This window comes from Meriones unguiculatus, chromosome 3 (genome assembly GCF_030254825.1).
Source record: "Meriones unguiculatus strain TT.TT164.6M chromosome 3, Bangor_MerUng_6.1, whole genome shotgun sequence".
NCBI classification, from domain to species: Eukaryota; Metazoa; Chordata; class Mammalia; order Rodentia; family Muridae; genus Meriones; species Meriones unguiculatus.
The window spans coordinates 55,259,441-55,331,529 of record NC_083351.1 but is presented as its reverse complement, the minus strand read 5'-3'; the positions used below and the strand labels follow the sequence as shown (position 1 = coordinate 55,331,529).

The window sequence follows — 72,089 nt, the reverse complement described above, 5'->3', positions numbered from 1 at the left end:
CTGTGGACATAGATGTCTTAGGTTAATGGCTTTCTGTAACATATTATTTCAAACAGGAAAATAAGGGGCGCCACTCAGCTGTAGAGTGTTTGCCTGGCCTGCATGGGACCTGGGTTTCATCCCTAACACAGGAAAAAAAGGGGGTTGGGGGGAGGAGATGAAAAGCATGAGGGGAGAAACAAAGGGGAAAGGGAAGGAGGGGGGAAATAACTGAAAAATTATATTTGACTACAAGAAGCCATAATGTATACAACTATAAATAAGATGTGGCTACCAGACAGCTGTCCACAGAGAATTCTAAGAATCTCTGAATCCTAATAGAACCCCATGAAGCCTAATAGCATCCCACTTACACACCAACGTGACCTAAGGTGTCACTGACCTACACAGATACAGCTTTGATATTTCATCCCTCTAGCTTTGGCCCAGATGCAAATGAAGTTAATGAAGGTTTAAGTACATAATAAAAAAGACTGGTTCTCTGTGAACTCCTTACTCCACCTCACCCCAACCCTTAAAACACCTGCAGCATGTTTTTGTCTATTGGTGTACGCCATGACAACACTGCAGGTGTTATTTATTTACTTTTGGTCCTAGGGACTGAGCCCAGCGCCTTGTGTGTGTTGGCACATGCTCTACCTCTGGCCCAGCTGTCCTCCGGTAAAGGTTTGAAGTTGGCATGGCATGGTAGGTTGCCGTTCGGGTTCTGATAACAATGCAGTGACAGAGTAAAAGGTGGCCCAGAAGGTCCCGAGGATGGACCCTTGCATCTGATGGTAGATTGAGTCTGTCCACTCCTCTGGGCGCCAGCTCTCTGGCCCTCTGCTGCATGCCGCAAGGAGTTCCTCTGGGATTTAGATGGGACCTGGCTTTGTCATTTGCCAGCTTTGAATACTTAACTCTTTCATGCCTCTACTTTCTTATACATTGGGGGGTGATACAAGAATGACTTCCCTATGAAAATTAACTGATGATCCGGATAAAGTGTCTAACATAAAACCCGATGCAGGTAAGTGCTCTATAAACTCTTATTTGTATTATAATTAAGAATAAAGCTATTGCTCTCATTAGCACAATGGTGAGTATCTTCACCTGTTACTCAGGGGATGGGTTCAATTCCCTGATGGAAAGGTTTGTGGCTAGTTTTTGTCAACTTGACACAAGATAAAGTTATCTGAGATGAGAAAACCACAATTGAGAAGATGTCTCCGTAAGACCGGCCTGCAGACAAGCCTTAATTTTCTTAATTAGTAATTGAGAGGGCCCAGCCCACTGTAGGTGGTGTCTTCCCTGGGATGGTGGTGGTGTGTGTGTGTGTGTGTGTGTATCAGGGCAAGCCATGGAAAACAAGCCAATAGGCAGCAGCCTTCCATGGCCTCTGCCTCAGGACCTGCCTCTAGTTTCCTGCCTTGGGTGAGTTCCTATCCTGACTTCCCTCAGTGATGGCCTATGACGTGGAACTGTGAACAGAAATAAACCTTTTCCTCCTCAAGTTGCTTTTTGCCAGGGTATTTAACCACAGCAACGGAAACCCTAAGACAGGAGTCAAGCCAGGAATAGTGGCTCACACCTTTAATCTCAGCACTTGGGAGGCAGAGGCAGGTGAATCTTTGGATGTTACAGGTTTACCAGCTAGTGAGACCCCGTCTCAAGTGTATGTGTGTGTGAGAGAGACAGACAGAGACTGTCTGGAATTGACTCCTGCCTCTATCATTTAATAGTGATGTGTCACAGAAAAAAAAAATGTTTAATGTCACTGTGTCTCGGGTACCTACTCTACAAAAGTACTATTAAGTTATTGTGAGAATAAATAAACTTAGCCAGGTAACATACTGAACATTATTTTTTTTTAATCTAGATTGTTACTCTTTCCAATAGTGCCTTTGAATAGGACACACAGGGTATGGGGAGTGAGACTGATGTGAACTGGGGTGGGAACTGATACCAGAAGGGTTAGTAAGCCACAGCATTACATTTCCATGACTGATAACAGGATACATACTCTTCAGACCTAATCTGTTCGGCTGCCCAGCACAGTACTTGGCACGCAGTCTGTGCTCAATGAATTCCTGCTGCATGAACTACACTTTGAACCCATTTTAGCTTTTTGGGATGTTCAGTAAACGGTGTAAAGTCACCCTCCTGTCAATGGCACACCAGGGCTGCCTGCACCTATCTCAGCAACTCACCAACCTCTTCTCCTCATGATTCCCATTGCTCTTCCCCAATTCTGGTCAGCATCCTTCTAACCTCGACTGAAGCCAAATCTTTTAGATTTCACATATGAGTGTGAAATCTCACGTGGCACTTCTCTTCCTACTCCCGGCTTGTTTCACTTTATGCAGTGATCTCTGTTTCCTTTCACGTTGCAGTGCATGATGAGGCTCGTTAGGCCTGAGCAGTGTTTCACTGTGCACAGGGCACACTTTCTTCAGCCTCTCTCAGCTGATGACCTTTACGTTTTGTGCGCAGCTTGGCTTTTGAGAATTGGGCTGCAGCAAACTGGGGAGTTTATTTACCTTTTCAGGATCCTGGCTTCATCTCCTTTGAGTGCACACCCAGGATCGAGGGCTTGATCACGCAGAACGGCAGTTATTAAGTCAGTATTATGAAGAATCTTCACGCTTCTTTTCCTAATTGTTGAGAATAATCTCTGGAAGTTTCCAGCCAAACACTGATTGTATCGGTCAATAGTGTCACAAATTGACTCTGTCATTCCATCTATCACCTTCCTTTTAAATATTTGCACAGCTGCCCCCCCTTTCACCACAAGAATTTCGAGAAATTATTTTCCAGGCACATATTTAAGTACATATGTAACATTTTTCCTTAGTTGCAAAGCATGTACTTTCTGAAAACTAAAAATACTGAAATCTCAAAATAGTGGCATTCATTAAAATATGTGTCAAAAAAATGTAAATGTCCCAGTGATTTGCTACCAACAATTATACATTTTAAAATATATAAATAAGCTCTTATTTAATCATTAGACTCTACAGTCTTCCCTTTTTTCCTCAAAATTATTTGATGATGGAATGTATATATCGAGGCTTTTTTATTATTATACTATTCTTGTGAAATATTCAGTGAAAATGCAAATGTGAATTGTGATTTAAATTTGATTAAAATTGTGATTTAAACTTCCCATTATCATGATTCACTAAGCATTAAGCATTTTTCAATAGATTGAGTTCTTATTAAATTTTTATAATTGTACAGTTGGACAGACAGATACAAATACAAGTTTTATAATATAAAATATTATATAATAAATATGTTTGTTAAGTAATTACTAAAACACAAAAGAAAATTCTTTTTATTGCTCTTCCTCTTCTTTTACCTGTACAGAGACCATGTACAGTGTCCTGGGTTAAAATCCATGGTCCCAAACTACGTAGGTGCCCAGAGGCGTCCTTGCAGTCCTTGATGCCTGGCTGAGAAGGAGCTCAAGCAGCCATGGCCCTACACGTGGCAAAGCCACTGACCAGCTGTGGAAACACTCAGATCAACACAAGCCAATTGGACTAGCTCAGCAAATGTTCAATAGGATCAGGCAGAGAGGACCAACTGCCATGCCAAGGCTCATGTTGATCCCCACATAAACCTAGCGATGGTCCAAATTGAAAATATACAGACAAGGAAAACTTAAGCCAGGCATAGAAGCACATGCCTGTCATCACAACACTCTGAAAGCTGAGGCAGGAGCAACGCAAGTTTGAGGCCAGCCTGGGCTACATGATGAGAACCTTCATCGAAGAAGTGAACAAGAAAAGAAAAACATTTCCAAATGAGGTCAGTGGAAAAATTAGAGGGTCTTAGTTAAAAGAAATACAGCTTTTTGTTAATTGGCCATAAATGGAGAGTGCAGGGGTAGATGGAAGCCCCGTGAGGAAAGACTGCGTGCCCTATCGCCTAGAACTGGGCCTGGCACATAGCAGCCCTTCGGGGTGTGTGGTCAGGTGAGTTGTCCCTGTGACGTCACAAGGGTTTTAATCCCTGGGTAAAGCATGTTAGAGTGCTGTGGGATGGCACAGGGCAATGTCTCCTCTTTAACTGTAGGAATTTGTTTACAGCAAAGGGGAGGACAAATAACTGATCCCTTCACAAAGACGTCTATGCCGCAGGCTAGCCTTGCCGGAGGCTGGTGACTGGAGCTTTAGAACAGTTGTCTGGCTACATGGCGGTTGTTCTGGGGGTGAAGCTGTTGGCTTCAAGAAGAAGAAAAGATTCTTTCAATGTCATCATTGTAGGCTGGACGCTTCCCAAGCCAGAATCAACCTAAAAAGAAATGCCGGGTGAGACGCGTGCTTAACTCACACTACAGAAGAGCTTGGAAAGCAGCTGCGTGGAAGGGCGTGGCTATCTAGCTCAGCTTCAACCAACAGCAGCGGTAAACGCTGAAGTGACATAACTCTCAAAGCCAAGAGACAGAGAGACAGACACAGAGAGAGAGAGACAGAGAGAGACACAGACAGAAGGACCCACAACCTCATTCAAGACATTCAAATAGCTGTGGTTGTGGGATGACCACTGTGTGCCTGGTGCAGTGCTGGACGCCGGAAAATATCATCAAATCATACAAAATATACTTGCCAAGTGGAGGCCTTTAGTGGGAGCTGTGTGGCATTGTTTGAGGCATTGCGTGCACTCTCTGTCTGTCTCTCTCTGTCTCTGACACACACGCACACACAGCCAAGGGCTATAGCACTGAGCTCCACCCCCAGCTCCTCCTTTCTCATAAATTCTACTGGGGCAAAAGAAACATGGCAGCTAGAAGCCTCCCACTGTGCTCCAGGTTTCTAAGCAGACAGACCTTTCCAAGGTAAAAGCCATAATCTACTGTATAGTCCGGCGCCCCAGGTGACTTCAGATCTTCTCCAGCAGAACAGCCTGATGGGACACAGGTTCCAGTTTCCAGCTGCCCAGATAAATTCTTATCAGCTGTTCACATTAGAAGGCGTAAGCTGAGAGTGGGGCTTGCTTTCTTCTCTGATCCCCCACCATGGCAGCACAGGACCTAACAAACCAGTTCTCAGTGGCCTTGCAAAAGCACGATCAGTGTCTCCCCACCCTAACCCCCAGAGAGGAAGGGAGAGGGGTGGAGGAAGAGGAAGAGGGGCAGGGGAGGGAGGAGAAAGAAGGAAGAGGGAGGGGGAAAAAGGGAGGGAAGAGTAGGAGGGAAGGGAGGACAAGGAAGAGAGAGGGAGGGGGAGGAAGGAGGGGAAGAAAAGAGGGAAGGGGAGAAAGGAGAGGGAAGGGAAAAGAACAGGAAAGAAGGGGGATAGGAGGAGGGAAGAGGGAGATGGGGAGACAGAGCAGAGAGAGGGAAGGGAGAGGGAGGGGGAAGAGAGGGAAGGAGGAGGAAAGAAGGGGAGGGGAAAGAAAGAGAATATAGAGAAGGGAGAAGGAGGGGAAAGAGGAGAGGACGAGGGAAAAGGGAGAGGAAGGGAGATGGGGAGAGACTGATTAAGGAAGAATGAAGAATTACATGTTTTCCACAACATTTTAGCTCATGAAAATATCAGTACAGATGTTAACTCCCTGTAAAACAGCAGCCAAGTGGAAGTGGAGTTCAGAAAGGAGCACAAAGCAAGGCCCTCTAGCACTTGTCGTTTTCCTGCTACTGTGGGGGCCCCCTTGGCCTGGAGGACTGAGCACATCTGTTTAATAGCCCATGACACCGTCACAGAAGGGTGTCTGCAGATGGTCTAACTGCAGTGCTGAAGACCAGGCCCCCTCAGAAGTCTATGGCAGACACCAGCCCCTCCCAACCTGAATGTAAACAGCCCATCACCTCATATGAGCTCCCCCGCCTGCCAGGTCCCCCATACTTTCCCAAAGACCCAGCCTGTGCAACCAAACCTTCCAGGGAGACACGGGTGACTTTTCACTTTGATTAGAAGCTTTTCAAGATAATCACCTCTTCCTGTTCAGTCCTCTGGCAAGGGCTCCCTTCCTTAATTCGGTCCAAGTGGCTTCCTTCAGAGTGACTGTTCCAACTCTGAGAAAATCCACAAGTAGAAACTAGGAACACCACAGAAAATGTGGTGCATAGCAAATTCTGTTGTCTTTTTCCCTCCAGGCTCCTTGCCATTGAAAGAAGCATGGGCAAAGAGGAAGAAGGTAGGGAAGAAACACTATGGAAATGAGGATATGAATTTGAAAGCTTACAGGTCTTTGGAAAGCACAGAGAAGGACCAACGAAAGCACCAGAAAAGGTCAGCTTAGACAGATTGGACACCGAGGAACCATAAATCCTGGAAGCAGAACTGGTTGGGCTCCCTGCTCTGCCTCTTCTCATGTGATAGGGAAGCTGTACTTCCCTCACTTATCCCTTAGCTTTAACCACAGAATCATGGCCTAAGGTCTATGCCCTGCGTTTACTAAGTGCTGAATCAATATAGATGAAAATGTTCCTGTGTTAGACCACATTTTCCCCCATGACTATAACAAAATGCCAAAGACTGGTTAAGTTACAGATAAAAGAAGTTTGTTCTGGCTTACAGTTCTAGAGGTAAGAAAGTGCAAGAACATGCCACCTGCTCAGCTGCTGGTGACATGACAACATGGCAGAACAGGCGATGGAAACAGGTTCGTATCAGGGGCCGTGTGTGGGAGAGATGGCAGAGCTCAGCCATCTTGGAGGGATCTAACGGACTCTTGACAAAAACATTCACTCTGGGTGAGTGCCATAAAGTGCCCCACCCCTTACATTCCTGCTGCCATCAGAGACCAGGGTTCCAGCACACAAGCCCTTAAGGAAGAGACTGTACTCAGACCATAGCGGTTCCCAGTGGCAATTCAATAAATAACTTCATTGACAGTTTATCAAGTTCAGGGCACCAAGCAAATTCAATCTGTCTAACAACTCTGTGAGCCACACACTACCATTCTGACTGCTTTAGTGACTTGGAAAGCTGAGTACAAAGAGGTGAGATATCTGCCACAGAACCATGAGAAGACCAAGCCTACACCTAGACACGAGACAGTGGCCAGCAGCAAGCTGCCCAGCGGGCCTCCGAGCAGTGGAATTCATGCTTTCCAACAAGGTGGCCTCAAACTGTGTGTGTCTGTTGGGCATTTCATTCACTTATCCATTCATGCATGCAGTCATTCTGTTTGTCAGAGATCTTTCAACATAACTCAGGCTGACTTCAAACTCCTAATTCAAGTGAGCCTCCTGTCTCAACCCCAAAGGAGCTAGGAACACAGGTGTTCGCCACTGCACCAACAAGATTTAGTATCTAAGAAATTTGTAGTTTGAATATTTGTTGAACTCAAGTTCCTTAGTCAAAGGAACTGATTTTTTTTTAATTTTATTTAATTTTTAAGGAATCTAAATAGCCACATGTAGTTAGCTGTTATCACTTCAGGGAGCGCAGCTCAAGAGGCCAAACTGGACTAAACAGTAAACAGCCTTGACAAACACTAGAGATGAATGTTTCTGATGTGGGTAAGAGATAATAAAGTTGGGACAAGCGTCTGTACACACACAACACGGGAGATGTGCCCCATCAAGCTACTGGTGGAAATGGATTAGACCCATTCGTTGCTCTATAACGTTCTCTGTTGGAAACACTTCCTCCAGCCTCCGTGTTGGCTGTACATGAACCTGATTCACTTTCCACCGTGTGTCTGAGTCAGATTTAACTCTTCCTCTATCAGTGGATACATTAATTCTGAAGTTTTTGCCTTTAAAGATGATGAAGCAAAGAGTGTCAGTCATCGCAGAGTTCGGTTTTGTGAGACTGCTCCCTTAGAGGACCTTCAGAAGACCCTGCTACTAAGCCCCCATCTCTCCACCTCTTCTTTGCTAGTACTAATAGAACTTAGTTTTTGTTCACTCAAAACCCCGGGCCTCAGACTGGAATTGCTTTGGGTCAACCAGATGATCTCATTCCCATTGCCAGTGATCAGTTGGTTAATGCCTGCGTATCCTGTGCAATTCTGGAAAAGAGCAGAAAGTAGCCAACAATCTCGGGGAAAACAAGGCACATAGGGACGTTCTGCAAGGCCATCCTGCAGAGTACTGCTTCTGCCACCAGAGAACCTAGTAAGAGAATGAGGCAAAGAAGCTGAAGATGCGTGTGTGTGCATGTGTGTGTGCGCGTGTGCGTGTTGGGGGAGGGGGGCAGGGAGTGGCAGAAAAAACTCTGAACTGCAAAGCACTTGCTGAGCTGCCAAGTTAACTAGTCCTGGGGCATCGCTACCTCTAGGCGTCTTAGAAGTGGTTTTCTTTCAGGTAATTGAGGTAAATTAGGTTTACATTATAGCCAAGAGCTACAACAGATACAAGTGCAATTGCTGTTTCAAAGGCAACATACAGATTTCATTGTGCCAGGAATCCCAAACTAGCTTGTTTCTCCTTGTAGCATAATGTTTCAGAAGTCTGGCTATGCCTTCCATCCTCTGGAATGGCAGCTTTCCTGCCCTGGAAGGTGAGACCTATTGGTGCAGTGAGCCATCGGGTCCCCCTGCCTACTGATGCACACCAATGATACTGAATTAAACATAAGCCCAGAAGTGGAACCAGGCTAAAGAAGGAGCTCCGCCGGGTGTGCTTCTCAGCCTTGCTTATGTCACATCGCCGGCAGAAAATGATCACAGTTTAGGACACACTGGGGTAAGAGGGCAATGTGATTCAGAGACAATCACTCTCCGCCTAAGGATTTCAGTTGCCTTACTTCAGTACCCTGTGGTCTCCCTGGGGAAGGAGGAGAGCAAGTTTGGGACCCAGTGGAAACTCACTCATGGGCCACTGGTTTTGAGGGAGTCTTTAAAATGATTTACTATGTTTAACTGATCCTAACATAGCTCTCCTCTCTCTCTCTCTCTCTCTCTCTCTCTCTCTCTCTCTCTCTCTCTCTTCCTCTCTCTCTCTCTCTCTCACACACACACACATTTTGACATCTCTGAAATTCAGACTCCTCTCAAAAATTTTCTCATAAGTGGTGTCATCCAAGTATCACGTCACTACTACCTCTTACCCTCACAGAAATTCACTCTGTTGCCTGCCTCGGGTGAGGGTGAGGAAACCTTATTGTCCCTGAGTGTTGTTATACATGGACAGACCTAAAGTCTGACATAATAAAAATGAATTTCTGCAGGTGGCCGATAGTACTGCTTGCACAGCCAACATGGCAAAGGCATGAAGCTCAACCCTGCCCAGAAAGCGGCATGCTTTGTGCAGCACCACAAGTGTGCACAGCAATGGGGGGGGGGGGAGTGCGGGGGGGGGCTGGAGAGATGGCTCAGCAGCCAAGAGCACTTGCTGCTCTAGCAGAGGACCCAGCTTTCATTCCCAGCACCCATATGGTGGCTCATGAACACCCATAACTCCAGCTCCAGGGTAATTGAACCCTCTTCTCATTGTCAAAAGGCATGCATACATGCAAAGCACTCATGCACGTGAAAAAGAATCTAAGAATGTGACTTAAATACTGCACCTGTCACTTCATGCCTCTGACGACACAGATGATGCAATATGGCAAAAACAAACAAACAAACAAACAAACAAAAATTAGAAGCAGACACCTGAGCTTTTGTTTGGTTCTGTTTTGCTTTGTTTTGTTTTTTTGAGACAGGGTTTCTTTGTGTGGCCATGGCTATCCAGAAACTCTCTCTGTAAACCAGCCTGCCCTCAAACTCATAGAGATCCACCTGCCTCTGCCTCCTGAGGGCTGGGATCAAAGGTGTGCCCAGGCTGGAAGCTGGGCTTTTTAAATAATGCTCCAATAGTGATTCATCTTATAATTCTTCTCTTTATTTTTCACCAGAGTGGCAGAAAATCAAGACAATAAATTGCTGGCAATTCCCCATCTGTCTCTCAGATCACTGTTCACACTGGCCACCAGAGGCTGTTCAGGTGAGCTAAATGCCCCTAGTCTCCAGCTGTGCCTAGCGAGTGGGAGGAGAATGAAGAGGCACTCCCCAGCAACCTCCTGCCTAACTGAGGATTGGCTGTGACTACGTTCCCCACAAAAGGCTATCACTCGTGCCTGTAGAGGTGGACAGCCGTCTTCCTCCAGCCTCCATTCCCACAAGGGGGCCCTCTCCCAACGGAGGAGCTGAGTGGCAACAGCTGCCCCTTCCTCCTTGATTCAGCCCTACCCTGGTCTCTGAGGCCACCCTCCTCTTTAAACCAACAGTTCTCAACCTGCGGCCGGAAGTTGCCTAAGAGCATCGGAAAACACAAATATTTACATTATGCTCCGTAACAGTAGCAAAATTACAGTTTTAAAGTACCAGCAAAAATAATTTTATGATTTGGGGGGGGTGTCACCACAACCTGAGAAACTGTATTAAAGGATCACAGCGTTCGAAAGGCTGAGAACCACTGCTTTAGACTTACTCCTTACAAAAACCATCTCCAGGCTCCACCTGCAGCTCAGACACTCTTCGTATCTTGTACCTTTGACGTGCTTTGGCAATAGGTAATTCTTTGGATTTCACCAACCAAGTGAAATTTCCAACATGCCATCAAAAGTTAAAGAAATATTTCTAAGAATTAAGAGATGATTACAGCCAAGCCCAGTGTAATGTTTGGAAACTGATCTCCAGCGTGCTTGAGTGTGGTGTCTCTAAGTGAGTACTACCAGGAATACAGACAAAAGGGACTCACAAGCAGGCTGCCTTGGGTGTCCTTCTATGCAGCCATCTCTCATCCTAAGCCCGGCTGTGCACGCTGCTTGCCTCTGGCTGCCTCCACATTTGCCCCAGGTTTCTCTCTCCGATTCAGAGCTTGGATTAGAGCTTCCAAATATTGTTCTTCTCTCTCGTTCCCCGGTGCCAGATGTTTTCCACGAATCGGGGCCGGGAGCGCCTTTTCTGTGTTTAAGATCTTTCATAGCTCTCCCAGCCTCTCAGGACCAGCTCACACTTTTAATTGTAACACACAGGGCGCTCGTGGTTTCCCCCTGCCAGTCTCCTGCGCCCTGTTCCCTGCCGCTCACACGTGCCCTTTACGCCTGCCCCATGTAAAGGCTTGCTGACTCCTGAGCACATCACACGGGTGCATAGCTCCGTGAGTCTGCGCTTGCTGTCCCGGTGACTAGAATGCCCTTCCTTCTCTCTGCCCAGGTAGTTAGTATTCAGCTCCATCATCATCTCCTTTGGGAAGTCTCACTGGACATCTCCAACTGACGGAGCCACATTCCGTGTATGTACCTCCTCTGAAATGTCTCACACCAGGGCCTGGTAAGAACTCAAGGGCTGTTGAATAAACCGCATTAATACTGTTGCCTAGTCTATTTTTTTTTCATATTGTTTTAACCAGGACACCTGTTGAAGAAATTGTCATTCTTCTCAACATTCAGTTCTGTCCAGTGGCGACGTGGGCAGTCCACTTAAAACAGTACAACAGTCCACAAAATAGTGCTGTCACCGCCATGGAAAGCCACCTCCCACCTAAAGAGAGACTAACCTTTGCATTGAGCCGACACCTGGTTCTCAGCACTGTTAGCTGTGAATCCAGACTCCCAGAATCCACATACAGCACCATAGTTAGGCATGGACCCGTTACCCACTACAGGCAGTGGTTCTCAACCCTTTAATACAGCTCCTTACTTCGTGGTGACCCCCAACCATAACGTCATTTTTATTACGATTTCCTAACTGTAAAGTTGCTACTGTAATGAGCCACGATGTAAATATCTGATGCGTGACCTCTGAGACAGGGTCGTTCAATCCCCAGGCTGAAAACCACGGCAGCGCGGCTAGGCAGAGCAGACTCTAACTTCCAATGGAATGCCGGCTGGGATGGCTGACCTTGGTAGTCAGTTTGACACACGCAAGTAGAAGGAGCTTCATCTGAGGCATTGCCTCCATCACATTGGCCTGAGGGCCTGTGTATGGGAGGTTTCTTGCCTGATGATTGGTATAGATGGACCAGCATGAGTGGTGCCATCCCTAGGAGGAAGGAAGGAAGGGAGAGAGAGAGAGAAGAAGGAAGGAAGGAAGGAAGGAAGGAAGGAAGGAAGGAAGGAAGGAAGGAAGGAAGGAAGGAAGGCTGAAAGAGCAAGCCAGGAAGAGCAAGGCTCCACGGTTCCTGTCTTGGCTTCCCTTGATGGAGGGCTGTAAATTATAAAGCAAACAAAGTCTTTCCTCTCTCAGATTGCTTTTGGTCAGTGTCTTATCATGGCGACAGAGAACCAAACTAGAACTGAAGTTTTAATTTACCACATTAAGGCAGCCAGGACAACTCCTCCGGTGAGGCTCCTTGATCAGATTCCAATTTGTGGCAAATGGACATTAAAACCAACATATATTTTGCACCTGACTCCAGCCAGGCTAGCTGGGAGCCTGGGTTAAATTATTTAATCTGTTTATGCCTCAGCTTCCTCATCTGTCACATGGCAACGAACAACTGCGTGAATTTAACATCTGAATGCTTCTAAGGGTGCTCACCACAATTAAGTACAGTACAAGTGTGGTGGGCTCAGATTAAGGGCTGTATAACCTTACTGGTTGCTTTTCCTACGAACCAGCAACAGGAGACTAGCTAAGCAGCGGAGTGAAGAAGCCATCTTGGCACTGGCTTTTTCCTCAGGGGAAGCATCTGCTCATGTCCTTAGAATCGAGTTTGTTAGCGTGTAAATCACAATCACGAGAATCCTCACCAGTATTACCAGGTGTCTGCTGAAGGGCCACCATCTTCCTCCATCCGTCCCCAAGGCTACCATATGGTTTTTAGTCCTTATCTGTCACCAACAGCAAGGTGACCAACTTTCTTCCCGTTTCCCTTTTGCATTTTTATAAGACTTCAACCTGTGTCTATAGTGATGGATCTGAGGAAGACCCTGTCCATCCTGTCCACTGAGAACACTCTAAGTCATGTAATGAGAAAAGCTAAGCAAGTGCTTTCTGAGCTTCACACAGGGACATAACGGCAGCACACCTGTGGCTCCCGGACCAACCAGGAAAAGAGCTCCCACCCTGGGGGGCTACAGAGATGGTTCCGCGGCTAAAAGTGAATGCTGCTCTTAAAGAGGACCCGAGTTCAGTTCCCCTCACCCATGTTGAGCTCACAGCTGCCAGTTAATTCCAGCTGGAGGGAACCCATGCCTCTGGTCTTGCAGGGCATTGATAATCACGTGCATATAGCCACAGACACATAATTAAAATAAGTTTAAAAGTCCCTAAGGAGTATCTGAATACAGGGAGCTTTTAGAACAGATTTTTTGAAATTCAAGGGTATCCAAAATCCTAGTTTATCAACAATCAGTGTTCCAGTGGCATAGTGCCCTAGTTCCTCACTCTTCAGGTACCTGCTAGAACCACACTCAAGTTTTCCCAACCTTTTCATTTGAGAATAAAAACGCTTGTTCAATACCGAAAGGCTACCGGCATTCCGTGACATATAATTCAGCTGCACCTTTCATTCAGTTCATTTACTGGGAATTTAGGAGGGCCTGGTCCATGTGAATTGGGCAGCCGGTAACAGTACTGTTTGGTTCAGCAAGCTGGGTTAAAATGATACTCAGCCTTTCCAGCACTGCCTGTCCACCCTTCCCTGACATGCTTACCACGTTTCTAGATGCTGGTGGCACCGCCACCCTCTAACTGGAGAAGGAACTCGGGAACCTGGCACCTAACCCATTGTTCGGTGAGTGACACGGTTCCGCTCACTCAACCACTAACGTCCGTGAGAGGATGCTATCGTCACAGCATATCCAGCCCACTGGTTTTCCCAGACCCTACTCCTGGCATGCGCAGCACCAGCATAAGCCACAAGCCTTCCTGTCTGGCTGGTCCTTTCTCTCACTCATGGCCACAGGCAGGGGACAAAGCAAGACTTTTAACCAAATCATGATTATAATGAGGTCAAACCAGGTGGACCCATGTGAGGGACTCCAAGCCAGGCTCTTTCCTGAAAGTGAAGTGCTGACTTAATCCTTTGCATGGATGAACACTTGCCCAGCCAACCACTCCACCCTGCCTACCCCAAAGGGCTAATGGCATTCTCGTATAAAGTAGGAAAGAAAATCCTCCTTACCGGGAAGCATAGCTTATGTCTTAAATGAAAACAAAAAGAACCTGCGTTTGCATCACTTTATTTAACTGCAAAACTATAATTCAGCTACCTCATGGGTAGAAAGCTGAAGACGTGAAGCTCGGTGGCCACTGACCAGAAGGAAGGAGAATGGGTAACAGTCTCAGACAAGCGCCTGACCATGGGACCCAGATACAGGTAAAAACCAACTGCAAAGGCCTTCCGTCAGGCTCCAAAACTCTTCCCATTGGCCCTCCCTCCATTATCTTGACTCCAAACTAACCGGAATATACTAAGAAATAAAGGTGGTGGGGTTTCATTTTTTAGATCAAGACCTCCCAGAGACACAAAAACAGGCGATCCCTGGGCTTCTGGAACATTCTACAAATTGTACCGGGAGGTTCTTCCAGAATTTCCTTGTCTGTGTGCAAGTGACACAGGAGGCTTCATTCCTTTTTGCTCATCCCCAGGTGGCACAGGCTGGCACGCGTCTGTCAGGTGAGCACCTTTGTTCACGGAGGTTAAGGGATTCCCTGACACCATCAGCTCTCCAGCCAGACACTCATAAAAGTCAGAATAGGGCAATGATCATGGAGCAAGATTCAGCTCAGTGCCAGTCACTGCCCGCTGCACAGAGCAGACTGCAACCGGCCAACCACAACCCACATTCCATTAGGGTCCAGGAGTGCCATTTCCCCGTGTACAGTATCTCACAGGCCCCAAGTATAAACACTATCTCATAAATGACTGTCAAAAATGCTTTCTTAGAAACACACACACTTCCTTTCCATTAACAAAACCCACTTGAAAGAAAGAAAGAAAGTGAACCGGGCCTAAATCAGACTCAGAACTGAAACCAAATCCCCAAGCCCAGTTCTTGCAGGCTCATTTATCTAACAGAACATTTGAGTAAAAGGAGCATTATCTGTGGCTTTTGGCACAGATGCATTTCCTTCTTTTAGGGTACAGCTTGAACACACCAACACACCCATCAATAAACTTGTGGCCTCCTCTCCTTGCTCAGTAAGTGAAGCCATACCATTTTAGTATTTTAAAAAGACCCTTGAAGAAAATGCAATCAAGAAGTCCACCAGGGTAAGAAGAAAATGGGGGAAAGGCGGCTCCTCCGTTCAGGTGATCTAACCCACTGACTTTAAAGGGGCTTGTCGAGTTCTTCACTGGGCACTTATGCCCCCCTCTGGCCTGCCCCTCCCCCAAAGGAAAGGTGCACCGACGTGGCCAACAGGGCGACCAGCTTGGCGTCCAGGGCCTGGTGCAGGGCCCTCGCGGAGAGGCGGCGACCACAGCCTCTAGAGACAAAGTTCTGTAGTGCACTGACTTCTATCATACTCAGAGTCGGAGTGTCTCAGAACTTTGCCTCAAAAGGCCAAACCGGCTGTCTTCCTCTAGGAGTTTCGTCCTGCAGGTGTGCCCCCCGCCGCCACCACCCCTCGCCCCCAGCGGAGGCAAAGAACTCATTAGAGGCAATTTCGCTCAGGATGAGACCAACAGTGGGACGGCTCATTAATTATGGAAAATTACTGCCACAGTCAGCAGGAGTAAAAGCCCGGTAGAAACGGTGCTCTGAGAGATTTCGGCGGCAGTGTCACTGCAAACAGCTGGAATCCCACAATGCCCCCTCCTTCCTACCCACCCCACACAAGAATCCATGGCCGCTCCAGCCCCCACCTCCTCCGGGCCTGTTACTCAGCTTGAGCATGAAGCGAACCTACTCCATCTAAGTTGTGGTAACTTTTTACCTTCCCATCTGGAAAGCTGGTGGGGGCGGGGGGAGGGAACTGCATGAGGACGAATTCCTGGAGCCGGGAGTCAAAGCCGGCGAACACAGGCAGGAGGGAGCCGTTTCCCGCAGATGGGACGTCCCGGGAAAGCCAGGCTCTCCACGGCCTCCCCTTCCCCCAGCCGTTCTCACCATGCTAGTCCGGTTATCCAGCTGCCCGCGCACAGCCCCGGGAATCGGCGTCCACGCAGCCCCGGCGTGGCTGCCCCTCGGCGCCACCCACCCACTCTCCCGGCTTCCCTCTGTGCGCTCGGGCAGCGCCTCCGCACCGGTCTGCGTGCGGTCCACGACACAGGCCCGGCGCTCCCGGCCCGCCCACCCCCGACCACCGTGCGGGGTCCCGAACACCTCCCCACGCACCGCGCGCAAGCAGCTGTTGCGCGCGTGCAACAGGTCCGCAGAGTGCAGTCCCCATCCAGCCCGGCTGCTGCGCGCGGCCGACAGAGCCGGGGGCTCCAGAGCTCGAGCTGCGGCCGGGGGTTGCCTCGGCCGATCTGGGCTGGCCGCCCTCCCAAGGGGTCCCCCGCACGCCGCAGCCCAGCCCTCTGCGCCCCGGGCCGCTGAAGAAGGCGCCCACTGAGCGCTCCGCTCCGCTCCCTTCCATCTTGACTTTTGCCGACGTGGAAATTTTGGGTTTGGAGACGACCTGCGCTCTTATTGGCTGCCGGCGGGCGGGGTCGGAGGTCACGGCTGCTCTTGCTATTCCGCGCCAAGGGGAGCTGCAAAACGGCTCGTGTCAAGTCAGCAGGTTCCCTCCGCCTCCCCGGGGTCACGTGCGCGCCGGGCGGGGCCCGGAGCCGCCTCCTTATGCAAATAGAGCGAAGAAAGGGGGTATCAGGAGAGAGGGGGCGGGGCCATCGTGCAGGGGGCGGGGCGCGGGCGGGGCCTGAGCTGGGCGGGGCGCGGCGCTCCAGGTGGCCACCTGGCTGCAAGTCCAGCCCTGCCCGGCCTCTGGGTTCAGCCCCTTGCAGCAGTCCGGCCGGACGCCGTCTCCTGCCCGCCCGCGTGCGAGACAACGCGGAACGGAACCTCGCCCGCAGCCCCTTCTGCTAGGCCAGGCCAGAGCCCAGTTCGGGCCTGGGTCTCTGCTGGGTGGGGGAAGACGAGGCTGCCTCCTAAGCAGAGTGGGAAACGGAAACCCGGAGGACACTTTGCCTGCCCCTGGGGCTGAGTGTTCCAAGAACTGACAGCGAGATTCTCGGTAAGAGAATTCTGGGACAAAGCTTAATCAAGAATTCATCCAAGTTAAAAGCCCATCCTTTTTAATTAGCTGCCCACTGCCCATCTCTGAGTAAAAACAGGCCATGAGCTACCTGAAAGTATCCGAAATACCAGTTGTTTTTAACGTCTACAGGGACTGTCTGCACTCTGACCCTTGATAGACGTTAGGCACGGGAAAGTGGAACCTGGAGGATCCCGCGTCCCAAGGCGGTGTAACTCAAGGTGCCCTGGAGGGTACAGGACGAAGTCTGTACGAGGTTTCCCAAGCACTCGTGTAGGAAGGCTTTTGTAGAAAAAAGAGGAATAATTAGGGACCACGTGACTTCCCCCCCACACACCTTTCCGCGCCACAAGAAGACAGCAATGTCAACGTGCAGGTAGAGAGCAGGTTAGTGTGAAAACCACAGCCTTTGACTACCAAAGGAAACTGCGTCTTTTAAAATATAGATGTTTCTCAGAACAGGCCTGATTTCTCTTTGTGATAAAGCGTTTTTGCCCCCTCCCCCCCCATCTTAAGTCTGTCTGGATGATACAGAAAATGAAAGGAACGTTTTCATGGGAAGATTCTTACCTGGAAAATTCTTCCCTTCCTGTCTTCTTAATTTACTCGTCCCTTCTCCCCATTTCCCCCTATGGAAAGACAAATCCTTGCTCCTTTCAACTGTTTATCCTCGGGGATCTTCCCACTTGCATACTTGCGTGTTTACCTGACCCTTCCTGGTTTGGGGGGGGCTCTCCCCAGGCATTGTCTCCTCCAGCCCCCACCCCCTACTCTGCCAGGGCCTGCCAGCAGTGCCCGCTGGGCCTCCGAGTTGGTCCGGGCTCTGCCGCAGGTTCTGTCGTGTGCGCTGGAATATTGATTTTTTTTTTCAGTGTGTGTGCACCACTCTGTAAAAAAATCAATATTTCAGTAGCTCCAGCACAGCGCAGGGCAGTGTAATGGAGCCAGCCTGCCGATGTAACGTGCGGGGTCCACCCTCGGCTATTGAGGTCAGTCAGAGAACGGCAGTGCGTTTTTCCTATTTCATTGTTTGCTCCGAGGGCAGGGAGGGGGTTGGCCAATGTTTGTGTACATCAGATGCCAAGCTCCTATGTGGCACGGGAACCAAGTTAGGAAAAAAAAAAAAAGGCTAAAGGTGATAACTGCAAACGTCCTGTCACCCGTTTATGTGAGAACTCTTACATGAAAGAGTAGGTGATGTGGCGTTACTCTCAGTTATCAGTTTACCAAATGTCACAATGAACAAAAGAAAATAGGGTTTGCTCCAGGACAAGCCTCGGGTTTACCGTTTAGTACTGGCTGTACGGCAGCTTCTTATCCTTCTGTCCCATAATGTGCCTCTGTTTAAAAAGCAAGAGATTTCTCCTATTTTCCTAATTTCAAAGGGGGAAACAGATCAATAAGTGTTGCTGGGGGTGGGGGGACCACCTTCACGACCTCGGCAGCTGATGAGCCTGCTGAACCTGAGTGAGACATGGCGGTCCTCTAGGCCTTCCCACTAGGAGAGAATGAGCCCTCATGGATGAGCCCAGGTAAATCTGTTCGCCTTCACCAGCATCCCCATTGTTACCTGTAAGTGGAAGGGTTAATTCAGTGGCTTCTGAATGCCCTCTCTAGCAACTACGATTCTGCAGAAGAAAGGATGATATAGCTAAAGACAGAAGCATAATTATGTTGAGTGTGGATCTTAGACATGAAAATGTATTAATACCGAGAACGTTGTAAAAGTGGAAGGTGGATCTTTCCAGTGCTGGTTGTCTTTGTTTTAAATTATGTTTTGTTGCAATCTTTTTGGAGGGTAATTTGGCCATTTTCTAAAATACACTTTTTTTTTCTTGATGCAGCTTTTCTTATTCTAGGAGTTTTCCCTAAAGAAATCCTGTTACTTAAAAAGAAGTTTATCACTTGCAATTTTGCACCGTTGAAACACTGGAAATGGCTTAGCAACGTGGCACCCATTACATAAAACACAGTAATGACCTTGCTTTCAGTGGGGTGCAGGCATTTCACAGAGGTGGACGTGCCCGTGCTACTGGGATTTCTATCTGCCCAGGAGTGTGTGTCCTGGTGGCCAGGGAAATGGGCTCTGCGGTTCTCTGGATGGGTTGAAATCCCATCTCCATCACTAGCGAGCTCTGCATTCGCTCTAAACTAAGTGTGTTGGGAAGCAGTACACAAACTTACAGGCTTGAGGTAGCACTAATCCATATCTTGCAAGTGACCAGAGTGGCTTTCACTCGAAAAAAAGGGGGGGCTGGGCCTTGCTCCCTCCGGAAGCACCCAGAACAACTTGTTTCTTTACCTCTCCTGGAGGCCTCTTGGACCCCATGGCTACAAGGTTGCTCAGTACGGAGCTCCAAACTGTTTTGATCATTTCTTCTCCTATGTCTGACCCTCCTGCCTCCTTGTGTAAGGAGCTCTGTGCTGAGATCAGATTGCCTGATTAATCGAGAGTCACCTCCCCTAACCAAGAGTCTCTTGGTATCCCACGTTGGCCATTATTGGGGCTTACCCATTATTGGGCTGATGTCTGCAGGGGTATATTTCTTCCTGAGAACTCCTGGAGAGAGTCCCTGCCCGTTAGAGGCTGCGCACATTTCCTTTGACCAGCAATGGGGTTGAATCTTCCCCTCGTCTCAGGCCTCTGATACCAATTCTTTGGTCTCAGCTCCTCTTCCCTTGTGGTTATGCTGGGCACAGATAGGACACTGAGGATAATCTCCATATTTTGAGATGCAACCAAATATATCAAATTCATTCTGTTTGCAATCATATATTTTCTATGTCAAGTAACAAGACACTTGACATAGTCACATGTTCCTGGGATAAGGAGTGAGAAGTGTCTCTGAGTTTGAGGCCAGCCAGGGCTATATTCTGGAATCCTATCTAAAAAATAAAGACATAAGTAAAGGAGGCAGATATCTTAGGATCACCTGCCACAGTCAAGATTCGAGTGCTAACTCTCGAGTGCTAACTTCAGTGAAGCCATGATTAGAGCACATACCTATAACCATCCGAAAGTTGTGAGACCAAGTGAAATGAAGTATGTAAGATGTTTAGCATCATGCCTCTGTGTAGTAAGCACTGAACGGTAACTTGGAAGAACAAGTGCTCCGCAGTGACTCTCTGCCTAGCATTACCTGGAAAGGAAAGTCACACTGTACCAGCTGCATCTGGTGGAAGGAGCAATTAAAACTGGTTTAAAGGTTTCTCATTTTGCAAATGTTTTTTTTTTCCCTTTTTTCTATCAGGAACATGCATGACTTGAACATTAAAAAATTTAATGAAATTTAGCCAGGCGGTGGTGGGGCACACCTTTAATCCCAGCACTCAGGAGGCAATGGCAGATGAGTTTGAGTGGAGTCTGGTCTACAGAGCAAGTTCCAGGACAGCCAAGTCTACACAGAGAAACCCTGTCTCGACAATAAAAAAAAAAAATTAATGAGATGAGACAAATAAATAAGATGGCATCATGGTACAATTGTAAAATAGTTGAAATGGGATCTGAATGGCCCAGGTGCTAGCCTCAGTACGGCAACAAATGATGAACTGTGGCATCAGGCAAGTTATTTTAACCTTCCTCCTCTCGTTTTCCTCTTGGGGAATGTGAGGGGATGTGAAGGAAAGGCACATTGTATTTCAAAAAGATCTTTCTAGTTCTAAATGCAATAGTTCTAAAAAGTTTGAAGGTCAGTAAACAGACAACAAAAAACAAAGCAATGCTATAAAAAGAAATCCTATAGTATGTTAAAAAACAAAACAAAACAAAACACCAGAGCGCTATAGAGACAAAACATGACAAAAGTATAAATAAACCCTGCAAAGAACACCACCATGACAAACAAAATAAATGGCAAACAAGCATAAAGACATTAATCCTTTTTAGTGACAGGAAATGCAAGTTAAAACTTCAGTGAAGCCATGATTAGAGCACATACCTATAATCACAGGACTCGGGAGGCTAAGACCAGAGAAACACAAGTTCCAGTCCAGCTTAGGTGACATGGTGAAAAACCGTCTTAAAAAAAGAAAAAAATACATAAATATTTTATTCTCACCAGGTTGGCCAAAATGCACAGATCTGGCAACCAAGCCAGACCTGGTTGATGCGTGACAATGGCAGCTGACATCTCTTCACATAGCAGGCCATTAAGTAACAGCACACGTGAATGACAGCTCCTCACACTGTCATGACTGGAGCCTCAAAACATGATGTGGGAGAGCGGGAGGCAGGTCCCCAGAGACCACAGATACTTGGCCATCTGTATAAAGGTCAACCGTGAGCAAACCTGAATATGTGTTGGAGGCATTCGTGAAGAGAGCAAAGCGGGAAAACGGTCATGATAGCATCTAGGAAAGTGGTTAGTGGTAGGGTGTGGAGAGAGGAGGAGGCGCAGCACTAAGGCAGATGCAGCCGCTTAGACTCTAAATCTCAAGCTGGATGGAACACTCAGGCGCCCAATTGCCCGCTGCATTATGCTTCACGAGTGCATTTGTGGGAGGAGGCGGGAGGCGGGAGGCGGGAGGAAGGCGGTCTTAGCAGTGTCAGCGGTACCCAGCGTCCAGCTATTAACATTTATCTCTGGGGACCGAATGCGACAGGTGCTCCCACGGACTGGGTGACGTGCTAGCCTTTGAACACTCACTAGTAAAGGTGGAATGGCCCCTAATCTTTAACGAGCCACTTTGCAAGAGATCTTCAGTTTTAAAGACAAAGCTGTTGTTTTTTAAAACTTTTTGATGAAGCTGGAGAAATGGTTCAGCAGTTAGATGTATATACAGCTTCTGCAGAAGACTGGAATGACATTCAGGGGTTCACAACCACCCCTAACTCTAGCTTGGGGTTTGTCCTAACCTCTGGGGTCATTTGTATTTACAGGTATATATCTACACACAGATATGTAATAAAAAATAAATTTGAAAAAAAAAAACTTTTGTAGTGAAAGATTGCCAAAATTCAAAAAGAAAAGAATCCAGTCTCAATATATCCTACAAAATATATATAAAATTATGTAGGGGTTCTCTTTGGATTTTACTGCTGTGATAAAGACCATGGCAGTAGGCAACGTGGGGAGGAGAGGGGTTGCTTCTGTGTGTTGCCTTGGTCATAGTGACACATTGCAGCAATAGGAAAGCAACTAAAACACCAGAGGAAGGAAGGAGGACTTGCCCCATGGCACTCTGGAGGAAGCACAGGGACTCTGCGTGGAGCCTTTGAAGATGGATGAGACTGACCACGCGAAAGCTGTAGTGAAATATGACATCTGGTGAGTAATAAGCACACACGCGTGTGTTAGATGTAAACTAACAAGATCAGCTTGTGAAGAGTGAAGATTTGGGCGCAGGTTCTGGAGGTTCAGGCTGGGTGAACTCAAGGCTTTGGCTCTCTGGTAGGAGGGCTGGATGGGAACGTCAGGGAGTAGGGGGAGCAAATTGCCCAAATCATGGTTATGGAGCAAAATCACAAATAGGAAGGGGCCAGCATCTCCCAATCCCCTTTGAGTACATGCTTACAGTAGCCTAACCTCCTGTCACTAGGCTCCACCTCCTAAAGATCCCACCACCTCACAGAATTACCACTCTGGAATACACAGGGACGTTCAAGGATCACTCAACATCCAAACTGTAGCAACAGTTCTGTGATCGTGCACACACATCGTTTCTCTTTTATTAACAGGTAAGTCGAGGCTCTGAGCAATTCATCAGCTTGCCAGGAACTACACAGTTGATTTGAACCCAGAAAAACAGGACGCAGTGGCACTCATACCCACTACATTCAACTGCTTTTGAAGTGAAAAGAATATTCCAGGAGGGAGGAATACCAGAAATAGATGGGAAAGTGTATTAGGCAGAAGGAATGAGCAATAACATCAGATGGGTGAAGCCAGCATAAAGACGGACCTTGCCTGAGCAGGCAGTGAGAGGCCAAAGGTCCTTAGTGTTGGAGGTTTGTAGCGGGCTTCTGGATTTCCAGAGACCGCAGTGATGTGAGGGATTGCCATTTTAAAGCATGGTCCCACCTTCCTTCCTGACAGCTGCCCCCTCCAGCCCCTGAAGGGCACATCACTGTCTATCTGTGTCTACACCATGGCATACACTCCACATGCTGAGGAGAATCGACGTCATTCTCATTTTTTAATCTCCCATGGAAATTGGCTTAATACTCACTTCAGGCACTTGAGACTCTGGCTGAATAAGTGGGTATTAAACTACGTAAAACCATATCAAATCATTGATATTTGACCCTTTCAACCTACAAAACAGCAATTCATTATGACCTCAATCTGTTTTAAGAGTTGTATTACAGTCATGCTACAGAGATAGACTAATAGGGAAATTCAAGTGCATACCACAAAAGGGATTAAAGTAGCAGTTAGAAATTATAACCAACCGTTCTTCGCTTACAATGAACAGACTGAAACTAGAATGAACACGTACATATATACATACATACATATTACATATATGAAGAGAGATATGGAAGCCTGTCAGTAGGTTTTCTCTACAAGGATTAGAACCATTTAGGATGATCCCAATGTCAAATCATAAGCTGAAATTCTATTTGAAATGGCTTTATAACCTTCAGATAAAAGTCAGTACAGTAGATCCGATATGCCGGAAGGAAATAGGCAATGTGACAAATAGAAAAACCTTATCCAACAGAACAGAGCTTTATGGGGATTCTTGTTCAGTGGATGAGCAAAGGTCGTTTGTAGGCCTCAACCAAGAAGTTAGAAAACCAAGACGTTAGTCAAGTGTGGGTTACATTAGAGACATGCTATCAAAGAAAGAAGACAAGCTTATGTAGGTGTCCTAATTAAAACAAGAGAATTGTCTACATTCACCCCTAGTCCTCTTGAGGTCCCTGAATGGCCGGTTTTATGCAGGTCCAAGAGTCAAAATAACACCCGAAGAATGGCCATTGCCTGTGCGGTTTCAGCAGAAGCGGGCAGTAAGTGGAGTTCCATGAGGGAACTTAGAGTGACTGAACCCAGTGAGCCTGTCTTATCTTGGGTTGTTTGTTCAGTGTAACTGAGCAGCAGAACATAAGGAAGTTTGTTTCTGAAGTAGCTCAGACCTGCTTGTTTGCTGGCTCTTCTGAAACAGCCCTACCCCTGGGACAGACTTTTCCTCAAGGTTCTGTATGAATAGAGTGCGCTAAGCGACCTGTTCAGTGAAGATTATTGTGCCCGGCTGTAGGAAGTAGATGGTTAGAGCTAGAAGGGAGAATCATGTGGCTTTCAGATCTGCACACTGAGGTTCATAAGGGCCCCCAAGATGAGACGTGAAGAAGAACTTTCCACCTGAGAAAACGTATCGATCTGATGTGCCTTACCTTTGCAAACCACAGGGAAATGCTTTCACAGTGTCAGGCTATTTCGCTTTGGCCGCACAGCTTCATGTCCATCGCTGGTGTGACTCCTTTCAGCACTAACCACGTAAGCAAACTGCAGTGTCACCTACTGTCACTCTGCTGGACGTGCACAGGCCCTCCTCGCAGAAGTTTTGGGAGCTGCCACCTACCTTCAGGGGACCACAAGTACATCTTCACCGTCTTTGATATCCTTCCATCCATCCAGGACATCTCTGCTAGAATCACACTCTTTCATTCCAGGTTTTGTTCTGACCCTGGAAGTCTGCGTGACAAGGGAAGAGAGAGTGTACTCTTGACTCCAGGACGTCAGCTCCTGGGTCTTCATAGTCACTGTGGACAATTATACAGAGGGGTGACCTGTCTGTCACTGCAGTCTGTGACTTGAATCTACTCTGTGCTTGTTCTCCCCTTACTGGAAGGGGGACCTGTTTCTCTTGCTGCTTTCTCTTCCAGAAGGCACCAGAAACTGTCATGGACTCTTAAGAAATCACAGGACTTCATAAGGAAGGGTCTTGGAACTGTCATCCCTGTTTTTCAGTCTGCCTGCTGTCTGGGTTCCTTTTCCAGCCTCCTCTGGTGCCCCAGCTCTGCATGGGGCTCATTTCCTGGATCCCCATCACTCCCCAAACATACGCTTATTGTCCTTCTTTAATTAAAAAAAAAATATTTCCATTTTTAATTATTTTTATAAGTGTGAGTTTTTGCACATGAGCATGGTGCTTGTGGAAGCCAAAAGAGGGTGTCAGGTCCACCGGAAGCTAGACTTTATGGGCAGCTGCAAGCCTGCTAACGTGGGTGCTGGGAACTGAACCTGGGGCCTCTGGAAGAGCAGCAAGCGCCCTTCACCAGTGAGCCCTCTCCAGATCCTCTTCTTTAGCTGTGCGATAACATAGCATCGTTTTTAGAACTGTGCGAAATGATACCCTACCCCAGCATGCACCTCACACCTCTTGCACCTTGCCACCTGACATTCAACACATGCATCCTTTGTCTTGTAGTCTCTGCTGCCCCCAGGACTACAAGCTCCCCGAGGACAGGACTTTTAGGACAAGGCTTTTCCACCAATACATCCTCAGGACAGTTTTTGTGAAACTGAATCTTTAAGGGGTTGGAGAACCACCTGCAAAGAAGCACTAAAACTGTCAAGAACATACTGGTCTTGACCGACAGTATAGGAAGGGGGGACCTACTTTCGCCTTTAAATATATACTGCAGCCTGGCATTCTTGGTAGGGATTTTCTATATATAGAACCATCTTATTTAAGGCTAAGTTAGGCCACCGAACTCCAGGCTCTCCTTTCTTTGTGTGAGAGGCCTCAGCCAGCACCGAGCTGAGGTGCCCCCTTATTGATCCTTCTGGACAAGGCTTCACCAAAACACACATTCCCTCTTTTAGGCAGTATCATTTTAAACGAGACGCACCCAACCCGACGGCGCTTTCTAAGGGCTTCTGAGTGAGAAGGCAGCTTGTTTTTCTCAAACAGTACAAGAATGGTTAACCTGCACCAGCAATTCACATTTCCTAATGTCATTTCCCCATACTCCCCTAGTGGAGTATCTGATTTGCCTAAGGTCACTCTGTCTCAGCTCTGGAGTCAGTTACTACTGTGAGTGTCAGTGGGGGCAATACTAATCAGGCTTGTTTCTGCTGTGGATGGAACCTCGCCTGTGAGATTCACAGACATCAAACCCTAACACACACACACACACAAAAGAAGTAAAAAACTGTGAAGTTAATGCAGCGCTCAGAATGTTCCAGACACTCGGCCTTTGCTCCTCCTGCCCAGAATCCTGACTTTCCCACTCACCAGGCAACTGCTTTCCTCCTTCAGGAACCACTTCTGACGAGCCTTCACCCAGCCCCACTGCAGGGGTTTGCCACCAGTAATTTACCCCTGGGGCTACTCCTAGCTCTTACAGCCCATGTGTCAGTCAGAGGAAGATTCACATTGGTGAGTTAGGAAAGATGAGATAACACAAATGAGATCCGTTTATTCCGTTTAGAAAGAAAATTAGGGCAAGAAGCAGCAGCCAGCACCCCCTCCTTGCAGGCCACTACCTATAACATGAAACAGGAGACCGATTTGGCACTTGCAAAATCGGTTGCTTGGTCTAGTTGCAAGATGTATCTGGTTAACGGTGGCGAATGTTTTTTGCTTCAAGACAAAAGCTCTTCCAGAACAGGTCAACAATCTGTGTGAGGAACACATTTTTTCTCCCTCTCCAAATGCGTGATCTATAGGTCGTCAGCCACTCATTGGCCACTTACGTTTTAAAGAAGGTTGGTTGACCGATGGTGACGATGGTGGATCCTGGGGTCTCTGTGAAATCAAGAGCAAAATGCAAGGAGGCCACTTGTCACTTCCCCCGCTGCATGCCCTTGTGGAGGGAGACAGTGGAGGGGAGGCAGGAAGAAAGGAGAGATGATTGCTGCAAGGGTCTCAGCAGTCCCCTGAAAATGCAATCTGGCGGGACTGGAGGTCCTTCTCCCTGGCCTTGACTGAGCAGACAATAGTGGACATGCTTCCTCTCTCCCAGGTAGCTGAGCATTTCCTCACGAGAGTGTGCAGGCTCCTCCTGCACACTTATCAGCCCTGCCTTGAGCACTTTGTTCATAGATGCTAATGAGCATTTGGAGGAGAGCTGCTTCAGGGAACGGGGCTTTGAACCTGAAGGGACCTAGACATAATCTCTTGCAATGTTTTCAAGCTTTTTAAACCTCACTTCGGAGCTGAGGCTAAGCTTCCACACAGTGGTCATATATATAGGCATACCTGTATATGCATATCTGAAATAAAAGCTTTCAGAAATAACGGGTCACACAACATGATATGCGCCCCCAACATTTTTAATTCTATTTTTTTTTAATGTTGACTGCAGCTCACTGAGTTACTTTTGTGGTTTCTAATGAGTCAAAGGTGACAGTTTGATGCTCACTCTTCATGCCAATGCAGAAAATTGAAGTTAAGAAAGGTGAAATGACCCGGCCAAGGTCACACAGCTACTGCCTCGTGTCAGAGCCAGTACAGAACACAGGTATTCAGGCTGTCTAGCTAATTGTTGTTGTTATCATTATTATTACTAATCTCCACTCTTGAAAATAATGTTTCAATACTGTGAAGGGTACACACCATTAACTACAAAAACATAGGTGTTCTTTTATTGGTGGAAAATGAAAGTCACCCAAAGGGGGGGAAAAAACAACAACAAATAAGATCTCTTTCTCCAATTCGCATGTACAGATCATTTTCAGTTTCAAACTCAAATGTCAAGAGAACTCTATATAAATATATATAGAGTGAGTCTGTCTATTTTACAAATGTTTTCGATTATGCCTGTAATTTGGCTCTAATGTTCCGGCTTGTGTAAATGTCTATACTTCCCTGACTTCTCTATCAGAAGAGGCAAGACCTGCAAAGCCGGTTCTTCCCAAAATGGTGGGCTCTGTCTGCTTGGCCACAGGAGGGCCAATGGACATCTTTGTGACAAGCGGGGCCTCTCAGTTGCTGCTCTGCCATACAGGGCAGAGCATTCTCAGCAAAGCCCATCCATCTCCTAAGTTATCCTTCGTAGACAGCTTCCACTCCAGACACCCACAGGCCCTGCCTCCGCCTGTGGCCTCACCAGCCCTGTAGGAGCAATGTTTCCATTAATCTGCATTAGTCTGTGAGAGCGCAGCCCTCACTGTTAGTGACCAGCATACTTTCCTCTGATAAAGGCATGGGTGCCTTCCTGTTCTCCCTATTTTTAGCTTGTTTTAAAAATGTCTCCCTCAGCCAAAGCAAACACACCCTTCATCTCCCCCCCTGCCCCGTCCCCCTCCAGCCTTAAGGCTGGTTGCGAGCCTGCCCAGGATATATAACACAGGGTGCAGCGTGCCTGCTCCTGCCTCTTGTGTTATTTCATTTTCCTTGTTGTCGTACCTTTTCACCGGTCCCTATGTCAGCTCATGAAAGCAGCTATGACCTTTTACAACAATTGGCCTCTGTCTTTACATTGGCTGTCCTCACTCACTGGGACCCACTGGGATTACCTTGGGGGCCCCTTTCAACCTACCCTGTGAAATGGCAGAAAGTGACAGCAAAGCAAAGGTGTGGCATCCAAGGGCGCACTGGCATAGTACGTTCCATGTGTGACTGTGAAAATGTCACAGGTCGATTCTGATCATGTTCCAGCTGGAAGCTTTAAAAAAAAAAAAATGCTTCGGGATGAACATATGGAGCACGTGTGCAGAAGCACTGAAAATCCGGCGTGAACTACCCCGGATCCCTGCTCTGGAGGATGGGAGTTGCTCTGGGGTTTGAGGTTCTGGCTCACTTTCTGAGATCCACAGCCCCTTCCCATAATCCCCCTCCCTCCCTTGATCTCCCCTAGAATACAGTGGAGGTAGGGCCTGCTTCCGAGGCCTCCCTGCTCAAGGACAAACTGCTTAAAATGTGGTCCTTACGAGGAAACAGGAAGGACAGGCCAGAGGACATGGTTTTAACATTCAAAATTCAATTTTAACAATTGGCATCTTCTCATATTGTCTGAAGACCCAACCCAGGGCCAAACTGTGTTTATTTTGGCAGGCGCGTGGGTGTCTCCAGTAGTGGGCAAGTGTCTGTAGTATTCCATATTTATAGCAAATACTCATTTGCCTCTCCTTCTTGTTTTTCATTTGTTTGTTAGGTTGGTTGGTTTGGTTTGGTTTGGTTTGGTTTTGGTTTTTCGAGACAGGGTTTCTCTGTGTAACCCTGACTGTCTTAGAACTCACTTTGTAGACCAGGCTGGCCTCAAGCCCACAGAGATCTGCCTGCCCCAGCCTCCCAAACCCTGGGATTAAGGATAGGCACCACCAATGTCTAGCTCCTTCTTGTTTTCTTGTTTTGCCTTTTTCCAAAGACTGGCATAGAAATTGCCATGAAATAGAGAATAATTCCTCAGAAGAAGAAAAAAATAGCCTAGCAGCTCTCACATTTGGGGAGAAGGATGCTCTATGCAATCTGCTGCATTTTTTTCTCCTGTAGTACAATGTAACACAACGTAGTACCCCACAATTCCATGCGGCATTTTGGAGGAGGACCACCACCATGGTGGGGAGTGGCCCACAAATGGGATCTCCTGCCAACAACATCAAGCAATTCAGTAACATTGAAAATTGCCAGGCGTGGCGGTAGGGGATGGGGTGGACTGTGAGTTATTTCCAAAAGGGGTGACGATCTTCGAGGCAATCATAGTGCTGTCTGTTGTCTCTTCCTTCATGATCCAGCTTATCCCTAACACACTGAAAAGCCTGGGACAGAAATGTGAACAAAATCCTTTCTTTAGGACCAATCCCAGGGGGAAGGAAAGCAACTAGGAGGAACATGAGCCTGGATGACTTTAATGGTCCCTGTAACAGCTTCTGGCTGTGGTTACTTCAGCCGGCCTTTACTGATGGGTTGTGCTCAAAACTAAATTGCACATCTAGAATACAAGATTCAGGTTTGCTGTCTACAAATGTAGAGTTGCACGCGCACAATTTCCAGACAAACGGACACATCTGGAAGTGTAGCCTGTTTGGTGGCACCAAGAGAGGCCAAGTATGCGAGACCCATAGAGAAGTGATTAGCCTTAGGAAATCCATCTGAGATTAAAACAACTTCCTGTCAATCAGTCCAGAAAGATGGAGCCACAGAGGGAGAGAAGGCAAGAAAGGAAAGAAAGAAGGGAGGGGAGGAGAAGGAGGGAGGAAAGGGAAGGATAGGAAGAGCAGTCATCTCTGAGGTGGCCTTCAATGATCTTGCTGATGTCCATGCTTGTTGACCACACCCTGGGACACTTCTTCTTGATCATGAGCTGGAGACACTATCAACTCATCTCTAACCCATAGATTACCTGAAGCATGACAGGGTAGCACCTCACCCAAGGTTGGGCTATGAAGGCAGCTATGGTTTCTGTCCTGGGTCCTATGGCCTTGGTCCAACCACAAAAACAAAGAACTGTTTTGATTTTCAGGACTCAACAAAGCTAAGCTGCTACTGGAGGGTGGCAAGGCCACCCAGAGATTAGCAGGAGCAGGAAGGTACTATCCAAATGAGGAAGGACAAGGAAAATTGAGGGTGCTACCAGATGCTGTGAAAGTTGGACCAAAGGGGCCTTTGCCCCAGGGTCAGGAGCGATAGAGTGCTGCCATGCATGCTAAGACAAGGAAGTCAAGGGAAGACTCGGCTTCTCTCTCCTTCCCGAGGTCCACTGGCCAAACCTGTCCCCAAACCAGCTGACCCAAGATCCCAGGGAGATCAACCCTCTGGACACAGCCTCCTGCAATACAAAGGAGAGCTGAGGAGGTCAAGAAATAGACCGGCAAGCTTCCAGCCTTGCCCTGCACAATAGCCAGCAAACTGAACTGAAAGGATAAAGTCAACCTAAGTCCTCCCAGGTACGACAAGAAGTGGCTCTTTATTGCCTCTGGGCACAGGGACTGGTCAGGGTCAACATGAAAAACCAAACTACGCAACAACAAAGTAACGATCCTGGTCAACAATTCAAAGCACATTGCCACGGGCCAAACACAGGTCCTGGCCTGGAATCTGCTGGGCTGGGGGGCGGGGGAGGGGGAGGGAGAAGAGAAGCCATATTAGAAGCATATTAGAAGAAAGCAGAGCAGGGCACACTGAAGACCTTGGAGAAAGCCAGGCACCATCTTTGGAAACATGCAGGTATTTGGGACACACACACAGATGGACACGGACACACATACACAGACAGACAGACGTATGTGAGTGCAGACTCATACACACAATCATCACAGTCAAAAACGGAATGACACTCCAGGAAAGTATACACCTTTTGTGGGGGGAAGGGTGCAGGTGTGAGCGACGGGGCTCTCCCACAGAGATGCAGACGCTCCACAGGGAGTTTCCTGACCAGGTGCAATGATACTGTAAAGTTTGACAATGAATGGAAAGGCAAACAAACAAACAAAAGCCTTCAAGGTGGCAAAAACCCGCTATGAAAGCTGAGCCATGAGAAAGTAGCCACAACAGCAGAGACCAAGAATCTGAACCATGATGGCCTTCTGCCAGAGCTGAGGCAGGACCTGACCACACGTTGTCCTCACACCGCGAGAACCTCCACCGAGGTCTGGCCCACAGGTGCTCGGTGCGCAGCTGCTGGATGAGTGAGCTAGCCAAAGCGAAACCTCAGCCCGTGGGAGGGGCAGAAGCACACAGAGCTGGGGAAGGAGCTCTGAGGTGAGGTGGCAGCGTGGTGGCCCTCTGGAAAACCCCGGTGGCAGCCAGAACAGTGTGGGCAGCTACCACCCAAAATGAGATGGTTCTTTTAGGGCAAATGTGCCGAGTCATAAATAGCTTAGACCTATGCAAATCGCCACAGCTGCACAGCAGAGGGCTGGCATGTGGGCCCCGCATGGAACACTCTCCAGCCCACTGGGCTCTTCCCGGCGATCGCCCTCCTGGCAGCGGGCCCAGGCTGCCATAGTGAGGGCAGCCATCAGGCAGGTCAGCGTTCTGTTCAAGGAAGCTTTATGCCTCCGCTGTCACTTGCCTGGTGGCAGTGTCCCATCTTAGAAGATGGTTTCATTTCAGAAACGACCCCTGTGTAAAAGTGTCAGGCCACGTGACATCTGAGAGTCTTAGTCTTCACTGCCGGCTTAACTGAATCGGAAATCACCTAGGAGACTCACCCACATGTATGTGTGAAGGTGTGTCCAGCCAGGCTTAGCTGGAGAGAAAGGCTCCACCCCAAGTGTGTGTAGCACTGTCCCATGGGGGGAGGGGTCTCCCAACAAATATAAAGGGAATATTGGGAAAGCCAACTGAACACCAGCATTCCTCTCTCTACTCCCTGGTTGCAAACAGAATACAGCCACCTCCCTTGGAGTCCCTCCCTCCCCCTTCTTTTCCCACCACAACGAACTAGATCTTCCCTTAAGCTGTGAGCCAAAAAAAATCCAACCGCAAACCTCCCTGAAGTTGCTCTTGATGGATATTTTTCACAGCAATGAAAAAGAAGTTGTTAGTACAACATCCTTAATTCGGGAAAGTTTTAGCAGGACCCTCAGTTTTTATTCCTGTAAAACCTCCTTCATAGGGGTGTGTTAGCGGGGAAAAACAACTATCTACAGTGTCAGTGCCTTAAAGCCTCTCACCAGAGCCAAGACAAAGATGAGTCCTTTAACAAGGCCAGCGAGAAGACACAGCTACTTATTTGCATTTTGAGGAGGAGGAGAAGTAGAGGAGGAGGAGAAAAAGAAGGAGAAGAGGAGGAGGAGGACCAGGAGGAGGAAGAGGAGGGAGGGGAGGGAGAGGAGGGGCACATCACTCATAGTCTTCTCAAGCTTCCTTTCCTATTGTCAAGAATCTAGCTCAGCACTGCCTTGACGCACATACTCAAGTGTCTGTCAATGAAAGGATCGCGTTGGAAAACTGTGACAGTTCTCTCACTCAGATACTAAAGTAAACTTTACAGTGCAGCTCATACTTAGTTATAATAACAACGGCGACCATTACAATTATTCCTAACATGCTGAGTGGGAAGGAAGTTCTAGGGCCTGCCAAAGTTAATGCAATAGCTAGGCTACCTTGGTGCGCCCTGTGGCAATTCACAAGCCTCACTCAGGAGGTCAGTTCGTTGTAATTTAAACCCCAGCGGCATTTTTATTCATCTATTCTCCACCTTTTTTATTAAAATGACTTGAAGTGGCTTGCAGACATATATTCATCAAAATATGATTTTTTTTTTAAAGCATAGTTTACTAGAGTTGCCATGACAGAGCTGGGTGGATTGCAAACAGAAGTGTTGTCATGGTTCTGGAGGCAGGAGGCCAAGACTGTGGTAAGGGTCGGTTCTTTTCTGAGGGATCCAGGAAAGGATCGTCTCCTCTTCCCGAGGTTTGTGGCTCTTCAGCGCCCGCCTCCACGTACATTATTCCGGTACATCCATCCCTGTATCCATCTTCAGTGACATTCTTCCTGTGCGTCCCTGTGCCCATCTTCACATATGTTCTTTCTGTGCAGGCCAGTGCCCAAAATTTCCCCTGTATGAGGATGGTAGCTGTGATGGTTGGAGCTCACCCAGCTCCAGTGTGACATCATCATTAAGGTCAACATTACGTATTCAAAGAAGGTCACTCTGCGATACTGCAGGTTACAAGCCAAGCGCATAAAGTTTGAGGAGACATGATGCAATCCATGAGGGAGCGGGGGGGGGGAGGGGGAAGAAGCATGGGGAGACTAGAGAGATGGCTCGGCCTGTGAGAGTACTTGTTGCTCTTGCAGAGGATTGGGTTCAGTTCCCAGAACCCACAGGGAGGCTCACACCCATCTGTAACTCTAGTTCTAGGGGATCTGAGACCTCTGACCCTCACAGGTTCCCTCATATACCTCATGTGGTCAGGCAACGTGTACACACATAATATAAAATAATTATTTTTAAAGGAAACAGGGAGAATGATCCGTGGATACTGAGTGTACACCTTGTCTGCTGGATGCAGGACAGGCAGCTGGAGGGCATGATGCGGACATGGATCACCTTCCCTCTCCTCCATACTTCCAGATGGCCGGCTTTCCCTGTACATCCTCCTGGAAAAAGCAGAGGCTCATTGTTTCACAGGCTGAATAGAGGGCACTCAACCAGAGGGCACCAGACCTATAAGACGGCTGAGGTGGGGTGGGGTAGACAGATGAGTCAGGATCGTGAGATAAAAGCTCACCTGGCTGTGGGCTGGGGAGCTGAAGAACTCTCTTTATCTGCTTGGATTTAGAACACCAGCAGTTGGGACTAGGATTACAAAGCCAGGAGGAGGGGAGAGCCACACTAGAGATCCAAAAAAAAAAAAAAAAAAAAACCCCGGGGGAATGGCCTGCCTTACTGCTGTTCAGGGTCCCCAGAAGAAGGCTAGTTCCCTCCTCATTGTTCTATACTGTTCTGTTTCCAGAACTTGAAGTGCGGTTCCTACCCTCCCATTCTTGCATCTAAAAAGTCAACCAAACACTAGGACGAGCCTTCAGTCTGGGGCCCTAAAGACCAGACTAACAAAAGGACCCAGAGGACATGATTTTTTTTTAATAGAGAATGTTTTTTAAAATATAATTAATGTCCTAAGTGAGATATGGAAGAACAGAATTTAATGAAAAGAGAATGGAGGAGCAGAAAAGGCTTCTTAGTCACTAAGACATGAACACAGAACCCATCCAGACCATGCAGTGATGAAGATAAGAAAACCTTTTAGAAAGCAGAAGCAAGTGCCCAAACATTAGAAAAGAATACAAAGACTAAACTTGCGGACTCTGGCCAGAGAAGCAGGAATGCTAACTGCAGAGTTCTACCTCTTTCTCCATTCCTCCAAGTCCAATCCCCCAGTCTCATAGCCAGCTCTGTGGAAGGCCACCTACTCCCCTCTCACTCTCTGCCTAGGACTAGGTATAGAACACCCTGCTTTCCTTCCTCCTATAGACTTCCTGACACCCCTCCCCCATCATAGCTCATCCCCATTCCTAAGTGTCAGCTCCCAATACCTAGAACCACACTTTACCTGAAATCCCCAGTGGCCACACCTATCAAAATCCCGGAAGAACTTCCTACCAGGAAACACACAGCTAGCACACATTTTTAAGAACCAGAGAGGGCAACAGAAAACAAGGAACAAAACACCCACCCAACAAAGACAAGACCAGATATCAGAACCTAGAATTATAATCTTTCCAAACCCAGATCCATAAAACACAACGTCTTTTATGGATCACAACATCTTTTAGGGTAATGTCTACACTAGAGCCCAGCAACCAGGCCCTGAGAAAGGCAACGTAGCTAAGGAACAAGAAAAAAGATCTCAAAATAACCTTTATAAATATGATAGGGGTCCTTAAAGAGGAAATTAATAAATCCATTAAAGAAATCTATGAAAACACGAACAGTGGAAGAAAATTAATAAAACAGTGGCAATAGAATCAATAAAGAAATCCCAAACTGAGGGAAATCTTGAATGAGAAATTTAGGAACTCAAACAAGAACATTAGAGGCAAGCCTCACCAACAAATATAAGAGATGGAAGAGAGATTCTCAGGCACTGAAGGCAAGACAGAAGAAATGGAAACCTTGGTCAAAGAAACTGTTAAATCTAGCAAGCCCCTGGCACATGCTGATATTTGTGGTTCATGCTGCTGGGAACCATGCTGATGTGTGTGGTCCTGCTGCTGCTGGGGACCATATAGATGTCCTTGGCCCATGTTACTACCAAAGGCCATGAGGATATCCACTGCCGCCAAAAACCATGTTGATGTGCATGGTCCACACTGCTGTCAAGGGCCATGGTAGTGTCCGTGGTCCATGCTACAGCTGAGGGTCACATTGCTGTCCATGGTCTGTACGGCCACCGGAGAGCATAATGAGGTCTGTTCTCCGTGCTGATGCCCTAGGCTGTGCGGGTGGTTTGTGCTGTCAGCAGATCATGTAGAAGTCCATGATCTGTGCTGCCAAGGACTGTGAAGGACAGGAAAGCATCTTTTGCAGTGGTATCAATGACTGAAGACTCACAGTTGAGAAGACTGTGAGAGAAGACTCACAGAAGGTTTCTGTGGCAGCCTCTCCCCGACCCCTAGAAACAGAGAGTCTAGACAGGAAGCCGTTGAAGAGAACTCTTTAAAATTGTGATAGGGATCCTGATGTGTAGCTCTTCACAGCTGATCCCTTCTGTGGGTGAGGGTGAGGAGAAGGTCTCAGTTATTCGTAAGGGGCTGGCCACTGGAAGTTTGACACTGCTCCAGTGAGTATATGAGTAACACAAATTGGACTTGGCTTTCTTCTTCTTCTTCTTCTTCTTCTTCTTCTTCTTCTTCTTCTTCTTCTTCTTCTTCTTCTTTTGTTTTCTTCATCATTTTTTTGAGGGGAGACCACAAGGGAGGGAGGATAAAACTGAAAAGACTTGGAAGTGAACACTATCAAGATACATTTTGTGAAAGTCCCAAATAACCAATAAAAGTATTACATTAGAAAAAACTCCTGGAACAAAATACCCAGGACATCTTGGATGCAATGAAAAGACTAAATCTAAGAATAGTATGAATAGAGGAAGGAGAAGAAACCCAGGTCAAAGGCACAAAAAGTATTTTTTCAACAAAATCACAAAAGAAAGTTGCCCTAACCTAAAGAAGGAGATGCCTATCAAGGTACAAGAAGCATACAGAACACCACATAGACTGGACCAGAGAAGGAAGTTCCCTCAGTGCATAATAATCAAAATACTAAATGCACAGATTAAAAAAAAAAAAGAATATCAAAAGCTGCAAGGGGGGAAACCAAGTAACACATAAAGGAATACCTATTAGAATATCACCGGACATCTCAGTGGAGACTAAAAGCCAGAAGGGCATGGACAGATGTTTTACAAACTCTAAGAGACCACAGATCCCAGACCAGAAAACTATACCCAGCAAAACTTTCAATCACAATAGATGGAAGAAGAAAGATGTTCCAAGACAAAACCAAAATTAACAGTATCTGTCTATAAATTCAACCTTGCAGAAGGTGCTAGAAGGAAAACTTCAGCCTAAAGAGGTTAACCACATCCAAGCAAATACAAGGAAAAAATAATCCCAGACCAGCAAATCAAGAGAAGGGAAACACATACACACAGACACACACACAGATACACACACACACACAAACACACTACTCATTGAAACCTCTAAACATCAATGGTCTTAATTCCCCAATAAAAAGACACATACTAACAGAATGGATGTGTGAAAACAGTATTCAGCCTTCTGCTGCATACAAGAAACATACCTTAGATCAAGGATAGCTGTCATCTCAGGGCAAATAGGATGAAAAAAATATTCCAACCCAATGGACCTAAGAGACAAACTGGTGTAGCCTTTTTAATATCTGACAAAATAGACACCAAATCAAAAGTAATCAGAAGAGACAGGGAAGGATGCTATCTGTTCACCAAAGAAAAAGACCCACCAAGAGAACACTGCAATTCTTAACATCTATGCAACAAATTCATAAAAGGAATGCTGCTACAGCTTAAATCACAGATTGACTCTCACACACTGATAGTGGGAGACTTCAATACCCCATCCAGACAAAAACAAAACAAAGAAATGCTGGAGCTAACTGAAGTTATAAACCGAAGTGACCTAACAGATATTTACAGAACATTATCCAAATACAAAAGGATGTGCTTTCTTCTCTCCAACTCATGGAACTTTCTTCAAAACTGACCACATATTTGGACACAAAGCAAGCATCAACAGATACAACATATGTAAACTGATAAATATAAGCCACTGTACAAACAAGCTGAAAGACTCAAACCACCTGATTATCTCATTAGATGCAGAAAAGACCTTTGACAAAATCCAACATGCCTTCATGATAAAAGTCCTAAAGACATTAGGGGAACATATCTCAACACAATAAAGGTAGTTTACAGCAAGCCCCATAGCCATCAAGTCAAATGAAGAGAAGCTCAATGCAAGTCCACTAAACTCAGGAACAAGACAAAGTTGTCCACTCTCCCCATACCTATTCCATATAGTACTTGCTAGTGCAATGAGACAACTGAAGGAGATCAAAATGATACAAATTCCAAAGGAAGAAGTCAAAGTGTCTTTATTTGCCAGTGATATGATAGGATACATAAATATACTAAAAAATATTCTACCGGAAAACTGCTACAGCTGATAAACACTTTCAGCAAAGTAGCTAGACACAAAATTAACACAAAAATCAGTAGTCTTACCATATATAAATGACAAACAGAATGAGATAAAATCCAGGGAAACAACACCCTTCACGATAGCCTCAAATAATATAAAATACCTTGGTATAACTCTAAGCAAGCAAGTGAAAGACTTGCGTGACAAAAACTTTAAGACACTGAAGAAAGAAATAGAAGAATATATGAGAAGATTTAAAGTTCTCCCATGCTCATGGATCAGTTGGATTAATATAAAAATGGCCATCCTACCAAAAGCAATTCACAGATTCACTAGAATCCCCACCAGCATTCCAACACAATTTTTCACAGACCTGGAAAGGACAATCTTCAGCTTCATATGGAAATATAAGAACCCCAGGATAGTTAAACAATTCTGAACAATAAAAAGAAACTTCTGAATATATCACCATCCCCAATTTCAAGTAGTACAGCAGAGCTATACTACTTGATAATAAAAACAGACACACCGATAAGTGAAATCGAATTGAAAACACAAATCCATACAGTTAGGGACACCTGAGTTTTGAGAAGGAGAGGAAGAAGACGAAGAAGAAGAAGAAGAAGAAGAAGAAGACGACGACGACGACGACGACGACGACGACGACGACGACGAAGAAGAAGAAGAAGAAGAAGAAGAAGAAGAAGAAGAAGAAGAAGAAGAAGAAGAAGAAACAAAAAATACAATCTGTTAAAAAAAAATCTTCAGCAAAGGGTGCTGGTCAAACTGGATACTGTATGTGGAAGAATGCAAACATCTCCATACTTACTTATCACCCTATATAAAATTCAACTCCAAATCCATTGCTTTATATTCTAACATATGTTGTTAAAATTTCAATAAATTGAGAACAAAATGCCCCCATTTATTATTTAATAGAAAAGGGGTGTTTTTGTTGGAGCTGGAGAAATGGTTGAGGGTGAAGAGCACTTTGATCCAGATTCCAAACCCAGCACCCACATGGCAGCTCCTAACCATCTGTAACTCCAGTTCTAGGGGATCCGCTGCCCTCTTCAAGCCTCTTCTTGCACTAAACATGCACATGGGGAACAAATATGCATGTAAGCAAACACTCGTTTACATAAAATAAAAACAAGTAACTCTGGATTCTTTCTTGTTTTGTCTTGCAAAAGTTCCATGTCCTAAAGGACATTCTGAATCATGTGACTGCTAGCACTTGGGCATGATAGCGAGGAAGGCAATAGTCAAAGTTTATCTACCAAAATTCGCTTCCCAGAAAAATGGTATATAGTGATAAAAAGACTGAAGTTTCATAGAATTGTGATTATCTGTCCTTGCTCGCTGAGAATCCACAGACTGAAAGGTAAAATCAACATGGATCTCCTAGCACGTTGCCTGGACAGGAGGGCCTGGCTGCGCTTCCTGCCTCCAGATTCTGAGCATCCAAAAACCCCATGCTATGTGAGTGAGATCGTGAGATGCTGAGTTCTCTCCAAATCTGTCCCCATAGCATCCTTGTGGGAATGGGGACTTCACATTCTTGCTCATGGTCATGGTTTTTCAACTATAGAATAAAATCTTCTCCGGTGCTCACAGGTCTAATGACTGCCTAGTGATTAGGGAAAGAGTGAAAGCTGCTTCCTTCTCCCGAATGCCAGCTCAGAAATACCTTGTACAAATGAGTCCCCTGTCTTGTGAATTGAGTTCATTGCTTTTGCTATCATTTGATGGAACAGTAAATCGTCCATAAAGAACAGTTCGTTCAGAAGGCAGGGATGAGGAAAAGAGAGGGGAAGAGGCCATCTGATGGTGTGCCCCAACCTCTGAGTAGCTGCTACCCAGGGCACCTACAGAACTCAGTGACTACCCTCATGGCTTCTGCCTGCTGTGCTGTGTTATTCAGAGGGCTGATTTGAACCTCCGACTGCCTAGTGGCCCGTGCAATGGGCCTCTCTACACCTCAGTATCCACATGTGTAAAAGGAGAATGGTGATGGTTCTCACCGGGAGGCTGGTGCTGGAGACGGAATGAGGTACCAGAAGCCAGTGCTGGGAACCAGTACTTACGTGAAGCCGGCACCCATAACAGCATAGCATCAGCCGTTACTATTATGTCTTCTAAAAACTTGTTTTTACACCAAATGCTGCTGCTTGTTGTTGTGCGGTGTGTGTGTATGTGTGTGTGTGTACATACGTGTGTGTGTGGGTGCCATGTAGATATGTGTGAAAGGTAGAGGACATGACCAGGTATCTTCCTCCATCACTCTTAGTTTAGAGGCAGGGTCTCTCACTATATAGAGCTCACTAATTGGCTAGAGAGGCTGGCCAGCTAGCATCCTCTTGTCTCCACCTCCCCAGTTCTGAAATTATAGGAACCCACCACTATACCCAGATCTTGGGTTTTTTTTTTTTCATGGATTCAGGAGATTGAAATGGGAGACGTCATCCTTATACAGCAAATATTTCACCATATTAAGTCAAAATTCATAAGAGTCCCCTCCCCCTTTCTGTTTCCCTGTATTAACATTGAGACCAGGGTTTTGCTCACTCCCAGCAAGCGTTCTACCACTAAACTGTATCTCAGCCCTCTTTATAATTTTTTAAATTAATTTGTTTAATCTGTCTTAATTTTGTTTCCTGTTGATGCAAGAAAACATTCTGACAAAAGCAACACAGGGGAGAAAGGTTTTATTTTAGCTCATGATTCCAAGTTATTGTCCATCACTGGAGAACAGTCAAGGCAGCAGGAACTGGAGGCAGAGAGAGACTGAATGCATGCATGCTTATAGTTTGCTTTCTCTTCCTTTATATGGTCCAAGACTGGAGTCCAGGGAATGGTGCTGCTCATATTTAGGGTGGCTCTTCCCGTATCAATTAATCAAGACAATCCCCTACAGACATGCCCATGGGCCAACCTGGTCTAGGCAGTCCCCCACAGAGATTCCCATGGGCTAACCTGGTCTAGACAGTCTCTCACTGAGATTCTTCCTAGGTGAGTCTATGTCGTATCTGACTGACACTTAAAATTTACCATCTCAGTATTTTTCGGTCATGTAAACTGTCCCAGACAAGCAGGCCTTGAACGGTCATCCTCCTGCCTGAGCTTCTTTAATAGCTAGGGTTACAGGCATGTACCACAAGATCCATTTATAAGGTCTCTGTGTGTGTGTGTGTGTGTGTGTGTGTGAGAGAGAGAGAGAGAGAGAGAGAGAGAGAGAGAGAGAGAGAGAGAGAGGTGTTCAGGTGCTGTGGAGGCCAGAAGAAGGTCTTTGATCACCTGGAGCTGTAGTTGGAGCCAACATAGATGCTGAGAAACAAACTAAGATCCTCATAAAGAGCATCAAGTGCTCTTAGCCTCCCCCTCCAGGCCCACAAGTTTCATTATTAACGTTATGTTCTTTGGGGCTGCTGGGACTCTTGAGAATGAAACAGTTCCCCACCCCTTCCTGTGCACAGCTGTTCTGAAGCAGCTGGATACAGAAGCACACCCACCCAGGTAACTCAGGTGACCCTCCCAATGAGCCACAGTTGAGTGGTCCTCTCTTCGGAGTGGGAGAGACCTGTGACTATGTATCAGTCCCACAACTAGAGAGAGAACAAAAGGAGGAGACAGAGCAACTCTATCCCAACCCAAACCAGAAATAGGAAGCAGGTGTGAGGCACTATGGAAGCCTCCATCTGGTGGCCCATGAAAACCAACCCTCCAATCCTGCAATGAGGATGCAGATCACGCCAACAACCTGCAGGAGTTTAGAAGCAGAATCTCCCCTAGACCTTCTCAATGAGAACACTTCCAGTGACAGTGACTACAGCCTGGAGAGGGGGCTCAGAGCCACACCTGGTCCAGGAAAGCTGTGATATGACCACTGTGCACTGAAGGATATGCAGTCTGTGGCAGCCTACTACACACCAGCTGGAGATGGACACACCTGCCCTCATTTATGCTCTGAGCCAAGGCTGGCAAAGGACTAGCTCGTATGCAGTACCTGTGAGGTATGCTTTAGTTGAAAATAGGCCATCCAACTACAGGTGATCATGTGAAGACACAGCCTGGGGGAGAGAGGGCCCCAACTCAACATGTCTAGCGAGTGAAGGGGAAACTTGAGCACGAGGCCAGACACATGCAGAGGGAAAGTGAGAAGACACAGAAAGGACCATGGACAAACTAGGGGCTATGTGACCTGCCAGCCACAGCAGGGAGGGCTGCGGGGGAACCCCTCGGAGCCCTCAGACAGCCCTGCTACCTCTTGACTTTGGACTTCTGGTCCACAGAACTGCTTGTTAAGCCTTCTTGGTGGTGTTCCTTCGTTATGGCCGCCATAGAAAACTAGGCAGGAAGCTGGAGAAGGCTGATTTCCAAACATAGAAAGGCCTGGAATGAGGAGAGAATCCGTCTACCCAAGATGTAGTCTTTACTGTGCAAGTGCTTGTTGTATGACAGCCATGGTCTCTCCATGTGGAAGCAGGGCATAGCCATCACAATGGAGTTCAAGCACAAAAGTACTAGATCAGAGGAGATGAGGGCACACTGCTCAGAGGATATGCATTTAACCCAGCCTTCGGTGAGGAAGGCAAAATGCCTCCCAAGAATAAGACTGTGGGAAAGGAAAGGAAAAAAGAGACTTGTATGAGAAGGACAGAGGCATCAGAGAGCATTCTGAGACCTGAACAAGCCTCTCCATGGGCAGAGCCAAGCATACCAGAAATGGCACAGAGGATGCCACCATGCATCGAGCTACAAGATCTGGACCACATCCCCAGCTCTCTGGGAACTACTTTCCAAGAAACCAATGAGATAATGAGATCCAGGGGGGATTCTGAGGGAGAGCTCAAGTCTTGGCTAGGAGAGCAGCACGGAAGGTACTGAGAGAATGGTAATGCCGGAGAAAAAGGAGAAACAGGGTGTGGGATGACTCATGGTTTTCTTGGTAGCAGCTGGACAGTGCCTTTCCCCTGGCATGGGAAGAGAGGCAGGCCTAAAGGAAAGTGAGACTAGCAGCCACGAAGCAGCCGTTGGCCTTTCCTCTGCTAGCAGAACCTTGATTTGTTTTTTCCTACTGTCCTCTGAAAACCAAGGCTGAGCTCATCCTCAGAACAGGGCAGTCAGTCACTGGGCTAACCTGGACCACCCAGCACAGAAGCCATCGGCCCAGAGTGGCTATTGCTCACTTGATGGGTGACTATTTGTAACTGAGATGTGCTGTGAGTACAAAATACACTCTGGATTACACATCATGGACAAGAAGGTTGCAAAGGCAACAGTGATCCATTCTACTATTTGAATTCATTACATTGAAATACCATTCTTAAATATTGGGTTCAATATTTAAGTACAATACTCTAGAAGGGCTAATATAACTTGTGTCTTCTTTTTAAAAAAAAAATGTGGCTGCTAGAAAATGTTAAATAATGTATCATACATAATACAGTTGACAAGAGAGTTGAGATCTGATCCAAGCATGGACCTCATTTCATCAGCAAGTGATAGGTTTAGATAGGTTTGTGTAAGCATAATGTCAATCTGACCAGTGACAATGGAGAATGGGTAGCCAGATTTCTGGGAGAGTTCTTCTTTCTCTCTAAAGTGAGCATAAGCCAAAAGACACTTTTGTTTGTTTGTTTGTTTGGTTGGTTGGTTGGTTGGTTGGTTGGCTTTGTTTTGTTTTTTTCTGCCATTGATGTTGTCATCAGTGTACTGCCTGGAGTAGTGGCAGCCATTTTGAGACATAGAGAACCGATCTCTTAAGAAAATATTCAGGCATTGAGTCTCATACCTATCAGCTGTTGGGAGGATAAAATAAGGAGAAAGAAGGGTTGTGAGGAGGAGAGGGCCAGGAAAAAAGGGAGAGTGAGCTGGAGGAGCAGAAGGAAGAAGCAGAGGGAGAGAAGTCAAGAGAAACTGCTTCTTGATAAAAACTAAATAGAGTCTAGGTTGGTAGCCTACAGCTTTAGTCCAGTACTTCGGGGGCAGAGGCAGGAAGATCTCTGTGAATTTGAGGCCAACCTGGTCTACATAGCAAGAGCCAGGGATACGCAGTGAGACCCTATATATATATATATATATATATATATGTAAATCTTAGATGGACAAACTATTTATGTTAATGTTTCTGCTGAATTTAATTGTATTTTCTGGTCCTGAAGACAAGATATTAGACCACATTTGACATCAGTGTTGAAAGCATAATATTTGCTTTTTCCACTTTGTTAATACAGAAACATTACTCTGAAAATAACAAAGCAGAAATGGAACAATAGTTGGGTCATTGTGTGTGTGTGTGTGTGTGTGTGTGTGTGAGAGAGAGAGAGAGAGAGAGAGGGAGAAGAAGAAGAAGAGAGAGAGAGAGATCTAGTCTAAAATGCCACTATTCTGTACCTGTGAAAGTGTCTGGGGCTGGAGCTGATGGGGTAGGGTAGTTTCTTGATGAACTCCACCTTTTCTTTCCAATCTGCAGTAAGGATTTATCCTAGCTAGGGTTTCTATGGCTATGATGAAACACAGTGACCAAAAAGCAAGTTGGGGAGGAAAAGGTTTATTTGGCCTACAGTTCCATCATTGAAGGAAATCAGAGCGGGAAGCCAAACAGGGCAGGAACCTGGAGGCAGGAGCTGATGCAGAGGCCATGGAGGGGTGCTGCTTACTAGTTTGCTCCTCTTATTCAGCCTGCTTTCTTACAGAACCCGGCACCATTAGCCCAGGAATAGCACTGCCCACAGTGGGCTGGGCCCTCCGCCATGAATCACCAACCAAGAAAACGCCCCCACAGGCTTGTCCACATCCGGATCCTATGGAGGCATTTTATTCACTGAGGTTTCCTCCTCTCAGATGCTCTAGATTGTGTCAAGTTGACAGGGTTAGTCCTGGGTCAAGCAGTAGTTTATTTCTTCAGCAGCATGTGTTCAGAACTCCAGATATCTGTCAAGTACAGATCTATTGCTCTGGCCCACTGTCAGTGTCCAACTACGTCAGCCTCAGTCCTCATTGTCTTTGCAACTTTGTGGCATCATGGAGGAGTTTTGATGTGATAATCACAGCCCACTGAGTTCCTAGAGCCAGTATTAAAAATGGCAATGCCGTAGCTCTTCTCCCTGATTCTTGACTACATACTGATATGAAGCTTTCAGCGTCTCTGACTTTGACCTACAACCAATTGCTTTCTTATCTGTCCCCTCAAGGTCTAAGCAGAATAAGCAGCCAACATCAGAAGCCTGAAGCACAGAGAACATTGTTCAGTACTCAAGCCTGTAAGAGATGAGCGGAGAAGGGAGGAGAAGCAACCAAGGAAGACTTGGTACCAGGTCCATTCTCAGGAGGCAGGGAGGAGAGACCCAGAGAGGTGTGGGGCAGAGCACTGGGTCTGTGAGCATTTTGGCCCAGTCCCTCCTCTTCCTCTCTTGACTTCTCTCACTCTGCTTCTTCTTTCTGCTCCTCCAGCTCACTCTCCCCTTTCTCCTGGCCCTCTCCTCACGCTCCTTCTTTCTTCTTATTGTGTGTTGGAGCCATGCAATCTTTTCTCCATTATTTTCCTGAAGGTACTTATCATTCTTCCTCACCTCCGCCTTAGGAACAGCAAGGATTATGTCTTGATTGGAATAACAACCAACTACAGCAAGCTAGAGGACAAAGGATGAGCCCACCTTCCCACTCTCTCAGGTGTCCCCCTTCTTGTTGCTGTTCTCGGGGGAAACAGGAAGCAGGGCAGATTTGCTCCCTCCCCACATGGATGACTACACTGATGATAGAAAAGCCGAAATGGAGATCCAGCACACGTAGAGACCATCCCAAGGTAGCCATCTTCCTCAATTACTTCCTACCTTACTTTTTTTTTTCTGAGACAGGGTCTCTCAATGAACCTGGAGCCTATCATGCCAGCAACACTGATGCCCATGTGCCCCAGAGATCCACCTGTCTCTGCCTCCGCTGTGTTGGGATTGCAGATCCATGCTGCCATACTTCAATCATACCGAGGTCTTAGGGATCCAAACTCAGAATCTCATGATTGCACAGATGGATGAATAGATAGATAGATAGATAGATAGATAGATAGATAGATAGATAGATAGATAAAGGAAACATGTGAGATGACCCAAAAAGTCCAGGATGAGGATCCCAGACCAGGGTTGACAGTTTTCAAATAAAAACAGGGTTTTTTTTGTTTGTTTGTTTCGTTGTTTGTTTGTTAGGTTTGAACCGTAGAATAAAGAGTTAATTGTATGATGCTAAGTTCTATCAAACCCTACATGCATTTGTATACGTGAAGGCCACATAAATTAAACCTCCTGTACCATATCCAGACCAGCCAAGTATCTGGTGGAACCCAGTGAAGGTGGGCCCTTCAGTTTGGGCCTGGTAACCCCGCATGGTTTGAATGGACGTAAACCAGTGTAAGACTTGCTTTCTTATTTCCTCGGGGCTGTGGAAGGGTGGGTCTTTGGGCCCTGGATTTACCGCCCCACCTTCTCCCGCAAAGGTGCCACATAGACTGTACTGTGGTGAACAAGAGCAGGTATGGCAACAGGAGCCAGAGGGGGAAACGGCCTGCTTCCTGTGGCACAGCCACCTCAGGCAGAGCCTCTGCCAAAGGCAGGTTTGTCCCTGCAGAACCCTGTCTCATTCCGTGGGAAAAGGAGTCCCAAAGGAGACATTTTTTAAAAAATGGATTAAAGTAATTTCCTTTAACCTTGTAAGGAAGAGAAATACTATTTTACACACACACACACACACACACACATACACACACACACACACATACACACACACACACACATACACACACACACACACACAAATTCAGTTCTTCTAGCCCCAAGGATCCCGAATCCAGGAGCCCTCTGAGATAGTTGGGGTTTGGGTATTGATACCCACCTTGCTGAAATTTTATGTACTAGGAAGGTGCTTGAAAGGTTTAGTGATCTACTATACATTAGACTCAAAACTTAGCTATATGGAACTCAGTTCAATCCTTCAACTCAACGAGGAATTAAAGGAGACATGAGGGAGAAGCATCCTCCTCACCTATCCACCATATCCAAAATCTGCCTCTCTTCATGAATAATTCTGTTATGTATTTCGTTTTCAGTTCTTGTTGATGTACAAACTACAAACAATATGGAAATTTTATTACTGTAAGTGTAAAATTTTGTTTAAAAATCTTCCAATACATGCCGCGCCTTAAAGATGGAGCTGGTTTCCGCCTTCCACCTTCCCGATGGTGAGTGCTCTCTGTCACAAACAACTCCACATTTGGCTAAGGCCAAGGATCTGGCTTGCTTCCATGTATGTGGACCTATCTGCATTGCCCACATGACACGCTGGGGTTGGCTACCCAGAGGCTATTTAAGCTGTGGGCTGGCTTTCCCCAGGGTCAGATGATTGTTCAAGGTTCCTGAATAAACTGCATTGAAAAAAAAAATTCTATATAGACAACTCTCTAATGGACAAAAAAAAAAAAAAAATCTTCCAATACCTTCTTGGGTCTAAGTGTACAGAGCTTTCTAGAACAGAGAATCAGAGAAGAGTCGACCTGTAAGACACTAAATTAGCATTGTGCTGGCCAGTTTTATGTCCACTTGGCACAAGCTGGAGTTATCTCAAAGTAGGGCCCCTCAATTGAAAAAAACAAAAATGCCTCCAGAAGATCCAGCTATAAGGCACTTTTTAAAACTTTTTTTTAATTGTTTGCAAATTTCACATTACGCGTCTCAATCCCACTCATCTCTGCATCCCTTCCTACCCTTGCAACCTTCCCCTGAACAGAGAAAAAAAATCTCATGTTGGAAGCTGTACTGTACCACAGTGCGTCCACAGAATACCTTTTGTCCCCACTTCTTTGCTTGCAAATGTCCATCACAATGACTCGTTGGTCTGGTACAAGGTCTCTGCATCTCCAACACTATCAAACGCTGTTGTTGCTCTGGGTCCTGGAGATCCTGTAGTTTAGGAGTTGTAGGACCTGGCCCTTTACGCAATCCAGCAGTTCGTCAATGGGGTAAGTGTTGGAGTGGGCCTACTCAGAGCCCTGGATCTGGGCCTGAGAAGTGTCTGAGCTGGTCAGTGTGCCAGCTCTCCTCACCTACACCACTGGGATGTGCTCTCCTGCTCTGCACCCAGCTAGCCCACGCAACGCAGCCCTATGAGGCTTTGTTAATTAGTGATTGATGGGGGAGGGCCTAGTCGATTGTGGGCAGTGTCATCCCTGGGCTGGTAGTCCTGGGTTCTATAAGGAAGCAGGCTGAGCAACCCGTGGGAGCAAGCCAGTAAGCAGCAGCGCTCCGTGGCCTCTGCATCAGCACCTGCCTCCAGGTTCCCATCCTGTTTGAGTCCCTGTCCTGACTTCCTTTGGTGATGGACTGTGGATATGGAAGTGTAAGGTGAATAAACCCTTTCCTCCTCAGCTTGCTTTTGGTCATGGTATTTCATCACAGCAGTGGGAACCCTAACTAAGACAATCAATGTTCAGTACCGAAAATAGGAACCCCAAGTTGGGCTTTTGGGTGCTGGGTGAATGAATGATATACAAGTAGGAACTAATCATTGCTGAAAGTGGGGCTGGCAATACAGGCAAGCCAGAAAGAGCGGGTGTGACTCCTAGGTGCCTTTCCTGATGCTTGAGCCTGAGCTTCCGAATGGGGTTCCTGGAAACTCTCATTGGTTACCATTAACACAGCTCCATTTTGCCACACCTACCACTTTCCCCAGGAGGTTAAAATCCTGTTTCTGTAGCTTCTCCGGAGAAAAGGCATAAGAATGCCACAGGGTCAAAATACACTCCTAGAAAACTATCAGCTAAATCACTTAATGTGAACCACATTTTAAATATATAAGGTATGAACCGAGAAGAGAGGAATTTGATCAATAATCTATTGGCTTTTTAAAGATCTACTTTTGTTACTACATTTTAATTGCCTTCAATTTTTTTCGTACAATATAGTTTGATCTTATTCTTTCCTCTCCCCCAAGTCCTCCCAGATCACCCCCACCTCCCCACCCAACCAACCGCATGTTCAAATTCTCTCAAAACAAAAAACAAAATGATAATAAAAAAAAAAAACACCAAACAACAGCACACACAAATGTCACACAAAATAACATGAGTCTACTTTGTGTTGGCCAAGTACTGCTGAGCACAAGGTCTGCCCAGAAGTCTGGTTGATATGTATGCAGTGTCACAATGCTGGGTAAAACTGGTTTTCCCTCTCCCACCGGTATCAATTACAGACAGCTTCCTGGTTAGGAGTGGGGCTTTGTGTCCTCCTTCTCTGGGCTGGGATTTGACCGTTTGGAAGAAAAGCTCTTCAACGGCAGTAGAGTATGTGCTTAGCCGGCCCAGAGTACAGGACGTGTGATGCTTGAAACAGACCCTCGGACGGTTCTGCACCCCAGCATCTCTGGGCTCCACAGAGGATCCACTGACTTTCTGAAACAGTTATTAACGTCTCAATAAGCAAAGACTTTTCAAAAGGAAAAAAAGAAAACCTCTTGATAAAGGGTGTCACAAGCATGCACATGTGCTCGCTCTTTCTTTTTGTTAAATAGTTCCGCATTTTTTCCTCACTGGGCAATATGGAGGTGCAGATGCCCCCCAGATTGGTACTTCCTGTTCTGCCTTCTCATGCTGCGTAACAGCCAGCGTTATCAAACATGTCACAGTGTAACTTTATCACAGCTCACTCAACCGTGTACCCCGAGTGGGACACGGTTTTTCCTTCTCTCTGTTCTCTGCTTTTTCCTTCTCTCTGTTCTCTGCTACAACCTGTGCAACGAGGAGCATAGATTCGAACCCCTGGCCACAGCAGCATGAGGCACGCGGCCTCTTTGGAAGCTTAGAATTTACAGGCCATTTTTTTTTCTTCTTCAGAGGCTGAACTGACTTAACAGAGAGTCAATTTTTCTTGTAGAAATCTCCCCCACACTCTGTGACTCTCTGTGCATGCGCAAGAGTGTGTGTGTGTGTGTGTGTGTGTGTGTGTGTTACATGGACTGAGCCCTCACCCTGTCAGTACCTGAAGAGGCTCCTTGCTGGAGGCGGGAAGTATTCCTCAGTTTTTGATTGCCTGTAGCTCTTCTATGCTGGGAAGAGTCCCTTCTCATCTGCACACTCCATGGCCCTGTGTGAACCTGCCCTCCTCTGTAAACCTAAAAGTCTGAAGCTTCAGCATCAGACCCTCTTTAGAATGGAGCCCGCTGTAACATCACAGCCTATTTATTCAACTGGGAAAGTAAAAATTCTAGCAGAGCATGTTAGCGTGAGGGCATTCAGGGATTGGAGATGACAGGAAGAGCCTCCTCATGGCTCCCAAAAGCTTACTGACACCCCACCCCACCCCAGGGGAGATCACATTTCTTACTGCTCTGGGATGGTGGAGCTGTAAGGTTTAGAAAAAAAAATAATGTACCCAGTAAAATATGAATTTCAGATATGCCACGAGTAACATGGCACTACATTAGCGGTTTGTGTTTTATTAATGTTGCACGGAATCTGTTTATATTAAAGCGTTATTCATGCTCTTGTAGAATTTGAGTTTACTCAGGAATCCTATATTTCGTCTGGCAACTCAACAGGACAGAAGAAATTTGTTGCCTGCTTGTCCCTCTAGCTCAGAACTTTCTTTGCTCTTGCTTCTGATTGGAAATGCACAGCCAAAGAATTAGCCTTCTTCTGCTAGGCTTCCTGCAGACGTGGGTCCACCCCTGTTCTGGCCTGGGTTTCAGTGGTCCAGGCTGGCCTCTAGTGCCACGGTGCGAGCTTCAGCCCTGAATGTGGTTACCTTACACCTATTGCAGGAACTTTCTGGGTTAAAACATTCCAAATTTCCTCTGCCGTTCTTTGACCTATGTCTGAACTTTCTAGATTGTGTGCTCTGCGTTCCCTTGGCTATCCCTCATCTCTAGTGCCCTCAGGGTCTTGGAAACTTGACCAGCTAAAGCTGTGTCACCAGCAGATGCCCGAGTTTTTTGTTTGTTTGCTTGTTTTTACCCTCGTTATGTAAGCAGGGAAGCCACCACCTGCTCCTCAGTTTTCTCTCTGTAAAATGAGTGTCGAGATGTTCAAGTTCAGTTTTAACTCCAAAAGCTTCACCGAACGTCTACCCTGAACTCAGTTTTCCTGGCCACAGCCCAAGTCTGAGCATTGCTCTAACTTTACCGGTCATGTCTCCGCTCCTTTCTCGGGATTATTTAGTTCAGTTTTTATTGTTGCTAAAACACTGACCAAAAGGAGGAAAGGTTTTATTTAGCTAACATTTCCTTATCACTGAGGGAAGTCAGGACCTCGAACAGGAACCTGGAGGCAAAAACTGAAACAGAAACCCTGGAGGAACCCTGTTCAGTGGCTTGCTCAGCTTGCTCTCTTTAATAACCCAGGATCACCTGCCAGGGGTGGCCTCACCCATACCTGAGACCTCCAAAAATCAGTCCTTAACGCCCCCCCCCAAAAAAAGCCCCACAGACAGGCCCTAGAGCAATCAGACAGAGGCAGTTCCTACATTAATGATTTCTCTTCCCAAGTGACTCTGCTTTGCATCAAGTTGACCAAGACTAAGCAACACAGCTGACCCCACATGAACCTGGCACACAAACATAAACGGTAACCTTTCCTTTTTAGTTTATCTCCCAAATCTCATGTTAATGTCCCATAGTCTCATAACTTAAAAAAAAAAAAATCAAACACTTTACAAGTTTCACCTCTTTAAAATACCCAACACCTCTTTAAAAGTACAAAGTGTCTCAACTGTTGGCTTCTGTAAAATAAAATAATACTAATAATAAGCTACATATTTACTGTTCCAAGAGAAAAGAACCGAGACAGTTGCTGTGGAGGCTCCAGGACCGAGAGGGTCTCTGAAAGCAGGAACTCAGCACAGTCTGTCCTGCTTCAGACCTTTCCTGTCCTGCGTCACACATCCCCAGCACAGCATTTGATGAAGTAACACACTCACCTGTTTGTCAGAGGTGTGTGTGATGTGAATTACTGTGTTGTTCCACATCCAAACATTCCCACATTTGCACAGTCGAGTACTGTGTGAGTGTAATAGCCCCACCTGAAGGGCTATTGATGGTTGATGAGTTCAGGGGAAGGGTAAAGCAGTTTTCTCTCTCTCTCACTCCCCCTCTCTTTAAAGCCTTTTTTAAAAGTGTGTGTGTGCTTGTTTATCTAAACTGGTGTTATGTGCAAGGAGACGCCTCTGAAAGAGGGGTTGGATCCCCCTGGAACTGGAGTTAGGGAAAGTCCTGATGGGAATGCTGGGAACTGAACCTGGCTCTTCTGCAAGATCAGCAAGTCCCTGTAAGTGCTGAGTCCTCTCTCCAGCCTTAGAGTTGGCTTTCTTTAAGGGGATGGCCTCTGGTAGTTCAGCCATGACCTAGTGGATAGCCCCACGCTCGTTAATATATGTGCAGAACAAATTGAAATCAGCAATTTAAACCATTTTAACTAGTTAAGAGGGGAGTCAGTTGGGAGAGAGGTAGAGGTGTTTCTGGGAGGAGTTATGAGATGGAAGGTGAATGAGTATTATCAAAATGCATTGTACACGTGGAAATTTCTCTTAAAATGGTAACTAAATATTATACTTAAAACATTCTTTTCACAAAGAAAAATGAAAAGTGACTCCCACAGCTCGTCTTGTTTTGTTTGTTTTTTGTTTTTGTTTTCTTGAGACTGAGTTTCTCTGTGTAGCTTGGACTGCCCTGAAACTCACTCTGTAGACCAGGCTGGCCTCAAACTCAGAGGTCCAGCTGCCTCTGTCTGGGAGTAGAGGTGTGTTCCACCACTGCCTGGCTGTCTCCTGAGCTCTACATGTGTCTATACACACACACACACACACACACATGTACAATAATAAATGTAAACATTGAAATTTTAAAATGTAAATAAATCAATACAGCTTATATTAGAAAAATGAAAAATAAAAATCATACAATCTCAGCCTGGGTAAGAAACAGCATTTGACAAAAATCAGGTATCCATTCCTGTTGGAAAATGAATGAAGCTCTCACCACGTGTGGCCCAGGCTATCATACCAATACCTGGGAGACCGGAGCAGATTCTTTAGCCAAGTTGAAGGTCACTTCAGACTACACAGTGAAACTCTGTCTCATAACATCAATAACTAAATTAAGCAAACTCTCAGCAAACTAGGAATAGAAGGAAATTTTCTCAGCTGGATAAAGGACATCTCCAAACATCGATGGACTTCATGAAAACACCATATTCAATTCTGAAACTCTGAATGCATTCCTAAGATCCAAAGCAAGACAGTTTATCCATTACCCCCACTTCTGTACTGGAAGTCTGGCACATGAAATCAGGTTAAAAAGGAAAAAAAAATAATTATTCTAGTAAAATGCACTAAATAAAATATTTTTAATCATAAAAGATGATTATCTGACTATAGAAAATGGAAATAAATAAAACAAAATAAAGCCTGTAGGAAGTCAGGGCCATACTAGAGGAGTACAATGTTTACCCAGCACAGGCAAGACTCCAGGTCTCACACACACACACACACACACACACACACACACCTCATGCATTTGTGTACACATTCTCTCCCTCACTCCCTCCCTTCTTCCATTCCTCCCTTTCTCTCTTTCTCTCCTGCTAGAATCAAAAACTAAATTTAACAAAATTTTTGTGTAGGATATGAGACCAACTGCCAAAACTGTATTATATTTCTATATCTTGGCAGCAAACAATCAGAAACTAAAAATTTTAAATGCCATTCAGAATGTGTGTATGTCTTGTGCTTTTTGTTATTGTTGTTGCTAATGATGTTATTCTCATTTGTTTCTTTTTATTTTCCTAATATGCCTGTTTGTTTTCTAAAAAGAGAGAGAAAAAAAACTGTGGATGGGGGGATCTGGGAGGACATTGGGGAGAAGCCACAATCAGAATATATTGTATGAAAAGTTATTTTCTTTTCTGTTATAGCAGTTTTGTTATTTAAAACCTTTTAAATTTAAGTGTATTTGATCATATTCTCCCTCTCCCTCAAGTTCTTCCAGCTCCCCCACTAAACTTTAAGTTCTATCTCAAAATACAACCAAAGCCCCAATACAACAACAAAGCCTCCTAAAACCAAGAAAACAAAACCACACTAAAAAGAAAAACAAAACAACAACAAACTGTAACCAAATGCAAGATAAGTTGGTCCACTACTCCTGAACACGAGGTCTTCCTTGGTTGATACCCAGTGTCACTCCACTGGAGAAAACTGATTTTCCCCCTCCCAGCAAGTGTAAGTGATAATCAGTTGTTAACCTTTACCTTAGTGGCTAGGTTTTCATTCATTCATTATTTTTAAAAATATAATAAGATAAAACAAAACTGTTTTATCTAAGTTAGACAAGACAAACCAACAGAAGGAAAAGAACCCAGGAGAAGGCACAAGAATCAGAGACCCACTCATCTGCACGTCAAGACTCCCATACAGGCACTAAACTAGAAACCAGAATCTATACACAGAGGACCTGGTCCCGCCCGGGGCAGGGTCTGTGCTTGCTGCTTCATGTCCGTTCAGAGGGCCTTGTCTCCTTGGAGCCGCCATCCCTCTGGCCCTTACGCCCTTTCCACCTCCTCTTCCGTGGGGTTCTCTGAGATCCAAGGGAAGAGATTTGATGGAGATATCCCATTCAGTCTGAGTGTCCTCACTCTCAGTGTAATTCATATCTGGCTGTGGGACTCTGCTCCCATCTGCCGTAGGAGGAAGCTTTTCTGACGATGGCTGAGCAAGGTATGGATCTATGAGGATAGCAGAATATCACTGGGAGTCATTTCATCACTTTTTTTTCATCATCGTTTTTTTAGAGTAGTAGTATTTGGTTTTACCCTAGATCCCTGGGCTATGTGGTCTCGGGTTCTTTGTTACCCAGGTTGTGTCAGGTATGGGTTCCATCTTGTGGAGTGGGCCTTGAGTCAAATCAATTATATATTGTATGAAAAAAATATTTTCAATTTAAAAATTTTAAAGGTATATACACATAATAAAAAAATTCACTTACAGTAGCTTTTTTTTTATTGTGACCTTGGGTGTATATTTATATAAAGCAGGTACACACTGCACATTTTCCAATAAGAAAGAATTTATCTTCAAAAAAATTCTTTGACACACATATAATTCTATAATTGATTAATGATGACAAAATTTGCATACTGATGAGATGTGATTACTTTCATACAAAAAAATTAAATCTTAGCTGGGCACAGTGGTGCATGCCTGTGACGCCAGCACTCAGGGAGGCAGAGGCAGATGAAGCTCTGTGAGTTCAAGATCTACAAAGGGAGTCCAGGACAGCCAAGGCTACACAGAGATACCCTGTCCCAAAAAAACAAAAATCTTGGCCAAAAGTTTGAGGTTGCAAGATTAGCCCATCTTCAGTGTCTATCAGAGTTGATTGAAGTTCTGATTTTATAAACACCAATGCTGAGATAAATACACAGACAAATACAACAATTCACATAAACACAGAATAAAATGGCAGGTATGTGTTTAGGACCATTTCAGAAACTGTTCTGTTAATCCCACACCAGAGTGTACCTGCAATTCCCAACATGCAACAGTCTCCAGCCTGGGACAGGAGTTTGAGGCAGTGTTGGTTAGGGTCTGCGTCGTGATAACATGAACACACAAAGCGCCCACGCTCAGTGCTGGTAACATGGCTGCTTACTGCCATGCAGCAAGGGCGAGCTTCCAGAAACGCATCTGAGCCACCGCAGGCCCGGCTTTTAGTTAGCTTCTGCTCCTCCTGTATTCAAAAGCCTCTCTCTGCGATGGTGGACTTTTACGTGGCCCCATTCAGTTATGTGACCCATAGGAGGGTCACAACTCACAGTTTCAGAGGCCTAGCCAAGTGGCACCTAGAACCTAACTGCCCCTGAGGGGGACACCGACACCCCGGTAGGGTGGGTTGCTGCCTGCTCTCTTGAGTGCTCGGTATCCGCTGCTGTCGAATGAGACCTTAATCCCCGCCACTCAGCTTTAATGGAAAGATTGACTGAAGAAGAGCGCTAAGATTTTCGTCTGTCTAATATGTCCCTGTTCTGAGAACAACAGCCCGTCATTGAGGGACCAGCTCGCTGTGGGGTGCTGACGGGTGTGACTGTTTGCTGTCCTCTACCCATAGCCGTAACGACACCCCAGTCGGTTTCTTCTCTGTTTCGCTCACCAGAGGCACACCGTTGTGGGAAGCTTTGACACTGACGTTGGCGAGGGAGGGCCTTTGTCCGCAGTGGCGCGGCAGGTGGCAGAGCAAGGAGGGGGTCCACGCAGGCTACCAGCAAGGTTCTAGCTGTGGGAAGCTGATCTGGGCAAAATTAAAATAAAAAATAAAAAGCTGATTGTCCTCTTTCTTTTAGGAGGGGGTATAGAGTGAAATATAAGCTACCCACGTTCGAGGTGCACAATTTGAACGAAGTTTTGCTATAAGGTCATACGTCGTGAAACCCTCTCCGCATCCTCCGTGCCAAAGGTTTTCGGTGCCCCGTGGCCATCCCTCCCCGTTGCCCCACTCCTCCCCACTCAACCACAGACCCGCTTTCTGTCACCGCTGATGACTTTGCCTTCTCCAGCTTTATTTAAATGGCATCTAAACAGCAGGGTCTTGTTTCTCTCTCCGCTTTCACCTTGAGCTTCCGAATCGCTCCTGGAGGCCGCGGCCACACCTCCTCCTAGAGGACAGAGGCGGAGGTGAGCTTTTCCTGCTGCGGGGCTTGGGGGGGGAAACACACGACAACTAGCAATTCAGAGTTAAGTGTGCAGGATTCTGAAGTGCTTCAGGCAGCCCTCAGCCACGTTGTAACCCGTGACCCCCACTGAACGTCCTTCGTTCTGAACACGCCACATGGGCACGCGGCACTGTGCGTGCTAACCCACCAACAAACACCCTCAAAGCACCACGGACCTGCTCCGAGGCTGCTGCGTGCATGATCCTCCATGTTCTCATTGTGAGCAACCGGCTTCCCGCTCTTACAGAAACAGGGCGCTGTGCTCACGATGCCCTGCCGTCACTCCTCCACACGTGAATGCCTCCTATTCCATTTTTTTTTAAGTTTCTGGTTGAGCTGTTGATTTGATTTTCATAAAAATATCATTAGATAGATGATAATTGCCTTCGATATAAGGTAGGATGTCCAAAACCGCTTGGCACTATGTACTTACACAAAAGGCGTTCTCATCATTAAACAAATGGAAAGGCAAAATGTCAATCGATCAACTCTGAGATAAAGGCTGCTGATGGTTTGTCCTGCAGTGTTAAACGGTTAGTATCTGGATTTAAACTCTTCTCGTAAAAATAAACAATCATATCTACCTTGTGCAAATTTGCTTTCATGTTTGATACAACGGTAAAACCATGTGGATACCAAATAATTGCTTTAAAACATATATGTTTAAAGCATGTGTGTTTGTGCAGCTGTGTGTATGTGTGAACACGTGTGCACATGTGAACATGTGCATGTGAAGGTCAGAGGAAAACCCCAGGAATGTTATCTATTTCATTTGAGTCAGGATCTCATTGTCCTGGAGCTCACCAGTTAGGCGGGACTGGCTGGCCAGCAAGCCACAGGGTCCTTCTGTCTCCATCACATCAGTGTGTGGATTATAAGGGTGCATCACCATGCCCAGTTAAAGTTATTTTAAAAAAACTTAATTTGTTTCTCAGTTTCTCTCTCTACCTGGCCATCACACGAATAATTGAAACTCTTTTATATTTGTTTAAGAATAAGCTTCACAACACAATAACTGAGCAGTTATTACCCAATTCTTAATCCTATAAGATAATTTGGTTTCCTCCCAGTGTGCATCTCAGAGATAGTTGCACTTTTTCTCCTTTCTTGCTGAGCTCTCTCTCCTGGTCCCTCCTGGACATCTGTCCTGGCTCAGTCTTCTACTTCCTCTTCTAACTCCTCCTCTCCTGGCGGCTGAAGTCCAGCCCCATTTTCTCCCTTGCTCAGTGATTGGCTGTAAGCTGCTTTATTGGCATATCAGGAAACGATTGGGAGCAGTGTTCATACCACATTGAGACAGGAGATTCTCCGAACAAGGATTGCAACCAGATATGGGGGGAGTACAGAATTTAGCACCTGAATTGTACAATAACCTTATGCCTACGATGCCCAGCATTTTCACGTGGTTTTTGAGGATGGAACTTAGATACACATGTAAACCCTTTACCAACTGAGGCATCCCCTGAACCCTAAGCTAAATTTATAATTTACTATCAGTAAATCTTTAATTTGTATGCCTATTCTATATAGCTACATTCCCAGGGCCATATCAAAATTTCTCAGGCAAGAAAAGGTCACAAGCAGAAAAAAAAAAAAAAAAAAGGTTTTAAAAGCTCTGTTACCAAAAAGATGGCCACAAGCAATCACAGGTTTCTCTTGGGAACATATATTTTCTTTTATTTTGGGTAAATATCTCAGGCTAAAGTGGCTGGAACATTGGGTTATATGTGTCTAACTTGTGAAGGCTGTTACTAACTATCAGCTTGAGGAAACCTAAAATCACGTGGGCGCAGGGTCACTGAGCAAAACTGAGTACAACTCCCTGGTTGTACTGGTTACATTAAGAGGACCTGACCGCAGTGGGTGACACCATTTCCTATTCTCCGGGCCTAGAGGATTCTGGGCTGTGTGAGAGTGAAGAAACCCCGCTGAGAGCAAGCGTGACCCATTCGATGATCGATTTGTTTGTATAAATGTAACGTGAAGCGCTGTCTCAGCACTCTTGCCGCTGTGACTTCCCTGTAGTGATTGACTGTAACCTGGCATTGTGAGCTAAAATAAACCCTCTTCCCGGGCACTGTGGTGCACACCTGTAATCCCAGCACTCAGGGAGACAGAGGCAGGCGGATCTCTGTGAGTTCAAGGCCAGCCTGGTCTACAAAGCAAGTCCAGGGCAGCCAAGGCTACACAGAGAAACCTTGTCAAATAAATAAATAAATAGACAAATAAATTAATGAATAAAATAAACCCTCCTCTAAGTTTCTTCTGTCAAAATATTTTATCAAAGCAACTGGCAAAGAAAATAAGATGCCAAATTTCAAGGAAACTGCAAACTCTTTTCCAAAGTGGTTGTGCCACTTTCTGTTCCCACCTGCAGTGTCAGAGAGGGCAGGTTCCTCCACCATCCTTGCCAGCACTCGACAGGGTCAATCTTTTAAATACTGCTCATCTAATACATGTGTGGTGGTATCTCATTGTGGTTTAGTACTTCCCTGATGACTAATACTGTAGAGAATTGTTTTTCATGTGCTTACATGCTGATGCTGTTTTGTGAAGTGTTCCTAGTCATCTTTGTGACATGTCTAGTCAAATCTTTTGTCCATTTTTATTAGATTGTATTTTTTTCCTTATTGTTGAGTATTCTTTATACTCCAGATACAAATCCTTTATCTGATACATGCTTGGCACACATTTTCTCCTCATTCATGGCTAGGTCCTGGTGCATAATTTGTTCAAACACCGAAGTGTGTTGCTATACAGATTTTTAAAAATGAGATTAACCTCTGACCCCGTGGTGTGTGAGTAAAAGAGATCTGTACTGTGGGTGGGCCTCATCCAGTCCCTGTGAGCCTTCAGGAAAAGGCTGACCTCCCTGAGGAACAACTTCTCTGCAGAGTTCTCCAGTCTGGAACTTTCATCTTGGCTCTTCCAATCCAGCTGCAGCTGTGAGACTCAACAGCCTCTATAACAGTGTAAGCCCATTTCTTAAAAGCTTCTCAGCCTGCCTCCTCCTGCTGCCCACACTGCTCATCCCTGCCTGCACTCATGCCTGAACACACACTTCCTGTTGGTTCTGTTTTTTGGGACAGCAGGTGACTCACCTGCTGTCCCCTATCAAACAATTATGTATCGGATCTAATTCCAAACCTCTTCCCTCTTTGTTATGTCCACCAGCCCTCCACAGTTTCCTCATGAATGGTGCCCCAATTTAATCAGAGACTAACTGACAGACCCATCTTAAACCACTTGAACTCAGACCCAAATTCTATGATTCTCTCTGCTGAGACACTGCCAAGACTACATCAATGTGACACTTTCCCTTTTTGCAGTAAACAACCAACTTGTCTTTGTGAGGGATTTTGAAGTCTTTTAGAAACATCAGCAGTTGATACCCAAGATGGGCTCAGTGAGGATGAAATTTATGACAGTAGTTTGCAGGAATGGTGAAACCCAGACACCTAGGGCTGAGGAGACAAGGGGAGAAAGACAATGTCACCAGAACGCAGTGTTCATGGGAACTGTAGAGCTGTGGGCTGTCCAGGAGAGATCACAGCTGTAGAGATCCACAGTGGGGTCAGAGGTGAGGTACAAGCGGGAAGGAAGAGGGTCTCTTCTTCTTGCCTCTTTTTAATTTTATTTTTTTAAGATTTATTTATTATTTATACAGTATTCTGCCTGCATGTTCTTCTGCAGGCCAGACGAGGGCAACCAATCTCAATATAGATGGTTGTGAGCTGCCGTGGGGTTGCTGGGAATTGAACTCAAGACCTTTGGAAGAACAGCCAGTGCTCTTAACCTCTGAGCCACCTCTCCAGACCCTTCTTGCCTCTTTTGTCCTTCATTTGTCTGCTGCTCAGATCATACAAACTAAGAGGGGCTGGAAAGGGCAAATTAATACCACCAAATAGGAAGGGGCCAAACAATCCTCTGTAAAACTGTGAGCTCATAAATATTAGCCAAAGCCAAGGAAGTTAATTAGGCTTGGAGGTTGTGTGCCCCATAACAGGCACCCCCAGGGTAATAACTGTGAATAAACTGTGCTTCTGCAGTAAGACACGCTGACTTGAATTTCACACTTGCTCCAGCAAGCTACTTGCCTCCCTTGCCTGTGTGTCTTCCTGTAGGGTATGGGAATATCATCCCATGCTTCATTTGGTGTTGTCTTTGGCAACCATGTTTACCTTCTTGCATGTTTCAATGCTCTTCCTTATTTCCCAGGGCTATAAGCCTAGTCGTGTGCCTCCTCCACCCCCAACCCACACCTTCCATAGTTCTTGATAAGGAATACAGTTTGGGCTTCAACAGATGTGAGGTTTCACAGCAAGGTTAAGCTCTCTATCACTCTCTCTCTCGCTCTCTCTCTCTCTCTCTCATCAGCCCAGTGCTGTGACCATGAGCAAAAGTTTCCCACGGGTTTTTTTTTTGTTTGGTTGGTTTTTTTTATGTCCTTTATTGAATATAGATTTTTTTCATACGATATATTCTGATTATGATTTCCCTCTCTCTCCTTCTCCCAATACCTCCCCACCTACCCTCCTATCTGAAGCCACATCTTTCCCATCTCTTCTTAGAATACAAAAAGGCTTCAGAGGAACAATAACAAAATAAAATAAGATAAAACAAGAACTAACTATTCAGAATAGGACAAAACATCTAAACAAACCTACAAGCTCAAGAAATTCACATTCTGAGACAAAAAAAAACAAACAAAACAACCCGAAGATGGCATTACGTTTACCCTGTGTTGAGCAGAGACAAGAGCTTGCAGTTAGACTGCAACCTGAACATGGCGGTTGCCCCTTCCCCATCTCCCCCCCCCACACACACACACCTTTTCCTCCTTTGGCCCTTGTAACACTTTTTTAAAGTAGCTAATTGTTTCTATTAAATCTCTTTCTGCCTGAAATACTACAGTGGTTTCTGTTTCTCCGGTAGCTACTAGAGTGTGAGGCATAGTCCCAAAGTGTGCCATTTATAGCAATGACCCTGAATGAATGGTGCTTGGAAGCCCTTTGGCACGCGCATAACAGTTTGTGGATAGTCATAGGCCTGAAAACTCCCGAGCCGCCAGAGCAACAGTAAGCTAAGTGGTCACAGTGACACTTTGACGTAAAACATTTATTTAGTTAGAATGGGTCTTCTACCAACTTAAATGTGGAATTATATAAAAGTTAGGCCGAGGGTTCGGTGAGATCCCTCAGCAGGTAACGTGTTTGCCATGAAAGCTTGGTGACCTGGATCTGAGCCCTGGATGTGGAAGGAGAGAGCTGACTCCACAAAGCGGTGCTCTGACCTCCACACATACACCACGGCACACTCACACCTCTCCGAAACACACATCAAACACGCACATACACATCACATACACACACACACGCATATAGATTTAAAATTCTTCCATTTACTTTTATTATGAATATGGATATCCTGTCTGCATGTTTGTCTGAGACTCAAGGAAGTGTCACAACCCCTTGGTCTGGAATTACAACTTCTTCCAAGCTGCAACGTAGATGCTGAGAATCAAACCTAGGTCCTCCAGAAGAACAGCCAGTGCTCTTAACCACTGGGCCGTATCACTACCCCTACACACATAAAAAAAAAAATGTTTTTAAGTATATAAGCGGAACTAGATTTCTCAGCAAGAAAAGTGAAGCTTATAAAATCAAACATGAGGCTGTGGAGACAGCTCAGTGGGTAAAATGCTTGCTGTTGCAGACATAAACACTTAAGTTCAAGCCCCAGAACTCACAAAAAGCATAAGCCTGAGGCTTGCAGAGGGAAGAGAGTAGAGACAGATCCCAGGGGTTCACTGGCCTGTCAGCCTAGCTGAAACAGTGATGCCGGGGTTCAGCCGAGACCCTGTCTCAGCATGCAAATAAAGTGGAGAAGTTACTAAGACATCCTGATATCAGCTTCTGGTCTCCACATGTTCTCTCTCTGTGTGTCTGTGTGTATGTGTCTGTGTGTATGTGTCTGTGTGTATGTGTCTGTGTGTATGTGTCTGCCTCTGTCTTTCTGTCTCTCTTTATATCTCTGTCTTTCTGTGTGTGTCTGTCTGTCTGTCTGTCTGTCTCTGCCTCTCCATGTCTCTCTCTGCCTCTCTGTGTGTATCTCTCAGTCTCTGTCCCTCTCTCACGCACACACATACATAAGTATATAATAAATAAATAAATTTATGTAAACATGTGCCTAGGAACTCAGTGATATTTCCCTCTTCCTAGAGTCACCAGTAGTCACCTCTCAAGACAAACCTTTTTGACCTTAAAAGACCAGAACCCTGAATGGACGTGGAAGCGCTCGCTCTGAGAGAACAAGTGATGGTTATGTAACAGAAAGGGCTGAGGCACTGGCACAGATCTCCAAGGCAGGCTCCAAGGCTTTCCCGTGGGGGGAGTCTGCTGTGGTGTTCCACGCATTCCAGGTAGAGGAGAGACTGAGAGAAAGAACCACCAAACCACCCCAGCCTCAGAGCAGCTGGCTCTCCGGCCTGAGCTTTCAAGGCCTCGTACAGCTAATTAATCTTATCTCTCAGCTAATGAAACTGATTGCATGGCACTTTGTAAATACCCAAGGTACTCCCCAAAAAGTAAACAGTGGTAATGGTCAAGATCAAAGTCTGGGGGGCCGGGGTGCTGATATCACAGCCGGAGGGGCACCCCTGGCTGGGGAGAACAATAAACAGGCTGTCTTTGGTCAGATCCTGCCCCCGCAGAATTTTCGGTGGTCCCACGCTGCCCTCAAAACCCTACACTTCCTGGCGGAACTGCCCTCTGCGCCCCTGCCTTCTGGTCTCAGACAACCCTCCCTGTCTCACCCCCCACCGTCTCCACACCGTGAGCAAGATCACGGGTTGCACCAGCGGCCTCTTACCCTCCTGCACCTTCTTCCCACGACCCGCCCACGTCCCTGCTTGGCTCAGCAGCACCCTAGGACGCTTCGTCCCCCACCCCCACCCCCACCTCCACCCTAAGAACGAGTAACAGTGAACACGGCTTGTATACAGATGAGCTTGGATGTGCAGTGGTTCAGCTTAACGATTTTTCTTTTCAGCCTGACAATGGTTTGAAAGCGATGGCCATCCAGCAGAACCCGTGCTTTGAATCTTCATTGATTTTTTTTTTTTTTTTTTTTTTTTTTTGCTCTAAGGTGCTCTGTGTGGCTGATCTCTCAGGTTCAGTGGGCTAGGTATACTACATGCGTTTTCCACCCATATTTTCCATCTACAGAGGGTCTCCCAAGCAGCAACTTTCTCCCCCCCCCATCACAACGGAAGAACATTGAGATGTATTGCCTCACTCAATCCCTGAAGCAACTCGGTGAGGCAGGATTATGCCTCAATTTTATGGATAAGGAAAAGGAGGCAAAAGCTATATAGTTCTTCCCAATGTACGGTTCGGCTCTCAGTTTCTCATAGCTCATTTACTCTCCACAAGAAAACATGGCTGATTGACTCTTGAAACAACTGGGGGAAATCTGTAAGATTTCTTGAACAAAGTAAACAGCACATTTGAAGTTCGCTGTAATCCTCAAATCGCAGTGTCTGCAGCATAAAATGATTCACAGCCTTTACGCACGTGAGAAGGTGTGCGCCACCACTAAAGCAAAGACTCAGCAAGGCACTGTTTCACATGCAGTGGGATGCCTATTATCTCTTAAGAAAAAGAAACAGAAGAGAATTAGCTTTGGGAAGAATGTAGAGAAGTGCAAGTCCTTGGGCACGAACTGGCAGGATATTAGCTGGTATGGGTTTGGGGAAGCAATGTGGCCTCTTGTGGAAAAGTTAACCCTGACAGCCATAAGAAGCAGCAAGGGCATTGCTAAACAGAAAAGGGACCCAAAGAAATATATGTATTCTGTGTCCATAGAAGCATTATTCACAATAACCAGAAACTATGCAAATGTGCATAAACAGATCAATGAGACGAACAAAATAAGGCATACACGTCAAAAAAAGCTACCCAACTATTAAAAGAAAAGATGCTGATCCATGCTATGACACAGGTGAGCCAAGAGACAATCACAAAAGGATAAATACTGTATGATTCCACTTATATGCGAAAGCTGAACTCACTAAGTAGTGGTTGCAAGGGACCATGGGAAAGAGGTATGGAATGTGACTGTGCAGTAGCCATAGTTTCGCTCTGGGAAGATGGATAATTGTACAACAGTGCACATGAGCTTAATGCCTCTGAACTGTGCAAGTAGAAGCGTAGGCAAGAATGAAGGCTATAGGCCACTATCCTAGATGAACAGAGACAAAAAGTCCCAACAAAACCCCAGCAAGTGACTCCAGAACACTAAGAAATGTTGTTTGCATGTTCACCTGAGAGTCATCCCAGGGACACATGGATGGTTTGCCCCCCACAAACCAATAAATGCATGATACAAGAGCAATAAAGACCATATGTTTATCTCCACAGACGCTGAAACTGCAGATGATAAATTTCAAGATTCCCTTCATGATTAAAAAAAAACAAAACAAAACTTGAGACATGTATCATGCCTCAATATGGCCAAGGATATATGTTAACAAGCCAGAAGCGGAGGGAAAGCTGAAAACTTTCTCTGTATGAAACATGACAAGATTGGCTATTTTCATGTAATGGTGTGCTAAAGATCTTGGCCAGATTAATTAGGCAAGGGAAAGCAAAAGGGGCCTCCATACAGGAAAACAGCAAGTCAAACTTTTTCTATCCGCCGATGACATGACCATGCATGAATTTTAAAAAAAGAACATTCTAGCAAAAAAAAAAAAAAAAAAAGTATTGGATAAATTAGAAATTTAAAATATGAATTCAGCAACATTGCAGGATACAGAGTAAATGTATAAAAGCCATATGGTTGCTATTCTACAATAGTGAAATATATAAAATAGAAGCCAAAACAAGTAATCTCTTTTATAGTACTACAAAATAAATAATAGCGGTAAAGTGCCTAGGAATAAATTCAGCCAAGAAAAGGTGAAAAAGTTCAACAATAAAACTGTAAGTATTGACTAAATAAATTGACAAAGAATAAATGAAATCAAACTGAAAATGTCCATATGATCCAAAGTAATCTACAGATTTAATGCAATCCTGATCAAGATACCAGAGAAACAATAAAAATTCTAAAATATGTAATTCTTTGAGAATTTCATACAATGTCACTTGATCACTACCCTCCCACTCCGTGATCTCAGGCCTACCCCCCACCAGACCCATGATCTCTCTTTTTTCTTCAGAAGAGTCTGTCTCGGAACAGACGTCCTTACCCTCTGACTCTCCCAATCTTTACCAAAACAATCTTGAGCAAAAAGAACAAAGCAGATGGCATTAAACTACCTGACTCCAAAATATACTACAAAGCTAACCAAAACACATAACGTTGGCATGAAAACAGACACAGGGCCCCGTGGACAGAAGAGAGAAGAAGCCAGGAGCAAGCTCAGACTTCTAACCAGAGAGTCTTCAGAAAGGTGCTGCAGACGGCGCAGAAAACACAGCTTTCAATCAGTGTTCCTGGAAACTCTGCACATTGCCAGGCAGAGGAAGGAAGCGAGAACCCTTTTGTACACTAGTTACAAAAATAAACTCAAAATGGATGAAAGACTAAAATGTAATGTCTGAAACTATGAAACCACCAGAAGAAAACGGAGAAGGAATCGAAGTGGGATAGGCCTTATTTAAACAAGATTCTATAAGCAACAAGAAACAAAGCAACGTAGATAAACAGGACTGCTTTAAATTCCAAAGCCTCTGCTCTGCAAAGAAAACAGTGAACACAGCAGAAAGGCAAGTTACAGGGGAGGAGAAAGACTTGCAAAGCACACATCTGACAAGGCCTAACCCCACAATGAGGATCTCCAATCTCAATAGCACCGGATCAATGAACGTATGAATGACCAAAGAAATAACGGAGCTGTAAAAACAGGCATCAGACCTCACAGACAGTTCTCAAAGGGAGACATACAAATAGCCACCAGATATATTTTAAAGTGTTCCATATCACTAACCATCGCAGAAATGCAAATCAAATCCACAGTGAGATAGCATCTCACTCCAGTCAGAAAGGCTGTTATCAAAAGGACAAAAGATAGCAGCTGAGGAGCTGAAAAGGGCACCTTCACATACTGTTTGCAGATAGGAACATAAGCACAGCCATTATGAAACCAGCATGGCGGGTCTGTCAACACACTCAAAATAACCGTACGCTCCACCAGGCCACTATTGGATATGCACCCAAAGGAAGTCAAAACAATATGTCAAAGAAATGCTTTACTCCTCTTCTTAGCGCAGTGCTAGTCACAATAGCCAAAGCATGGAAACAACTGGCAAAGGGTTAAAGAAAATATGTTATCTGTCCGCAATAGAATATTAAACCATCAAAAAAGTGAAATCCTAGTATTTGTGACATCAGGCAAACCAGAAATCAATATGTTGAATGTAATAAGCTAAGGCACAGAAAGATCAGTACTGCATGTGTGGAATTTTTTTAAAGCCAGTCTTGGAGAAATCTGAGAAAAGAATGGTAGGTGCCCAGACACTAGGGAGACTCATCCGTGGGTATTAGACATAGCTGGACAGGAGCAGGAAGTGAGCTGCTGCAGGGGACGGTGGCCCTCCATAACAGCTGTACACTATATATTCCAAAAAGTAATGCCTCAGCAAGATGGCTGCCGAAACACAACCCAAATAAGTACAACACCAATAGACTGACAGGGAAGGGGGAAATCTCGCGGGGCTTCCTCTTAGGAAAGCGACTACAGTTAACTACAGAATACTGCGTTGGGAGAAAGAGGATTCTCCAGGGATAAGCCTGTCCAACCGATTATCCAGTACCAGTCAGTGGTCAGCGCTGAGATCATTAATAGAAGAACACTAAATGGACTCAGCAGATGACATTTATATTCAGGTGTTTGTAAGTATATAGAAATTACAATTAAAGAGAAAGAGGCCATGAGTTCTAGCGGGAGAAGGCTGAGTATATGGGAGTGATCAGATAGAGTAAAGGGAAGGGAAAAATGATGTAATTATATTTTAATTTTATAATATAAAATGTTGAACCTGATCAAAGGTCAGAGGTCAGAGACTAGAGTTTCAGGTGGTTGTGAGCTACCATGTGGGTGCTGAGAATCAAACCTGGGTCCTCTGCAAGGGCCAACAGAAGCTCTTAACAGCTGAGCCAACTCTCAAGGCCACTAAATACTCATTTTGTGTATTAATTTAAAATGTTATAAAGAATTGCGACGTATTTTACTTCAAAAAGTTCATGTTTTCATCTCATACATTTGGCCTTCACAAATGCCTTATAGGGATGCAAAGGTGATACCAGAGTCCTCTGTTGCTAAGATATAGAGAGTGAGACTCAGAGAATTTGGGTGAAGTGGTCTGCCTCTGTGCAAGGATCTGGTTGCACTGCAGAACATTTGGATTTGCACAGATTGGCCAAGATTCTGTACCGTGAACTGCTCCCAGGCCAGGGTCACAGCCTTTAGTCAGGGTCAGCGTGAAAGAGGGCTGTCACTCAACACCTGATTCCTAGATTCAGCACCACCACAGGTTCTTGTCACTCTGGGAGTCCCTCAAAAATACCATTGTCCTTCACACGGAGTCAGAGAACAAAAGTATAATTGGAGCCACAAAGCCTCGTCATCTCCCTGGACTGAGCACCTCAGATATTCGCAGATGCCCATGACCAGGCTCAGCTGTGTTTGTAAAGGTTCAGAGCACACGGAGGAAAACCGAAGTTACACGCTCTTTTTATCTTTCAGAGATTAATTCTTAAAGTACTACCTGTACTTTTGCTAAAGCAAAACTACAATAGAAATGATTTAATTGCAAACTAGTTGGACAATTTGAAGGTTTCTTTAGCAAGACTGTCACAAGTTCTCTTTCCCAGATACATATGGAAAACACCTGCGTGTTTGTCAGTTTGATGCTTTTAAATACCAGTGTCCTAGAATCACCCTTGCCCCAAGACACTGTTCCAATTGCTTAGGTATTTTCTCTTGTTCTGTGTTACATATAAATTCTCTGGGTAGTTCTGATAGCAGTTGAGGATGGAAACAGTTGTCCTAAGATGAAATAGTAACCTAAATCCAAGATACTTAATCCAGGTTTGGGGATGAACTTCTGTAATCCCAAAATTCAAGAGGCTAGGGCAGGAGGATTGCTGTGATGAATTCAAGGCTAGCCAGGGGTATATAGAAAGACCCTGTTTCCAAAAATAAAGGAAGGAAGAAAAGAAAGAAAGAAAGAGAGAGAGAGAGAGAGAGAGAGAGAAGGAAAGGGAGGAAGGAAGGGAGAGAGAGAAAGAGAGGAGAAAAAAAAGAAAGCAAAGTCACCTTATAGAGGCTGGAGAGATGGCTCAGCAGTTAAAAGCATTGGCTGCTCTTCCAGAGGACCTGGGTTCAATTCCCAGCATCCATAGTGCAGCTCAAAGCTATTCATAACTCCAGTCTTAAGGGATCTACATCCTCTTTTGGCCTTTGTGGGCACCAGGCATGCATGTGGTGCAGACATACATGCAGGTAAAACACCCATACATACAGGTAGATAGATAGATAGTAGATAGATAGATAGATAGATAGATAGATAGATAGATAGATAGATAGTTTTTAAGCTGCTTAATAAGTCGTATTGGTCGCTATTCTTGGTTGACATTACCAGATATCAGAAGAAAAGTTCCATCTGTTTTAATTGATAACATCAAAGGACGGTTCAGCTATTTTACCGGGTCCAAATTTGCTCTGGTAGCAAGCTTAACCAGATAATGCGAGATTGCTATCCATCTTCCAGTCCTAGCAGCAGTCACAAAGGTTACTTGGGACACCATTAAACTCCCAGTTAGAGCCGCCAGTCTGTATAGAGTCATGTTGAGCATCGTATGTTAATCCTGCTGAAATACAGCTTACCGCAAGGGCCATGTGGATAGTGACTTTCCTCCTAATCTTTATCATTCATATTCAAGCATAATTTGAATATTGCCAACCAACACTTCCAGCCAAGGACACTTCAAGATAATGTGTATAAATCGTGTCTTATTGATCACAGAACATCTGGCAGTGCTCAAGTACATTCAAATATAAACATGAGCAGAAATTTGCAAGGCTGCATTTCTAATGCTCATAAAATTGTAATTTATAACAAAACAAGCACTGTTAGGCTTTTTAAAAATCACATTCATAGAGATAAAGTGATATAACTGGGAATTTTAAATTATAAAGCCATTAAAAGAATATAAAGCCCTAAAAGGTTTTCTCCACATGATTTATGGAAAGAAAACTTCATCATTTTTCCCTGACACCTGAAACCATCTCATTGCATTTTGCCACTTGTATAATGAAAATGGATGGCCAGATTATAATTAGCGAGATCAGAAATTACAATAGAATAAAACAGGACTTTCCTAAAGCTAAATACATATATCTTCTTATTTCAAGACTTCGGGAGGTCACGGAAAAATCGGTGTGATTGGTTTCTCAGGACGTGTGAACCAGCAATGGCTGGCCCTCAGCAGCACAGAGCGTTATTAAACAGAACAGACGCAAAGTCTCAACCCTGTGAGGTGACTGCTGTTAACATCAGTCTGTATTAAGAATTTAACAGCTGCATCTTTCCCATAAAACACAAGATAAGCCAGGCAAACAGGAGCAGATGCTGACCTGCCCTGCCGCTCTGAGTCTAAGAAAGACACCTTCCACCTCAAGAAGCAGAGGGACAATTAACACACAGGCACCTATGGAAAAGCTACAGTGCCTGGCTTTCTCCCTCGGAGAGGCAGGAAGCACACATCAGTCTCCTATGCTAGGAGACCTGGTACACATACCTGCGCAGGAGTGATGCCTGGAAAGCACAAAGGGACTGCTCCCTCCCCACCAGTTATGCTCCTTTGGACCATTGACAACCTTGGAGAAGAGAGAGGTATTATTTGTCAGAGTGGCAGACGCTCTCAAGCCCTTACCGCTAGCAGAGATACTAGTGGTCTACTGACGGTCCTGGCTCCTGGGAGCCGGAGAGTTAACTTTCTGTAAGGCTTTGGCCCCAGAGGTCGGACCATGCTCCAGCTGACAGGCCCACACCCAGGAGCATGCTGATCACTCAGGCTGGACTTGGTGGGTTATGAGAGAGAGAGAGAGAGAGAGAGAGAGAGAGAGAGAGAGAGAGAGAGAGAGAGAGAGAGCAGGCGTAAGAACTAGAGAGAGGGGAGGGGGTGGGTCTGCGAAGAGTTTAGGGGGAAGAGCAGGCAATGGATGAGTGCACGCATGTATGGAATTCTCAAAGAACTGATAGAATATTCTATGTTTGAAAAGAATACAGACCAGGAAAGTATGTGGGTCAGCTAGGACTAGACAGAAGGAAAAGAAAAACTTCCAACTTCAGGACAGAGAGAAAGTGGACAGAGCAGGCTCACCAGTACTGGGTGGAGCCAAGCTCCGCGTAGGAGGAAAGACAGAAGTCAAAGGTCTTGATAGCTCACAAAGTGACTTCCGGAACTGGGGCTCATTCTGCCAACACGGTGCGGGTGGGATAGAGTAAAAGAGCCAGCGTGCATGCACCTCATTACACTCTCAAGGTTGAAATTCAGAGGCGTCTGCTGCCCTTGGAGAGCCGAGGTGGAGAGCGAACTTTGAAATAAAGCAAGGCTCTGCGGGGAGCCCAGGCTCAAACTCCTCCGCGAGGCCACGCTCCCTCCTTAGCTGTCTTTGGGCCCGACAACTGTTTTGCTGATTGTAAGGCCTGTAGCAGCGCTCCTGCCCCACACCCACTGGATGCCAGCACCACCTCAATTCAACAAGTGACCGGTTGCCAAGTGTGCCACGGGTTCCCTAGGAGACAAAATCAAGCCTGCTTGGCCCCACAAGTGGCTTGGAGGAGGAGGCAAAGGCAGATACTGAGCCATCCTCCGAGACAGCCACTTCACCTGGAGACCCTAGGAGTGAGGAAGAAAATCTCAGGACGGAGCTGACGCAAAAGGAAAGAAGAAAAGGCAAAACAGAGCAAAAGGGAACTGAGCACCCAGGCTGGAAGAAAAGGGATGAATCCAGCAACACTGAAGAGCTGACTGTAGGAAATAAAGTGAGGAGGCTGGGGATGAATGGGGGGCTTGAGAGGCAGAGCTGCTCAAGGTTGCCAAGTGAATTCCCGAGGAACCGAGGCAGCGACCGTAGACACTCAATTGGGAGTCTTCAGGTAACCTGCTTATACCACACAGCTCTCAGCCAGGAGGACAGGATGGCGAGGTAGGCTGTCCACGCCAAAAAGTCCCACTTCTGCCCCTTGAATGCCAAAGGCCAGCAGGACAACAGCAGAGGAGATGGGCTCCTACG

The 72,089-nt window shown here is 45.7% G+C and overlaps 2 long non-coding RNA genes across 4 annotated transcripts; one reads left to right on the top strand and one right to left on the bottom strand.

Annotated features, from left to right (window-relative positions):
* Positions 1-16,740: 16,740 nt before the first annotated feature.
* LOC132653066 (uncharacterized) lies at positions 16,741-25,067 on the top strand. Of its 3 annotated transcripts, none has more exons than XR_009590726.1 (4): positions 16,741-16,992; positions 22,144-22,280; positions 22,552-22,690; positions 24,365-25,067. It is a non-coding gene; the product is annotated as an uncharacterized LOC132653066 (long non-coding RNA). The 3 variants fall into 3 exon arrangements; XR_009590725.1 differs by having other exon boundaries at positions 22,138-22,280; XR_009590724.1 differs by having other exon boundaries at positions 16,741-22,280.
* Positions 25,068-56,594: 31,527 nt separating this feature from the next.
* Positions 56,595-70,671, bottom strand: LOC132652765 (uncharacterized). Its single transcript, XR_009590332.1, has 3 exons — positions 70,589-70,671; positions 56,956-57,115; positions 56,595-56,722 (listed from the first exon to the last, which is right to left on the bottom strand). It is a non-coding gene; the product is annotated as an uncharacterized LOC132652765 (long non-coding RNA).
* Between the last annotated feature and the right edge of the window lie 1,418 nt (positions 70,672-72,089).